We start from the raw sequence: 71,298 nt of genomic DNA on the forward strand, positions 1-71,298 counted from the left end.
CCAAAATATGGTCCTCACAACATTTTCATGATGTTGTTATGATAAATTAATGCGACTCAGCAGGAAAGAGTTCTTGCCTCCTTTGACACTGGTCCCGTAACGAGTGAAAAATACCTTGTACAATTTTCATTTCCATTTCATCGTGATCTTGTATAAAAAGAATAAAAGATCTTGATCAATCAGAACAAATGATGGCAAGTCAAGAGCATTTTTATTCCTATATATATATATATATAATAGTGAATGTATGAAACTATAATGAGTCGTGTTCTTCAAGTCACACGTTGCTTTCTACCACATAATTTACAACAAATCTTTGGCATAGCATTCCTCTAAGATCGATATGGAGTTGATTTTAATTATGGAATCATAAATAGAAGAACCACTAATTGGGTATTGCAAGTATTATATTTAGCGCTAGTGTAATGGAGTAATTAAGGTGTTTAACCGGTGGTAATGACAACTTTAAATAATTGGTACGCGTTTGGTCATGCAATTTGGAATCATTACTTCATATTTTTATTTTGAATAAATGTTTGTTTATGAGTTTACACAAAATTTCAACTTCATGTCATTATCCCAAATCCCGAATTCTCTAAAAAGTAGGATTTGAGATTTTAAATCACGATTTCAATTTTTTAAAATATAAAACTTAATCCATAAGTTTATATTTTCCATAACTTGGCTAATATATTTTTTAAATGTAAAAATGACTCAAAGTAACAATGTTGGTTCGTCTTCCGGCTATCTGATCCGAAATGCATGCTCTACGTGAAAAGTTTATTTGTATCGTGCAGTAGAATTATATTAAAGAGTAGTTACACTACAACTCATGTTCAATTTTTCTTTTTACTGAATCAAAGTTCGATCAATAGATGTTGAATTTTTTGGAAATGCATGTTCTTAACTATGGTATGCGCATTTGGTGAGATTGTATAGAATTAGGGAAGTTTTGATAGTTTTCACAATTTATGGGGTTTACAACAGGGAAAAAGCTCAAATATATCATCGAACTATTAGACTAGAATCATTCATGTCACTCGTTAATAGTTGGGCTAAAAAATGTCACCATTGTTATCATTTTGAGTCATATATGCCATTACTAACTAACAAAACTCTATTACTATCAGATTTTGCCACATAACATTTCTAAACCTTTCATTTTACGAGTGGCAAATATGGGCCAGATCGTTAGGTTTAGTAGCATATTTGAGCATTTTCTCAATTCTTATATAAATCTCCATATTTTCTAATTTATGTAACAAGTTTATACGGACAAGTTTGTCCCTCATACTAATAACATTATTATTTTACATGGAAAAACTATATTTTTTTTTATTGGATTATGAATCTAATTTTATTTTACATCATTCGCAATTTTCACGTACTTTACGGCTCTTCAGAAAAATTTGAAAAACACATAAAATTTATTTAAGGAAAAAAAAATACAGATTTAAAAGAGAGTACACTAATGAGGTGTACATTGTTACGAGCAGTTACATATGGGTGAAATTTGGAGTTTTAATAGTGGTCGGGAGAAGGCTCAAATAAGTCACACTCATGTACATCTACCCATCTAGACCTCATTAGTGTATTTTCTTTTAAACCCCTCGATTTTTCTTCAATAAATTTTATGTGCTTTTAAAATCTAGTTATAGAAAGTATATAAAAATTGTGAATGATGTAGAATAAGATTAGATTCATAATCCAATTAAATAAGAGTTATATAGTTTTTCATGTAAAATAATAATCTTATACTAGTATAAGGGATAAACTTGTCCTTATCATTAACCTTTATATAATTTATAAAATCCAAACTACATGTCCATCAAAACTTCACCAACTTCAAATGAATCTATTTCAAATCAATGTCTAAAGGAGCCAAATAATGATGTAATTTCATAACGTCCAATTCATAGATGCCCTTTTACTCCTTGCAAATAATTAGCAGACCGATTGTTGTGTCACTCCTTCAAAATTCCCTCCCTTCGTCAAAATGGCACTGTATCGCCGCCTTTCTCGTAGTCGTCATGCCTTCCATCATCACTCTATCGCTGCTCTTTACCCCTCCCCCCACCTAACAAACCCTAGACTAATCAACCCCTTTCAATTTTCTTCTTCTGATGGTGATCATAATTACACTCACACCCCCAATTCTAAAGTATCATTGACATTTTACTCCCCACATTCTTCAAGAATTGAACTTTCAGGGCTTCACTTTTCAACCTTAGCTAATTCAGAAGAAAAGAAGAAGAATGAGCAACAAAAGGCAAAGCCTTCTTGGATTGATGCTTATTTGCCTCAAAGAATTAGACCCTATGCCCATCTTGCCCGACTTGATAAACCTATTGGCACTTGGTTACTTGCCTGGCCTTGCATGTGGTAACTCCTTTTTGTGTTTTGTTTGTTTTCATTGTTATACGTTTAAAGATTTAATAATAGCCGAGTAGTCTCCTTATTAGTAGTATTAGTTAGTAATTGTATAGATTCTTTCTATCAAGGTGTATTACTATATGTTGCTTCATTTGCTTTTAGCTTGCTATTTTGTTGTCATATTTTTTTGATACAATGCTTCAAATCCTTTTCTTTTCGTTCGGGCCTAGTTTCTATCAGAAACAACCTCTCTACCCCCTCAAAGTTAGGGGTAAGGTCTACGTACCCTCTCCAGATCCCACTTGTGGGGCTATAGCGGGGTGTTGTTTTTGTTGTTGTTTTTACTTTTAAGGATTTATATGTAGGTCGATTGCTTTGGCTGCTCCACCAGGGAGCATTCCTGATGTGAAGATGATGACATTATTTGGTTGTGGGGCTTTGCTTTTGAGAGGTGCTGGATGTACAGTTAATGATCTTCTTGATCGAGATATCGATACTAAGGTTATTCGGCTTTCCCTTTCAATTCTAGTAGGATTTTGTATAGTTTTTTTAAGTTGAGTTACATACTTCTATATCCCCAAAGATGAAATTTTATTGCTCTTCTATTTTCTTGTTGGTTAATTGATGTGGTAAACCCAAGTGACTGCTTTAAGTATTTGTTAGTTCTATAAAAAAGGACAATCACCAACTCATTATGACTTTTCTCTCAACCCTCTTGGATAATAATAAGAAAAAAAATAGAGACTCATTATTCTCTATGGATATCTAGAATGCTTCGAGCAGGCGAGTGGTTTTCCATAGATATTGCCTAAGTAGATAAAAGCTGGATCTCAGAATGAGGATTTTGGTTACTGAATGAAGGTGATTCTTCAAGCTACTTCCTTCTGCACTGTCTTGCTTACGGGAGAGAGAGAAAGACGGGATTTATGGGAGGACAAAATGCTAGTCTTTCCCCTCATATTATGACGTTTCATTTAGTTTCACTTGGTTCTTCTGGGATCTTTACTGCTCAATTGGGTAGCAATGTGATACTCTTTAGTGCCATTGAAACTTAAAGTTGTTACCTTATGTCTGTTTTGTTTTCTCACTCTTGTTATCATCCGTAATCTTTTCCAATTTTTTTAAAAAGTCCTTGACTGTTGAAGTTGACATCTTATATTGGTTTAATTCCCGACTCCTAATATAAGCCTTTCTTTCCAATCTTCTGAAAGCTGGTTTACCTTTGAGCTTTTGCATCACACGTTGGTCTTTTATTCTGCTTTGTAGTGCATTTGAGAGCTTTAATGCAGTGCAGGTGGAAAGAACAAGGTCGAGGCCAGTCGCTAGTGGTGTCTTGACACCCTTTCAGGGGCTCACTTTTCTTGGGTTCCAATTGCTATTAGGTCTTGGGATTCTTTTGCAATTAAACAATTATAGGTTTGTCTTATTTTCTTCTTGACATAATTTTGTTCTTTCTCAGACTTTCCCCTTGCAGAGAAAGCAGTTTGCTTAATCTATTTCAGAGTGTTTTGATTGATTGGTTCATTCTAGTTGATTAGCTGATCTAGGGAATGGCTATCTGTTCATCTCCTGGTTTATAGAGAGATTAGCATAGTTCCCTTCGTAAGTATGAAATCAGAAAAATGTATATGTTGTATGATACTTTGTGGATCTGACGAATGTTATCTCGCTGGACAGCTGTTTCTCTAATCACGCTATTCATTTCGCTGAGCAAGTATTAAAAAAAAAACAAAAAAACTTTAAGAGTATTAGTCATATAAATTTGTTGTGTCTGATAATGTGGCAACCCATTCCCTTCTCCAGAAGAAGGATCAGTGTGTCTATTGTAAAGACTCCAACTATTATGACCAAATATAATGAACACATAGATTGTTGACATTTCTCATCTTTTTCCATTTTATCATTTCCGGCATCATTCTCAACACCTGCCCCCTCCCAGCCTGAAAAACTCAGTTCTTTGTTGAATTCTTACTTTGAACTTTGATTTTTACGTCAATCCATTAATGGGAGCGACATCACAGTTTTGTTCTTGGCAAGATAGTTATGGAAAGTGTAGTAATTTTCACGAGTTATAGACATATGGGACCAAAGACAGCGCATTTGTTGGAATCCCCATTTGGATTACATATGGTTTGTCACTTTTTGTTACTATGCTTAAAATTTTCACGGACGGTTTATTTTTAATTTACGAATATTTTGGAGAACTAGATATTCGCTAGTGTCTTTGATTCTTTCTTGCATTTCAATGAAAAAAGAGTTTTTTTTTTTTTTTTTTGGTAACATTCTTAATGATTCATCTCATATTTCTGCAGCCGCATTTTGGGAGCTTCTTCCCTGTTGATGGTCTTCTCATACCCCCTCATGAAGAGGTTTACATTTTGGGTAATGTATTCGATTCTTCATGCTACATCTCCCAAAATCAGTATATATGTACTATCTCTCGCTCTCCCTGCCCTCAAACTCCAAAGGATACAACCCTTCTCAGCTTCTGTGGATCTTTTGCCAACTGTTTGGTTTAGGATGGGTGATATCTATATCTGTTGGTGCAGCCTCAAGCCTATCTTGGTCTAACTTTCAACTGGGGAGCTTTGTTAGGTTGGGCTGCTATTAGAGGAAGTATTGATCCTTCAGTTGTGCTTCCACTATATGCCTCGGGTGTGTTTTGGACGCTTGTATATGACACAATATATGCACATCAGGTACATATTAATCATTTGAAATTAGCTGCCATTATTTATACTATATTGAGTTTGAGACTTCTAGCAGAATAAATACTAACATGAATATAACATATTGGGATAATAATCATGCACACCATTTCGCCTGCTTATTAACTTCCTGTAACCCTATCCAGAAAGATGGAGCCTCCTATTTACTCCCTCTGTTTCAATTTATGTGAACTTTTTCGGAGTACGAGGGTCAAACTTTATAATTTTGACCCTAAATTTTGACATAGATTTTTCAAGTTTGTAAAAATATTATACGTTTAGAAATTAAATAAAAAGTACTATAAGTCATGATAGTTTATTATTCAAATAATTTAGAAAAGATGTAAGGAAGACGTGGTCAAAGAACCACCTCGTAGACACCCCAAATAGTAATAGGTTCACATAAATTGAAACAGAGGGAGTACAAGTTTGCAACTTTACTCTCGATGCCTCACATTTTTTATTTTTTTTGGATTGCTAATCCCCTTGATAAATATAACAGTCAAATTCTGAATTTTTTTGGAAGTTATTAATAGACATCTGTGTGATTAGAGTGCAGTTTCAATCATGTAATTCTGGTCAACGTAGAGAGAACCAGAAATGCACTTATATGTATAATATACATACATTATATATACATTGATGACGTGTGTCTGTGTCTGTGTATATATATGTGTATAAATACATATGAGAGAGATGTACTTCCCATAACTCCCATGTGCATCTCTTTCAGTGTTTTCATCTTTTGAGGATTTGTGTTGGTTCGTCTGAGGGGAAGGTGAACCATGCGGAGGCAAAAAAAGAAAACTAGGTGATCTTCCCATCTGCCTATGTCTTTGTAGTGGGCAGAGTTACCTAGTACCTATGCTGATGGGAGGTAATAAATACTTGGTGGAATAATCAAGATACGTACGGCCCGGATGCCACCAATCATCAAAAGAGATACTACTTGACTTGTATATTATAGTAGTAATTGTGCGAGGAAGTTTAAAGCAATGGTTCAAAAGATATTTTTTTCGGACAAATATCTCCGCAAAGTTTGAATTATGAATAGTTAAATGAATTTGAATTCTTAAAAATTGCAAAATGGTATAGAATAATGTTGCCATTAGAGATTGGGTGTCTTGCAGAGAATCATATTCTTGCGAAAGTTCTCTACTTTTGGTATAGATTTCTTATATATGTGATCCTGTTCCAAATCAATATAATTATTACGTTTTCAAAAGAACAAACTAATGGCGTGGTTGTTTACTTTTTTGGATTTTCTGACATTCCAAATGGAAAAAAATGTATGATAAATTCGAATTGAGGGAGTGGTTGTTATTTAGGAAAAATCCTAGCGGTATCAGACTACATTTTGGAAAAGCCTGTACTTGCTCATTTGCATGCATTATTAGGTAATAATAATGAAGACCTGCCTTTGCCATAAAAAATAAACATCACAAAATTGTTTAAATGAAGAAAAGACCCATGTTGATTAGGCCCTTTAGACTCTCAGGTTCTCAGTATCATAATTGCCTTGTGCCACAATTGATTGCAGCCCTCATAGCATGTTGCACATGTGTCTGAATGTTTACTTATATAGCATATGCACCAGTCTGGATTTGTGTTCCCTATTAAACTAGTATGAGATACTTAAAAAGTTCGTAATTTATGTGAAAGCAGCTCTTGTCAATATGTTAGTAACTGTTCATCCAGGATAAAGAAGATGATCTCAAAGTGGGTGTCAAATCTACAGCCTTGAGATTTGGAGATTCCACAAAAGAATGGATCAGTGGGTTTGGATTAGCATGCATCAGCAGTCTTGCTCTTTCTGGAGTTAATGCCAATATTGGTATCTATTTTCCTTCTCTAATTTATTTGGCTATGATGGTCTTGTGGACATCATTTTCTTGTTACTTATTTACCATAATTTGGTTTAATTTAATTTTTTATTTGTCTCTTTTCTGTTTGGAACAGGATGGCCATACTATGCCTTTTTGACAGCTGCTTCTGGCCAATTGGCTTGGCAAATTTTGACTGTTGACCTATCATCTCGTGCTGATTGCAATAGAAAGTATGTATCACGTAGTAATTAGAGACATCTTATTTGTCTAACTGGTTTACTGCTACCTTGAGCATGAAACACCTGACATACTGACAATTAGTCATCAGTGGCTGAGTTATTTTGTAGCAAGTATCACAAGCAATTCACACTAAGCATGACAATATCTCTTTTTTTTTTTTTGATGACTGAGAAATTCGTCTGGAGCCGACCCTTTGGGCCAACCACAACCTTTGAAACTCGGGGATGATGGGCCCGCCCCTCTACCCTTCTCCACTTAAATACCAGAGTTGATTCGCTTGCCGCGGGGCTCGAACCTATAACCTAAGACACCAGTCCCTCAACCTTTGCCAATATTATAGCACCCAAAGCAGTCCAAATGCACCTATGAACTGTTTCATGTGACTGATAATGTTTAGTCTTCTAAACTCTCACTATTTGAATCTATTATGCTTTGTATGTAGATTTGTTTCCAACAAATGGTTTGGTGCGTTTATCTTTGGGGGGATTCTATCTGGAAAACTATTGTGACAATAGTAACTGGTAACAGTGCTTTTTTCTTCTCTAACCTTTTGTTTATTGTGAATCTCAATGCCATTGATTGGCTCCAGAGTTCTTTCCCAAGAAAGTATTGAGAGTTATATGCTAAGTCATTTGGTTCTAATTCTTCTGCAGATAAAAAACAAGTCTTACCAATTTAACCGGCTGGAGATGGTAAGTTATATTTATTCCTTTTTGGTTGAGTTGGAGCTTTTTGCCTTTTGGTTTGGTATTAGACTAGACTAAATGGAGATGATTACATCTGATCGTGTTACTAGTAGCACAAAGAGGATGAAAATAAAGAAGGCTGCATGAGGATGGTTCGATCATGTAGTACATAGACCTCTATTAGTAGCTGCGCAAAGAGGATGAAATAAAAGAAGTCGCATGAGGATGGGGTGGTCATATACACGTAGACCTCCAAGTGCTTTCCATTTGTATTTGTGACACTATAATGATTGTAAGTGATAAAAGCGGACGACGTAAATATAAAAATTGTCTAAAAAAACCTACAATCTCATGGAATCTATAATGAAGAACGTGACACAACTAGAAGTAAAAGATACATTTAAGTAATATTAATTAATTGGGACTAAGACTTAGTCGTGTTGCTACACTTTTTAGGTCTAAGATTAGGAGTAGTTTTGCTTAAATGATTTGTTGGTAAGTAGAATATGCATACTCTAACGTTGGAGAGCCCCTAATTTTGTCTTAGAAGATATTTCTTGAGATTGGTACGAAACGAGTTCAGTGAAAACTTTGGAGGGTTCAAATCCCAGGAGAGATAAAAAGCCACGTGATTTCGCCCAATCTCTGTAAGCCTTGGTGGGCATAGTCACCCCATACCTGTGCTGGTGGGAGGTACTTGGTACCTGGTGAAATAATGAAGATCCTTGTAGCTTGCCTGGCCACCATCCCAAAATAACAAGAAAAAAAGGAAAAAAAATGAATTCAAATGGGATGGAACGTATATTGGAGATCCATGTAGCCCACCCTACTAGTCTGGGAATCATACGTGCTGATATGATATAAGAACATCCATGGTCTGACCTTATATCCTTTGAATAATTTAGCTCTTGTATATTTTGTTTGGTTTAGTCGCTGATGTTGCTTATTTTGAACTTTGTTCCGGTCTCTGAAACACTTTCCATGAAACAACATGCATTGTAATTTTGCTCCTTTCTTTTTGGGATGCATAGATCCAGTGGTCTTTAGTTAAAGCGTTGCAAACTACTCCCTCCAGATCAAAAAGATTGTCCACTTAGTCATTTTTACACCCCCTTAAGAAAATACTAACTCCTAGGCAATAGGTAATGACTAAACTACCCTAATTAAATAGGTATTGGAATTTGATCACTTAGTAAGGGCTATTTTTGAAGAATAAGGTTAATTGTTTCTTGATTTGGTAAGTGGACACTCCAAAAAAAAAAAAAAAAAAAAAAAAAGAGGTAAGTGGACACTGTTTTTGATCTGGAGGGAGTAACTGGATTTGTAGTCCTTGCTTCCGGATGCGATATAATGTCTCTGTCTAAACAATGAAATGCGTGTGCTTTAGAAGTGATATTTTTATGATTACCCCCCCCTCCCCCCAACACACACACACAAAAAAAAAACACAACCAATTTTTTTAATGATGTACTGTCTTGCTAGGAATTCAGGTGACACTAGGTTTTCTTTTTTTTCTTCCCTTGCCCCGGATTAAAGGAACTTTCTTGGTTGTAAAGATTAATTTGTTATACATGGATGTGGACTGGTATGAAACCATGAGTTACAAAGGCAAGAACATCTTAGTAAATTGCATTCTTCATGACCCATGCCATGGTGTGCGTTAGCACCACTCTTCACTTGTAATCACTGTGAAGACATGTATTTTTGTCCCCGTGCCTAATCTCTAATTCAAGTATTCTTTAACTAGTGTAGCATGGGAGCTCAATCTTGGAGCTTGCAACAAATTTCAAGCTGGATGCTCAAATAATTTGTTCCTTGCAGCATCCAAAGCTGTATTTGGGTTGGTACGAGAAACATACGCAGGATGTGTGACCATCTTTTTGCAGATATTTTTATTTATATAGTATAGATTTGTTTGGAGATATGGTAAAAAGCTAGGGGTCCAGGCATACAACAATAACTACGACTCAGTCCCAAACGTTTGTGCAGACATAACGCTTCTCTTTTCTTTTTCTTTTACCTTAATAGTCTTATTGGGTATTTCCTCCGTGCCTTCATGATAGAAGGCAGTAGATTATAGCTTTCTCTATGGAAGAATTAACCAGAGAGTTTACCAAGATATCTCTCTGTATACAGTAATCTCAAGGCCGATGTTGTTGTAGGTTCGGTTTGGCCATTGTTAGGGAATTTTCTTGCAGATGTTCATTGAAGGCTCCTCTCCTTTCTTTTCCTTTGTTTGAAGATGTATCATTTCCTTGTAATGTATTCTCTAAAATAGTTTGGGCTGCTTTTCAAGGAACTTCATCATTTTTTTGCACGGATTGCCCTTCTTTTGGGGTGGTCTTTAAATTTGCCCCTTATATTTGTGGTCTTTAAATTATGCCCCGCATATTGCTGGTCTTTAATTTTTGCCCTTCGCATTGCAACCTTGAGCGTCACGCAGAAATCATGAGCTTCTAGTTCGAACCCTCGCTCAAGCATAAATTAAAAAAAAAAAAGTTTGCAAGGCAAGATTTGGGTCGCGTGTATGCTAGATTCGGCATACACTTGTTAAGGAATTACCAAAGTTATGTCAGACCCGGCATACTCATGACTTGGCATAAGTATGTTGGATCCGACATAATTTTGGTAATTCTTTAACAAATTTATGCCCGTGGGGGCATACTTATGGGCAAACTTTTAGTTAAGCTTTAACTAAAAGTTTTTTCCTAGTTATGCCTTATGGGACAGACTTTTAGTTAAGACACAACTAAAAGTATGCCCCATAAGGCTTAACTTTTCCTTAAGACATAGACTTTGTCTTATAAGGTAAATTTTTAGTAATGCTTTAAGGAAAAGTTCTGTCTTATGGGACATACTTTTAGTTATTGCCTTAACTAAAAGTCTGCCTCATAAGACATAATTAGGAAAAAACTTTTAGTTAAGGTTTAACTAAAAGTTTGTCCATAAGTATGTCGGGCCCGGCATAAACTTGTAAAGGAATTACAACAGTTATGTCGGATCCGGCATACTTATGCCATGTCTGCCCATAAGGCATAAGTATGCCGGGTCTGGCATAACTTTGGTAATTCCTTCAGAAGTGTATGCCGGTGGGAGCATAGCGAAATTTAAACTCTGCCTTGCGATTTTTTTAAAAAATTTTGACTGAGTGGGGGTTCGAACCTGGAACTCATGGGTTTTAGCCGAAGGGCAAAATTTAAAGATTTCAAATATGAGGGATAAAATTTAAAGACCACCCCAAAAGAAGGGCAATTCGCACTGATGCTGGGCTGGCTCTTCTTTTCCCTTTTCCAGCTCAATTTCTTATATATCGTCAATTAAAATAAATATTGTCTTCGTCTTTATTTGCGACTTTTCAGTTACAATATTTCACAATTCACATAGGGATGTTTCAAGAGCGAGGCACATGCATTTCATTCTCTCCTTTAATCTGTGGTCTGTGCAAGAGGAGACGAGAAAGACGTGCATATGTTAAACTTTCTACGTTTAATGCCTTTAGGAGCTAATATTATGCATTAAAAAGTTTTATTTTAGGGGTCAATTTAAATATAGGAGTTCATATTCAACAATTTAAAAATAACAGCATTTCTAAATGGTATTGTTAAACACCTATTTATTAATTTTTCTTTATAAATCTTTACTATCAATTTTAGGTGTTGTTTACTAGTAATATATATATTGGGAATTCACTTTAGAATATTATTTGACATTTACGAAATACATATTAATTAATTGTGATCCAAAGTGTGCATGTAGTCGTAAATTCTGGCAATACTTACTTGAGATGCTTGGATTGGGCCCAACTGAGCTTCAGAACGGTGATATAAATGCCATTTTACTACTATATATACTTAGCAAACTATGCCCGTGCGATGCACGGGCCCAACATGATTAATTTTGTTACTCAATTCAGTTAGTCTTTATGGTTTGTATATTTTGCAAAGAATACCGCGATTCTCCTTAGTGAGTCTCTAGATTTTTTTCTTTTCGTCTTATTTTTCCCCTTAATTACTCATTTGTTGTTAAAATTTGTCTTATTTTGGTTATGTCCGTCTCTTTTTATATTTAATAAGTTGACAATTCAAATATCCTACATGTCACGTTTATAATCACAAGATTCAAAGGATTTTATTATATTATACACATTTTTAATTTAGAATCACAAGATTTGAAAGTCTATCTTTATTTTTTAAACTTCATGTCTACTCAAACGTAGACACAAATTGGGACAGAGGGAGTATATGCCAAATGAAGGAAATGAAAGGACAATTAAGACACTGCGGACCTGTGGGGATTTAAAAAGTAAACACACAAGAGGTGACATTAATGTTCAACTTTTGAAATGTACGCATGTTAGTCCCTGCTTAGAGCATAATTTCAATTGCTTTTTGTACAACTTATTGTTGTTGTGTTTGTCCACCTTGGGAGTTTATATAAAAGAAGAAGAAAAATATAGAATAGAAAAATAGACATATATTTTTAGTAATGTGGCCAAGTAATATGGGATGAAGGGAGTACTTCATTTTTATTAATTCTTAAAGAACGTGAAAAGTCAAGTAATGTTCAACTTCTGAAATGTAGACATGTTAGTCCCTGCTTAGAGCACAATTTCAGTTGCTTTTTGCACAACTTACTGTTGTTGTGTTTGTCCACCTTTGGCGTTTATATATAAGAAGAAGAAAAATATAGAATAGAAAAATAAACATATATTTTAGTAATGTGGCCAAGTAATATGGGACGAAGGGAGTATTTCATTTTATTAATTCTTAAAGAACATAAAAAGTCAAGTATAGTAATGTGGCGAAGTAATATGGGACGAAGGGAGTACTTCATTTATTAATTCTTAAAGAACGTAAAAAGTCAAGTAATGTGACCAAGTAATATAGGACGGAGGGAGTACTTTATTTATTAATTCTTAAATAACGTGAAAAGTCAAAAGTGAAGAAGTAAAAGTGCACGGAGGAAATAAATATGTGTCGGAGAATTAAAATTAAAGTGCATATATATATTCATGAGAAGAGAATAAATATTCAGCAAGAATGTGAAAAGTCAAAAGTGAACAAGTAAAAGTGCACGGAGGAAATAAATGTGTCGGAGAATTAAAATTGAAGTGCATACGTGTATACATGAGAAAAGAATAAATATTCAGTACTATGACATATATCCACGTGTGATTTATTAATTCTTAAAGAACGTGAAAAGTCAAAAGTGAACAAGTAAAAGTGCATGGAGGAAATAAATATGTGTTGGAGAATTAAAATTAAAGTGCATACATATATTCATGAGAAGAGAATAAATATTCAGCAAGAATGTGAAAAGTCAAAAGTGAACGAGTAAAAGTGCACGGAGGAGATAAATGTGTCGGAGAATTAAAATTGAAGTGCATACGTCTAGACATGAGAAGAGAATAAATATTAAGTATTATGACATATGTCCACGTGTGATAAAAAAATAGTTGGGTAAAGTGTACAAATTATATAGCTTATGATACAAGCATTCATTACGTGTACAATTTGTAAAACTTTTGATACAAGTTGGTGATGCTGTGTTAGTCCTCCTTAGCCGTTTATATATAATAGAAAAATTTGCAGGATTGTCCTTCGCTGGGGGTGGTTTTTAATTTTTATCCCTCAAAATGGTGGTCTTTAAATTTTGTCCTTAGAATTTACAAAATTCTGTCTTGAGATTTTTTTTTATTTTTTCTACTGAGTTGGGGTTCGAACCCACAACCTCGGGGTGTTAGGCGAAGGGTAAAACTTATATACCACCAATTTGAAGGACAAAAATTAAAGACCACCCTAAATGAAGGACAATCCGCGCGAAAAAAAAGTATAAGAGACAACTATGGGGCTTTTGCAGTCGATACAAAAGTTTTTCATAAAATGTCAAACTTTTTAATTAATTACTTCTAGGTCGTGATCATATTTTTTAAATTCAATTTATTTTTTGTACTTATGGTCAACTTTTCAAAAGTCGTCAAACTTACTACCGTATTTTGCTTTTATTTTATTTTTATTTTTATTTTTTATCTAGTATCCGTATTGGAGCCCAATTAATCTGGATTCGCGTCGCGTAGGACCTATTCAGGGAAGCGCTCCCTACTAAGGTTTTTTCATACCCAGGCTCAAACCCGAGACCCCTGGTTAAGGGAGGAACAACCCCATCCGCTGCACTTTATTTTTCCTGTAACTTTCTTCTGTTGATCCTATCTATTAACCTAAAAATAGTCATTTCTTTTACTTACATGTAGGCATTTCTTTTAATTTATATTTATACTTTAATGAGCTCATATGTGTTTAAAGATTTTACTAAAATTATTTTTAGATAGTTTTAAAAATTATTAAATGATGTCATATAGTGTTGAAAATGAAGACAGTGTTATTAGTTAAAATAGGGTTATCTTTGAAATCTCTTGTTTGATTAACTATGAAAAATCTTTTAAACACAAAATAAGTCTGAAGCAGGGCGGAGTTAGAGTGTCAGCTACGGGTTTAGTCGGATTCAGTAGCGCTTTGGTTCAAATTTTGTATTTGTCTTAAAAGTTCATTAAATATGATATAGATTATTAATTTAAAACTAAAAACTTCAAAAATTAGGATTCAAAACTCTAATTTTTCAAATTTGGCTCCGCATCTGATTAAAGTAAATTAGTTCTTCAAAACAAAAATTAAAATATTAAACGAATGAAATGAAAGTTTTGCTTTTAGATATTGAAATTATACTTATTTGAATTTAATTATTACTAAAATAAATTAGAGTTAATTACGCTGTATGATAATTAGGATAACAATGCTACTAAAATTGACTCACTTTTTTAAATCATACAAAAATGAGCCAAACTTTTCTTTCTATCACTCTCTTGCTAGTTGCTACCTCCTCTCTCTGGGGCCTCGGCCTCCTCTCTCAGCCGCTGTCGACGCATCAGCGAAACTTTTGGAATCGAAACATCAATGAAAGTGCGAATGAAAGTGCTACTGTGTTTAACCATCAAAATCTCTTCATCCATTGAAAATTCGGAACGACGATAGCAGAACAAGAGTGTTGTTGTTGAAATGGAAAAAGGGCAAAGGACTATTCAGATCTGTGGTTGGTTTCTTCCGTCGAAATATTTCCTCCACCTGCAACCGCATAATAGTGTATAAGAGATGTGTATACACCCATATACACACCTCTTATATACTATTATACATTTTTATACACCTATATATATAATGTATGTCTTGTATAAAAGTCCAATTCTTATTCAAAATCAGTCCATATCTATGTTTATATCCATTTGTACAATATTGTATAATTGTGTATAAATATGTATAAATGTATATAAGTGTATTTTCGTATATAATATTATATAATTATATTTTTTAGTGTATATATCTACACGTTATACAATATTTGTATAATTGTGTATATGTGCATATTTTCGTGTATAATATTGTATAATTATATTTTTTAGTGTATATATCTACACGTTATACAATATTTGTATAATTGTGTATATGTGCATATTTTCGTGTATAATATTGTATAATTATATTTTTTAGTGTATATACCTACACATAATACACCTGCAAGCACATATATACATAATGTACCTGTCTTTTGTATATAAGTGTATAACATTGTATAAAAGTGTTTTTGGGCTAAAGTTTTGCAATGTAAGTTTTGAATTTTTTTTGCAATGTATGTGAGCAAATTGTAATATCGTACATTTCTGAAAATTTTCCAATAATTATATTTCTTTAAATAAAATATCTATTCTATATCTTGAGTTTGAATCCGGGCTTAACACGGACCTCGTGAAACTAGTATCTATATATGATTGGTAAAAGGATGGTCGTTAGTGAGGCTAAGGATAATTGACTTTTAACAAGTAACTGGACTCATAATTTCTATATAGTGTGATGATTACGTATTATTAAATCAGCTCTAATGTTATGCACAGAGCACTCCCGTGATAGGGTAAAACTTAGGTGGTATTTCATTCTTGTAAGCAAGGAGGACTAACCAAGTCTACGGGATTCATTCAATTATTAGATTCATTGATTCTAGTCTATCGTCTGGTAGTTGCCTCTGACATCATAATATGGTTCCTAAATCAGATATTGGTACTATGCACACATACTTGCAAGTTATTATTAATTACTTATTAAAGTAAGTAGCCTAAATCTTTGACACCCCTCAACCACTCGGCTAAGCCCTCAACTTATTACAAAAGGTGTTAATAGTAATACATATATGTATAAAATCAGAATTTCACATACCTATACAACGTAATTTTTCGGCGAAGGGGCGTCGCTTGACACCCCTCGGGACCAGGTAGCTCCGCCCCTGACCCCCACCCACATTTTTTAAGTTTTCACGCACCTGAGTAAAGTCAGAACACTTTTGACTACCACGTGGTTGACCAGAGTGATGGACAATTGCACTTTGATGGAGTATAGAAAGATAGTAAATCATCTGCAAAGTTTAAATGTGTAATCTAAAGGTTGAAATACTGGAAAATATTAATTAGAGGGAATCTATGCTTATTCCTCTTATGATGTGGTTGCAAGTTTAGCATATTCAGGTTATAACTAAAGAAAAATAAATACGGATGCAAATGACTACAGCCATTCACAAGGAAACAGATAAAGGACAACAGTGATGAAAAAGACGTATGTTCTTAATTATTCTGTTAATTACGTCTAATATAAGACTAAAATATACTAATACAAAATTCCGATATTAAGTGTAAATTGATGCAGTTAATCTAATTTAATCCAAAGCTTCTGGAATGATATAACCTGAAAGGGATTCAACATAATTAAGGAACCGATATTTGTAAGAACATAACAAACACACATGTGATATCATCGTCAGCCATGTTGCTTCATTATTCACATTTAAGCTACGCGACAACAACATTATTATAAAACCTAACAACCAAGTATAATTAACCTGTTATGAAATTATGAATGTCCATTTCTCAAATATAATGCTCCTTCCACCATGTTAATGGCTCTTCCTTTTTCTTCCACCATGTTAATGGCTCTCCCATTTTCTTCCACCATTTCATATATTAAATACATATGTATCACTATAAATAGAGGCATAAATTTTCATATGAGAGACACTTGTAAAAACATTTTGGAAGAATAGTAAAAATCTCTCCTCTTTTGTCATTCTATTTCTATGGTTTTCATCCATTAATATTGTGACTCTTTTAGCTTCATTTTACAACACGTTATCAGCACGAGACTCTGCCGTTCCGAGAAAATACTTTAAAGCCTCGAAGGTATTGATTTTCTATTTTTCTTTATTAATGGCAAATCTTACCAAACGTGAATTTGTAGCTTTAGATATATCCGGCAATACCTATATGTCTTGGATTCTTGACGCCGAAATTCACCTTAATGCGATGGGTCTGGCAGACACCATCAAAGATAAAAATGAGGCATCAAACCAAGACCGTGCCAAGGCAATGATATTCCTTCGCCATCACCTTGATGAGGACTTGAAAATGGAATATCTCACTGTTAAAGATCCTCTTACTCTGTGGAATAATTTAAAAGATAGATATGACCACCTGAAGATGGTCATACTTCCACAAGCACGTTTTGATTGGCTCCATTTAAGGCTACAAGATTTTAAATCTATTAAAGCATATAATTCTGCCATGTTTAAAATTATTTCTCAGTTGAAATTATGTGGTGAAAATATCACTGATCATGATATGCTGGAGAAAACATTCTCCACTTTTCCTGCCTCGAGTATGCTCCTGCAGCAGCAATACCGAGAAATGAAGTTCAAGAAATATTCTGATCTAATCACACATCTTCTAGTGGCTGAACAACATAATGAATTATTAATGAAAAATCATGAAAGCCGACCCATTGGTACTGCCCCATTCCCTGAAGTGAATGAGGCAAATTTTCGCCATTCTAGGCGTGGAAGAGATTGTGGCCCCAGTCGTGGTCATGGTCGTGGTCGAGGAAGAAATTTTAATCATGATTCTCGTTTTGCACCAAATAATATCTTTCACCACCAGCAGTGTAAAAAGAAAGATGAAAAGCATAAAGCTGTGCAAAAGAAAAACTCAGAAAATAAATGCTACCGATGTGGAGGAAAGGGGCACTGGTCACGTACCTGTCGTACGCCAAAGCACCTAGTTGATCTGTATCAAGCCTCTCTCAAAAGGGCAGAAAAAGATGCTGAAGCAAATTTTATTTCTGAAGATAATATTGAGCCCATGCATCTAGATGTGGCAGATTTCTTTGAACTCCCTGAAGGGAAAATATATCATTTGATCGGTGATGGATCTGTGAAAACTTAGATATTTTATAAGTGTCATTTGTATGTGGTTATGTTTTCATATTTATATAATAAAATGTGTGTAATACTTTGTCTAATCATAATATCTACTTCGATGTTCACTTTATTTATTATTTCATTTTTGAAGAATCTATGGAAATTCCTCAAATTTTATTTGGATCAATGACCAATCATGAAGATATTTGTGTGATTGATAGTGGAACAACGCATGCCATATTCAAAGATGAGAAATACTTTTCTAACTTGCGTAGAAAAAGGGGAAATATTAATACAATTTCTGGCAATTCGAAATTGATTGAAGGCTCCGGAAGAGCTACTATATTTCTGCCTAAGGGGACGAAACTTGTTATAGAAGATGCATTATTCCCTTCTAAATCCCCAAGAAACTTGTTAAGTTTCAAAGATATCCGCCGTAATGGGTATCACGCTGAGACATTAAACGAAATAAATGATGAATATATTGCTATTACAAAGAATGTCTCCGGCCAGAAATATGTTTTGGAGAAATTGCCAACTTTATCTTCTGGACTGTATTATGCAAAAAATTAGTACAATTGAAGCACACTCGATCGTAAACCAGAAGTTTAATGATTCAAGTATTTTTTTGCTTTGGCATGACCGAATAGGTCACCCTGGATCAATAATGATGAGACGAATTATTGAAAATTCAAATGGGCATCCACTTAAGAACCTGAAGATTCTTGAAAGTGGTGAATTTTCATGTGCTGCTTGTTATCAGGGTAAATTGATAGCTAAGCCATCACAAATGAAAGTTGACATTGAATCTCTTGCTTTTCTAGAACGTATACATGGGGATATATGTGGACCTATTCATCCACCTTGTGGGTCATTTAGATATTTTATGGTCCTAATAGACGCATCTTCAAGATGGTCTCATGTGTGCCTCCTATCTTCTCGCAACCTGGCGTTTGCGAAATTATTAGCACAGATAATACGCTTAAGGGCACAGTGTCCAGACCATCCCATTAAGTCTATACGCCTCGATAATGCCAGAGAATTTACGTCTCAATCTTTTGATGATTATTGTTTATCGGTTGGGATAAAAGTTGAACATCCTGTAGCACATGTTCATACCCAAAATGGCCTTGCTGAGTCATTTATTAAAAGACTACAATTGATAGCAAGACCACTGATTATGAAAACACGGTTGCCCACTACCGTCTGGGGACATGCTATCTTACATGCAACATCTCTTATTCGTCTCAGACCGACTCATTATAATAAATACTCCCCATCACAATTAGAATTTGGTCATGAACCAAATATTTCTCATCTCCGAATCTTTGGTTGTGCTGTATATGTGCCTGTAGCACCACCACATCGTACTAAGATGGGCCCCCAAAGAAGGTTAGGTATATATGTTGGGTTTGAATCACCCTCTATTATTCGCTATCTTAAGCCATTGACGGGAGATTTATTTACTGCCCGATTTGCAGATTGTCGATTTGATGAAACAAATTTCCCACAATTAGGGGAAGAGAAAAAAGAAATTAAAAGAGAAATTGCGTGGAAAGTTCCATCACTATCTCATTTTGATCCACGTGCCCCCATATGTGAACAGGAGATCCAGAAGATCATTCACTTGCAAAAAATAGCAAATCAAATGCCAGACGCATTTACTGATTTGAAAAGGATAACTAAGTCACATATCCATGCAGAGAATGTGCCTATCCGAATTGATGTCCCAAAGGGACAATCTACTAGTGTCATAGCCTCTGAATCTCATACGCGCCTGAAGCGTGGTAGGCCATTGGGCTCTAAGGATAAAAATCCTAGAAAAAGAAACACGAAAAATGATCAAAATGACACTACGAAAGAATATCATGAAGATATTCAAGATCTGACTAATCCCGATACTCCTGAAGATATTAGGGAACCCGAGACTCAAGTAAATAAAGAACTATCATTGAGTTCTTCTAGTGATGGGATAAATTTGAATCGATCGAAGATTATGGTGGATAATGTTTTTGCATATAATGTTGCACTAAATATTATGAAAGACATTGACGATCAGGAACCCCAATCTGTCGACGAAGATATGATTGGCCAAAATGGCAAGAGGCAGTTCAATCAGAATTGAATTCACTTGCCAAACGTGAGGTTTTTGGACCTGTAGTCCAAACGCCTAATGGTGTAAAACCAATTGGCCATAAATGAGGTTTTGTGCAAAAAAAGAATGAGAGAAATGAAATTGTGAGATACAAGGCACGCCTTGTTGCACAAGGATTCTCTCAACGACTCGGTATCGACTATGAAGAAACATATTCACCCGTTATGGATGGCATAACATTTCGATATCTCATCAGTTTAGCTGTACATGAAAACCTTGAAATACATCTGATGGATGTGGTTACGGCTTACCTTTATGGATCACTTGATAATGAAGTCTATATGAAAATTCCTGAAGGATTTAAAATGCCTGAAGCAATTAACTCAAAGTCTCGGGAGATGTATTCAATCAGATTACAAAGATCATTGTATGGTCTAAAACAATCAGGGCGCATGTGGTACAATCGCCTCAGTGAGTACTTGGTAAAAGAAGGTTATATAAATGATGTCATTTGTCCATGTGTTTTTATTAAGAAAGCAAAATCAGAGTTCGTTATAATCGCTGTTTATGTTGATGACATAAACCTAATTGGAACTCCAGAAGAGCTCCAAAAGGCGATTGAATATTTAAAGAAAGAATTTGAGATGAAAGATCTGGGAAAAGCAAAACTTTGTCTTGGTTTGCAGATTGAACATTTGACTGATGGGATCCTTATCCATCAATCTGCTTATACCGAAAAGGTTTTAAAACGATTTTACATGGACAATGCGCATCCTTTAAGTACTCCAATGGTTGTTCGATCACTTGAAGTGAGCAAAGATCCGTTCCGACCTCAAGAAGAAAATGAAGAGCTTCTTGGTCCTGAAGTACCATATCTTAGTGCAATTGGTGCACTTATGTATCTTGCTAACGCTACAAGACTTGACATAGCGTTCTCTGTTAATTTGCTAGCAAGATATAGCTCTTCTCCTACACGAAGACATTGGAACGGTGTTAAGCATATATTGCGATATCTGAAGGGAACTAGCGATATGGGTCTGTTTTATACTAACAAAGGTAGTACAGATCTTGTTGGTTATGCAGATGCAGGTTATTTATCTGATCCACATAAAGCTCGATCTCAAACAGGCTATCTGTTTACATGCGGAGGTACTGCTATATCATGGCGATCCACAAAGCAATCCATTGTTGCTACTTCTTCGAATCATGCTGAGATAATAGCTATTCATGAAGCAAGTAGAGAATGTGTGTGGTTGAGATCAGTGATACATTTCATCAGAGAAAGATGTGGCTTGAAGTGTGATACAAAAATACCCACAGTATTATATGAAGATAATGCTGCATGCATAGCTCAATTAAAATGAGGATTTATAAAAGGAGATAGAACGAAGCACATTTCACCAAAGTTATTTTTCACACATGATCTCCAGAAGAATGGTGATATTGATGTACAACAGATTCGTTCAAGTGACAATCCCACAGATTTGTTCACCAAATCTTTGCCAACTTCAACTCTTGAGAAGATGATATTTAAGATTGGAATGCGAAGACTCCGACATCTGAATCTTGGTCTTCGTCAGGGGGAGTGAAAATACGCGTTGTACTCTTTTCCCCTTAATCAAGTTTTGTCCCATTGGGTTTTCTTGGTAAGGTTTTTAATGAGGCAACTCTCAAAGCGTATTACTAGATATGTGTACTCTATTTCCTTCATTGAGGCTTTTTCCCACAGGGTTTTTCCCAATAAGGTTTTTAACGATGCACATCATCTATGGACATCCAAGGGGGAGTGTTATGAAATTATGAATGTCCATTTCTCAAATATAATGCTCCTTCCACCATGTTAATGACTCTTCCTTTTTCTTCCACCATGTTAATGGCTCTCCCATTTTCTTCCACCATTTCATATATTAAATACATATGTATCACTATAAATAGAGGCATAAATTTTCATATGAGAGACACTTGTAAAAACATTTTGGAAGAATAGTAAAAATCTCTCCTCTTTTGTCATTCTATTTCTATGGTTTCATCCATTAATATTGTGACTCTTTTAGCTTCATTTTACAACATAACCATCTTTTTAGCTTTACTAATTTGCCAATTTTTGTTGATATTGAACCAACTTGTTAAGCTTAAACCTATGTTAAGTCATTATTGTCTACCTAATTCTTCTTCGACGTCTTAACAAGATTTCAAAGAATTAAATACACCCCAATTATTTCGACTTGATTACTTTCTAAGAATATATCCTTAATTCTGATATGTCCTTATTCATAGAATTCAGTAAGCAAGAATAGCTTAATGGTTTGGAATATAATTATACACGTTGGAGACTAATTATAGACAACTTTGAACAATTTAATTAGTGGATTTGAACAATAAATATGTGAAGTTTGAGGTCTATGAAAGTATGAAGCATTAATTAGGAAGAAAGACTTAGAAAGTTTGAAAAATAAAGAAAGCAGCTTAAAACTTAAAATTTGGAAAACCATAAAGCAAAAATTTAAACTGAAAAAGGAAAAGCATTATTCAACCAACAGTTACCAGTTTATAAAAAATAAAAAGAACATTATTCAACAAACTCCCAAGAGCAAAACATGTTTGGTCAGTTACTTTTCTGGAATTTTGTGGGTATTATTGAGTGGCTCTCAAGGTTTTGCTTCCCCTATTCAAAAATTACTTTTTGGTTGTCTTTAAGTGCAGAGAAGTTGTAATTTTCTTGTTCATCTTTTAAATATATTGAGTTCCAAACGGTTTCTGTGCATGCGATAACCTTTTTAGGGAGCATACGTGGAACCAAGTTCTTCCAGATTTTTATTTTAATCTGATACTTTATTTGAATTTTTTTCTTCATCTCAATTTATGTGATATAATTTGACTAGTCACGAAATTTTGTTTAAAGATTTCATTATTTTAAAATTTGTTGAATACTATATGTTTGGTCTATTATTACTTCATGTTTGGCTTATACATCTGATTAAATCCAGATATTGTAGATATTCCCTCATTTCCATTCTCGAGCACTTTTAATTTCTCATTTATCAAAAAATACCACTATTAGTTTACTTTTCTGAAATGTTCATTCACTTTTCTGAAATGTTCATTCCGAGAATCCGAGTATATGCTTAGCCTTTCAATTTCTTAGAAACCCTAATGGATTAATCCGTAAATTTCTAAAAACGATTCTTAGCCTAAATACCTGTTATTGGAGGGTGTTTTATCCCGGCTATGTTCAGCATGACGTTAAATTAGCAAGTTCTCGCAGTTAGGTAGAAAGGAAGAAGTGAAATGGTATGAATATCCAAAAAAATAAAAAATACATTAATATGTATCAAAAATGTATATTTTATGCATATTAATTATATATTAAAATACTTCCCCAATTCCAATTTGTTTGAAGGTTGATCAATTTGGGAGCCTGACAGCTTTTTTTTTTACTTAATTTTAAACATAGATTTTTCGAGTATTTTATAATAAAATTTACATATTTGAAAATTACATAAAAAATACTATAAGTCTGCATAATTAATGATTCACAATATGAAAATAGTTGGAGAAAATAAAGAGTTGTTTGGCTCCTAAAGTGGTCAACCTTCAAACAAATTGGGACGGAGGGAGTATAAAAATATAGGTTTGCTAGCTATTAGTTTGGTATTTATATCGACTTCTCTTTTCAATACGAGACTTTGTTTGTACACACGACAATCTCTCCCTCAAATTAAGTTCAGCGTGGCCCACCTCCCCGATCCTCGATTGGGTCTCCCGTGGCCTATTAGATAAATTCACGGTCAAGTTTCAAGATTCACTACAAGAAAGTATAGAAATGGCAACAAAAATTTTAATATTTGGCAACAACTTAGTATTATTGTTGGCAAATGAATATTTTTGTTGCCAAACAATTTAATTTTATTGTCATAGTATTTATTATTGTTGCAAAAAGTACTTTTGGCAACAAACAAAAAAAAGTTGTTGCACGTCGTTGCAATAACAACTATTGGGAAAAGTTTAGGCAACATTTTTTTTTGTTGTCAAAAGTACTTTTTGTAACAATAATTAATCTATGGCAACAAAAAAAAATTGTTGCCAAATATCTTTTTTCTTGTAGTGTACATTCACTATACGTCACTCACATGACCGAGCATTTATGGCCACAAAGCCTCAAAACTGGCTTGTTCTTGTGATGTGTGCCTCAAGTTACTATTGGCATCATAAAAGTAGTAAATCGAGTCTCACATCATTACTGTGCCATTTTACACTAGCTCGTCTCGTCAAATTATCATTCACTCTAATATCAATTATTGGACAAAATCAGGCCAACGTACTCTCAAGATAGCGTGATCCTTCTCTTTGAGTAAAGCCTACACGACTCTTCCAAAATAAACTTCAACACTGTTAAAAATATATCAACATCTTAAGTGTAACTTCTCAATCTTGACAAGTATTAATTAAAATAAGACTTTTTTTCCTTATAACCTAACAATATATATAAGAAAGAAAATTAAAATATATTCATTTAGTAAATCACACTCATTCTGAAATAACTTAATTACTTTATATCATCATTTCATCTTTGTGAATATTTAACAAGAAAAAGATGGATCGCCATACCGAGTGCACATGATGATAAATGCACGTGACATTCTATCATCTAAGCCATGTTGCTACAACATTCAAAACTTGGAACTACGTGAACACCCCACCCACAACCCCACCTCAAAAGACTACCCTATTCTAGTCCCAACACCAATATTTCATTTCTGATTCACTTAATTTTTATAGTCCTACGTAATCCCTTAACCCTAAAATATAATCATAATCAAGATTTTAAGCATTTCCCAAATTTTCATTAGACAGGACAAATAAATATTCTTAGGCCCTGTGGCTGTTGCATAACCAGACAAAACCACCAGGCCGTACCTTTACCGTATTCATCCACCCACATGGCTTGTCCAACTGTTTTTCTCTGCAAATTGTTATGTGTGTGGGGTTCTATTTATTTTGAGTGCTTTTTTTAATCACACTTTAATTACTTTATAAACCATTAAATTAATTAAACCTGCTTTTTTGTTAAGTGACAGATGACTCTTATCCCCATGCCATTAGTTCAATATCGAGAGTTAAATAACCTCTACGTACGTAACCAGTACCCTGAAGAGGATCTGGCCGTACGATTCATCTAATAAAAGGGATTGAGTAGGTAATTAATTATTGATAATACAGATTAACACGGACAGATGTATTTAGGCCGCTTCGCTGGAGGACAGACCGTTGCTGAAAAACTTTATATGATGTTGAACCATGAAAGCATATTGTTTAAAATAAAGTTTAGATTGCTATAGATGTTATAAACTGCTTGTACATATTGTTCGTTTTGGCGCATCTCACGACTTTGTGCGCCAAAGCGGACAATATGTACAAGCAGTTTATAACATGTTATCAGCACGATGCTCGCGATGGGAGGTGTGTTGTGAACTTGAAGTTCCCACATCGCTCGCACACGGGATTGTGTGCGTGCTTATAAGCTGGGCCTGAAGCCTTTACTTGAATACGCGTTTAAAACCGTGAGGTTAGACCAGAAGTCGCCAAAGCGGACAGTTTATACAAGTGAGCTATGGTGCCTGGTGGCCCTTCTCCTTCGAATACGCGTTTAAAACCGTGAGGTTGGACCAGAAGTTCCCAAAGCGGACAGTTTATACAAGTGAGCTATGGTGCCTGGTGGCCCTCCTCCTTCGTATACGCGTTTAAAACCGTGAGGTTGGACCAGAAGTTCCCAAAGCGGACAGTTTATACAAGTGAGCTATGGTGCCCGGTGGCCCTCCTCCTTCGTATACGCGTTTTAAAGTCGTGAGGTGCGCCAAAGCGGACAATATGTATAAGCAGTTTATAACAATAGAGTTATTTATTTATTTATTATTGATATTTCGGAAAATATTCAAATCAAACGAATCGCTATTGATCCTCCTTAATTATGTGGAAGAAGCATAACCCTAGATTATATATAAAATCGAAAAGTCTAGTCCTAGCTACATAACGTTGCAATAAAATCTTGACGCCTTATATGAGAACTAGCAAACTATGCGTGTATAATGCACGGGGCTCAACATGATTAATTTGATTACTCAATTTAGTTAGTCTTTATGATTTGTATATTTTGCAAAGTATATCGCGATTCTCTTTAGTGAGTCTCCATATTTTTTTTCTTTTCGTCTTATTTTTCCTCTTAATTTCTCAGTTGTTGTTAAAATTTGTCTTATTTTGGTTATGTCCGCCTCTTTTTATATTTAGTAAGTTGACAATTCAAATATCCTACATGTCAAGTTTATAATCACAAGATTCAAAGGATATTTTATTATATTATACACATTTTTTAACTTAGAACCCAATTTATTTTTTAAACTTCATGTCTAGTCAAACGTAGACACTTAAATTGAGACAGACGGAGTATATGCCAAATGAAGGAAATGAAAGGACAATTAAGACACTGCGGACCTGTGGAGACTTAAAAAGTAAACACACAATAGGTAGAATTAATGTTCAACTTCTGAAATATACACATGTTAGTCCCTGTTTAGAGTACAATTTCAGTTGCTTTTTGTACAACTTATTGTTGTTGTGTTCGTCCACCTTGAGCGTTTATATATAAGAAGAAGAAAAATATAGAATAGAAAAATAGACATATATTTTTAGTAATATGGTCAAGTAATATGGGACTAAGGGAGTACTTCATTTATTAATTCTTAAAGAACGTGAAAGTCAAGTATAGTAATGTGGCCAAGTAATATGGAATGAAGGGAGTACTTCATTTATTAATTCTTAAAGAACGTGAAAAGTCAAGTATAGTAATGTGGCCAAGTAATATGGGACGAAGGGAGTACTTCATTTATTAATTCTTAAAGAACATGAAAAGTCAATTAATGTGGCCAAGTAATATGGGACAGAGGGAGTACTTCATTTATTAATTCTTAAATAACGTGAAAAGTCAAAAGTGAACAAGTAAAAGTGTACGGAGGAAATAAATACGTGTCGGAGAATTAAAATTGAAGTGCTTACATGTATACATGAGAAGAGAATAAATATTCAGCAAGAACGTGAAAAGTCAAAAGTGAACAAGTAAAAGTGCACGGAGGAAATAAATATGTGTCGGAGAATTAAAATTGAAGTGCTTACATGTATACATGAGAAGAGAATAAATATTCAGCAAGAACGTGAAAAGTCAAAAGTGAACAAGTAAAAGTGCACGCAAGAAATAAATATGTGTCGGAGAATTAAAATTGAAGTGCATACATGTATAAATGAGAAGAGAATAAATATTCAGTACTATGACATATATCCACGCGGAGTTTATTAACTCTTAAAGAAAGTAAAAAGTCAAAAGTAAAAAAGTAAAAGTGCCCGGAGGAAATAAATTTGTATAGGAGAATTAAAATTGAAGTGCATACGTCTATAGTCTATACATGAGAAGAGAATAAATATTTAGCAAGAACGTGAAAAGTCAAAAGTGAACAAGTAAAAGTACACGGAGGAAATAAATTAAAATTGAAGTGCATACGTCTATACATGAGAAGAGAATAAATATTAAGTACTATGATATATGTCCACGTGGGATAAAAAAAATAGTTGGGTAAAGTGTACAAGTTATATAGCTTATGGTACAAGCATTCATTGCGTGTACAATTTGTAAAGCTTTTGGTACAAGTATTTGATGCTGTGTTGGTCCTCCTTAGTGGCTTATATATAATAGAAATATAGGATGCAAGCTTGATCTAAAGTTTTTATATTATAATTGAACTTTTAAAAAATTCGTGTCAATGGGAAAAATTTTACGCGTGCAATAAAATTTAAGGAAGAAAAAAAAAAAGAGAGAAGAACAGTGTTGTATTAAAACGCAGAAATGGACAACTATCAATGTCATCAATATTCAACCCAAAAAAGTTTATACATGAACAAGTTTCAGCATATACAAAGCGCGCAAAACAAAACATGAAATTAATCAAACAAGGGAAATAGCACAAAGTTGAAAGACGAGTTACTATTGTGGCAAAGTCACGAATTTGATCATAACATTACGGGCTAATAACACATCAATTCCACATATATGTCCAAAATTATCACAAAAAATCAACCATTAAGTGCATGACTTCTTCTTTAATCTTCTACTTTCTACAAAGCTAATAATATTAATCAAGAATGTTCTAGGCGAGTAGCTTGATTAAATCACTTTCCTTAGTGCCTTTTTACTATAGTAGATAAGTTTCACAAGCAAACAATTCAAAGGAGAAAAAGAAGAAAAGGCATAATCACTCAATATCCATATTATGGAGAGTGGCCGATAGGAATCAAGATACTTTATGATAATGCAAAAGAATGTGCAAGTAATTAATAATTGGTGTACTTTCTAATTACATCGTCGGTGGCGTTGGCTATATGTATTGTTGGTAATATACTAATATTGATTAATTATTTCGGTTGGCATGTATGTTTTTGTGTTTAGCATGGAAGTATGACGTCTTGGGCAATTACTTTTTAAAATAATTGCGCAAGTGATATAATGTACAAACTATCTGCTTTATTCTTTAGTTTAAAGTTATCTAATCTTGCCTTCTAAATCTTTCCCAACATTTTTCATATTGAAGTCTTAAAGACATTGCATTTTGATAATTCATTTATAGCACTTGTTGTCACCTTCACGTCCATTTGAATTTTCATTGTTAGTATTTTCTGTAGAAGGATCAGAGAATGATTCTAAATTTTGAAACAGACGCACTTGAGCATCTGGCGAAGTTCTACGTATAAAATTAGTAGCATTACTAAATTCTTTCTAGTCTAATTCAAACATATCTTCCCATACTGATACTGTACAGTTCCTATTTAAATTCTGATTAATAAACCAAGGCAGAGTTACCAGCCCCTCCTTTTTATATTAGAAGCAAGTGTTGCACTATAACAACTCAAAGAATTAACATTGTGCAATATTATCCACTTGAGATCGATTCAGCAGCATTTTTCAAAAAACCTCGACTTCGCGCCATCAAGAATTTTCAATATTTTATTATAAGTAGCATTTTTTTCTTTTTAGTTACTAATGTGAGACTTTATTCGCATATTCAACAACAAAAATTCATGAAGGCCAGAGCAGAAAAAATTTAAATGAACTCTTTCGCCCGAAAATCACACTATATAAAGAGATAAAGTTAATATAATTTATTTTTATGTATATATAATTAAATGACAAATCTTTAAGTAAAGATTCTACCTTTACCACTAGGTGAAGGGTGGCGGGGGAGGGGGAATAAGATAATACAAAAAGGAGGGAGGGGGGTGGGGGAGGAGTAACTCACATAGTCATGGATACAATTACACAATTTGGATCAGTTTCAAGTAACCCCCGTCCATCATTATACTAAATACTTACTTGCATTCTTTAAATGACCAAATTTTGTCGATGAGGCCAAAAGCTAATAATATAAAATATTAAAAAAGAAAAGAAAAAACTAAACAAATCTAAAAGAAGTAAGTAGGAGTTATAATATTACTACCATGAAGAGTGAGAAGAGAGGTGGACCGTATAGCAAGAGTCTCACACCATATGTTTATGTTAGGTTGAAATGTTAAATCGTAATCCTAAAAAGCAGTGAAGAAGAGTACTGAGAAGAGAGGTGGACCGTATACGGAAGAAGCATACGGCACTGTCCGACATAACTCCCCTATGAGAGTGCTGGTTTTGGGTCCCCCAACCTTTAATAACGTACAACGAGATCCCCCTCAATTCTGTTAGCCTTTCTTCGGTCCGCTCCTTTGCTATGCCTCTTGTTTCCTCATAACATGATTTTACCATCTTCTCCCTGCTTCAATCCAGCAATTACATTAGAGTATTTTATAGTATACTTATTATTTTTATATATGATGTGAAGTTTATTAAGAGAGAGGGGAGATATAAATTTATACAGTACGTTTATCAAATAAACTATAAGTTAATTTCAAACTTAATCATGATATATTACATTTTATCCCGCGTACCAAATGAACCATAGAGTATTTCATAGTACTATTTTACATAGGATGTGAGGTTTATTAAGAGGGAGGGGCTAGAGAGGCTATATGTGCTCATCTGTCTAGTGGTAATTTTTGTGTCCAAAAGCAATTTTAATAGTTCAATAGTAACTTATTAAATTTAGCTAACGTTAAGGACATATTTACATAAAAAACAAATAAAATGCATAATTTACTCTATATTTAATAGTTCAAAAGCATTTTTGACCTTTTTTACTTTAAAAACTTATCATTTTGTTGAAATATATCTATTATAAAGAAAATAAAGTCACGAAACAGAGGAATATTATAGACAGGAATAACGACAAAAGAGCATAATAAAGACTTCAAAAAGAGGAAAACTCATTAAATTTCTTTTTCTCATTTGAGAAAGTAAAAAAAAAATGATGTAAATAGGTATAATGAGAAATGCGAAGGGCAAAAGCGGGAAAAAGAATATAAGCGGTCGCAATCAAAAGAAGCCGAAATGTGTCCTCAGAAGCGGATCTTCCCACGTTATGAATGTTGCTCTACTCTTGGATTCTACTCCCTACTGCCCACTGCTTTGCTTCTTCCTTAATGCTTTGTTAAGAGAAAGATTAATAAATAAAGAGAGAGAAAAAAACCGCCACTTCCACTACCGCTCTCTCCACCATTACAACTCATTAACACAAAATTAACCTCATTCCACACTTCAAAGTGGTCTACTTTTTGCTCATTCACTTTCTATATTAATTTGTACCTATACATAAAGATTTCAACCTTTTCTTCAAAGTAGTGCTTCTAAGTTTACTGTTCCTCACAATTTCACAAAATTTTAAGCTCATTGTACGCTTCAAAGGGGTCTACTTTTTACTGGTTCACACTAATTTTAGATGAAGTTTTCAATCTTTTCTTCAAAGTAGCACTCCTAACAAATGCACTGTTGAATATTTTTTATTAGTAGTAAAAAAAATTCTGACACATACTCAAAATGTAACTCTATTCTTTGGAATGTAGCTCATTTTTTTAATTTATTTATAAAATTTAGGAGAATCTGTAGCGCCGTTTGAGTATTCTTTATTTATATACAGTAATCTTACTATTTTTGGTTTTGAGGGCGGAGAAGTTAATGGTTTACTAATGAAGAATTTGAACTGGTTTAAGCAAATAGCGAATAACGGGAAATTAGAGAGGAGGCTATCATTAGGAGAGTACAAGCGAGCAGCATCATGGTCCAAGTATATAGTATCATCTGGAGCTGCGATAAAGGGTGAAGGAGAAGAGGAATGGAGTGCTGATATGTCACAGCTGTATATAGGTAATAAGTTTGCTTCAGGAAGACATAGTAGGATTTACAGGGGGGTTTATAAGCATAGGGAAGTGGCTATTAAACTTATAAGCCAACCTGAAGAAGATGGTAACTTGGCTACTTTTCTTGAGAAACAGTTTACTTCTGAGGTTGCTTTGTTGCTGAGGTTAAAGCATCCAAATATCATTACTGTAAGCATGGTTTCTCATTTCTTTCATTTTCTCTTATTTGATCTATGTTTTCTTAATTTAAATTTGAACAACAAAGAAAGGAAGGAACTTGGATTATGTTTTGGTACTCAGAAGACTGTTTTGGAATGTTAAGGAAGGAAGTTTGACTAGTACTCCTTCCATCTCATTCTAATTGTCTTAGTTTGACTGAGTACAAAGTTTCAAGGAATATAAAGAGACTTTTGAATCTTGTGATCTTAAGTTAAATATGTGTGTAATGTACTAAAATATCCTTTGAATCTTGCGGTTTTAAACTTGCCATACAGGATGTTTGAATTGTCTAACTTACTAAATATAGACACCTAAATTGGGACGGAGGGAGTAATTTTTCTTTAAGAAATTGAACAATAAAAGGGAAGGAACTTGGATTACTTCTTGGTACTCAGAAGACTGTTCCAGAATGTTAAGGAGGGAAGTTTGCTCCAAACTAGTACATTCTTGTAGAAAGCTCTTTGAAAATCGGGTTATCTTCGGTTAAATGAAAGAGATTGTATTAGAATTCCTTATGATGGGATTTTTCCTTCACAAGTACTGCAAGTTCATAATCTGGTTCAATTAATCTTGGACTCATTTAAGATGTTATGTCTCCATTGAGTAAACTAATTACATTGCCAGCTGTGCGGAGGCTAATAAATCTACTTTCCAAATGAAAGGGCGTAGTTTCCGTTCCAGATTCAATGAGATACAAATCATGAAAGCCGTTCATTGCATAACTGCATATGAATAGGTAGTCCTCAGGGGGGAAGTTATTCACCCTATTGTTCCCCAACAAGCATTTGGAGGAAAGGGCTCGGAGCGGAAGAAGTTGGCATTGACCATCAATAACCATGACAAAAGTTCGAGATGAATGGGGAATGGAAACTGGCTTTAATAAGGAAATTCGAAGGGGTAGTACCTGGGAGCCTATATTACTTTATTTCATTTTCCAAGCAATGTTCCTTGTTTGTTCTTTGGCAGGTTCAGGAGTCTACCGACATAGATATAGTCTCATTTTATATGGCTGACGATTGGGCGCTTGTCCTCTAATCTTAGGAAATTTATAGTAGCAGAACTCATACATGAAAATAAGAAAAAGAATGGAAGGTTTTTTTTTTAAAAAATATATCTGTTATTAATAGGCAAGTGATTCGATTATTGCTACTTCATACATGGTTCTTAAGTAGTCGCAAAACCATAGTTGCCATGAAAAGATGCAAGCCTCTATCACTTTTAATTATGTTTTACTTTGAAAAGCACCAAGTACATGATTATCGATAGACTAATCAAGGTACTATCATTTTGAACGTAAGCTCTTGATATGTCTTATATCCACCACGTAACCTATGTTGCTCGAATCTTCCAAAAATGCCACCCATCCTCATCATCAGATACTTCAAAGATGAATAGCTTTTGGAGGATCTGTCACACACCTAACAATATTTTTGAAAAATCCAAGCAACATAGAAAGTAACAAATTTGCCTTTTGCATCATGTCAAACTTGAAATCTAAAAATCAGCTCCCTCATCCTTGATTTGTACAGAGGTATGATTGTGCCACCTGCAGGAATTTCATGATGAGTTTATCAACTGTAAACACGTCTCTCAGAATTTCTTAACGTAGTAGCTTGGGGATTTTTAGACATATTTTGATTTATCCTAACTATCTACTGGTAAATAGTTATCATCTGTGAACACATCTCTCAGTAATGCATGAAAATTGCCACTTCTTTTTACTTGTTCCATTTCTTCTGCTTCTCCATTGCAGTTTATTGCAGCATGTAAGAAACCACCAGTGTTTTGCATTATCACAGAGTACTTACCTGGAGGCTCCCTGAGAAAGTACCTACATCAGCAGGAGCCGTACTCAGTCCCTCTCAATATAGTTGTGAAACTGGCGCTTGACATTGCACATGGGATGCAGTATCTTCATGCTGAAGGGATACTTCACAGAGATCTGAAGTCGGAAAATCTACTCCTTGATGGAGATATGTGTGTGAAAGTTGCAGATTTCGGGATCTCATGTTTAGAATCTCAATGTGGTAGTGCAAAGGGGTTCACCGGTACATACCGGTGGATGGCACCAGAAATGATCAAGGAAAAGAACCATACAAAGAAAGTTGATGTCTATAGTTTCGGTATTGTCCTATGGGAACTTTTGACTGCATTGACACCATTTGATGACATGACCCCCGAGCAGGCGGCATTTGCAGTCTGCCAGAAGGTACATTCTCTGTTAACCTTGGCATAGTGCTTTTCGTCAAGATACATTGCCTATTGTTTCATACGTCTCTGGATCTGAATTTGTTCCACTGAATCTCTATCTGTTTAACGTTATCGTTCGAAAGTGTCATTTACGTTACATTTGTTATTCCTGTTATAAATGTGATGGGGAAGCTATAGCCGAGTTGTTTAAATTCTCGTTAGATAGTATGAGGTTACCATGGGACTCACATCAGTAAGTTAATGTTCTCTTCTATGTCTTGCAAGATGAATCAAGAAAGACAACTAAGATACAAAGAGAGAGATATTGCTCAGTTGTGCATATTGAAAGATTGAGAAAACATATGTCTATGCTATGAAATAACCCTTGAAATACTTATAAAAATTCTTGCAGCGTGAAATATCTAAGTGTGCAAATATGTTCACCTTGTGATTATGTTTTGAACTTATCTCTCATATCTGGGGTGTCTTTCTCTAATCGAATCTTCTGTCAGTCTCTAAATTCAGTTGGTAATGGGATCATCCCATCGATTATCTTTTGTTTCTTTCGTTCTCATGTTAGTATCATCCTGTGCTTTTTCCAGAAACGTCTGCTGTAGAACTTGAAAAGAGTTTCCAACAAGTGAATAGCATTTATAAATGATAAGCATCTTGATTCCTCTCTTCGTCAAACTGAACTATTTAATATGTTGGCTCTGTGTTAATGTTGTTCTATTCTTCTCTCTTTTTTTCTTTTTCTTTTCACCTTCTTGATCATCAACATCTCTATCCTCTCCCTGAGGTTTTGTGGCAAATCAGCATAGTCTACTTTAACATCACTCTTTTAGAAAACCTGTTTGCAATATCTACTATGTTTACCATTGGAAACTCTTCTGAGTGGCAGAAGTTGCTAGTTATTCTTACCTATAAGAACAATGAGGCCCATGATTGAGTTGTTTCCTGGAAAGAGATTAAGAGATATAGAGAGCTGTGCTTGAGGATCTGGAAGAAGTATTAATTTGTAAGACAAATGTAGAGTTAGAAGTCATTGTAGCCTGCTGTGAAGCATAAGATAAAGTTTGTTTTTCCTGTATTCTGTATAGCCTGCCCATCGATCAGATTCCTCGGGTATTAGGCTCCAAAGTAAACTTGAGGTATAAGGCTTCATGTTGAGTAGAATTGTCAAATCTGCTACTTAGAAGGCTGATCTTTAAGATAATGCCCAGAACATTGCTGCTGCCGCTTAATGCACTCTACTAAGAAAGCTACAACCCCATTAAGTGACTACCTCAGTCGCTCGCTCGCTCTCTGGGTATGCCTTATTTTCAGAGTTACTTTCAAATGCTGTGGGGCTATATATTGGCCTTTCTAACACTCCACTGTCCTTTTCTAAGACTTGCTGTCTCCCTTTTTTGTATTTAATATTTTTTTTTCTGATATTAATTCACTTCAAATTATTTGGGATTTATGTTTTACATTTTAAAAAATATGTTTTAAAAGGATATAGACACATATTGAATGTTTGAGAGTCCAATTCATAAGACATCTGCTCTTCTTCCTTCAGTGTTTCTCCTGCACATTGGAAATTGATGATGATGTGATTTTTGCTTAGCAGGTTGCTGGCGATTCAGTTTTATGCTTTTGTTTTAAGATCCAGATTATTGTTTTGCTTTCAATAAGCGCTTCTCTACATACATATTGTGTTTGTCGTTGAAAGTTGCTTCTCTCAGATGAAGTTACATTGGAACATAACTTTATGTACATATTTTTTTTTGCAGTATCATGCATCACTCCCTGTAAGATAGAGATTTTGGCAGTTTCTTATATTTAATTGGAATTTTGCAGAAGGCTAGACCACCAATACCTGCTGCATGTCCAGTAGCAGTTCGGAAACTCATTAAAAGGTGCTGGGCAAACAATCCTCACAAACGGCCACATTTCGAGGAGATTGTAACTGTTCTTGAAAGTTATGCGGAGGCGCTTGAGCAGGATCCTGATTTTTTCCAATCTTACGAGCCCCCTCGGAATTTTACCTTGTCGCAATGCTTGCCTAATTGCAACAGATCAGCTTCTGCTGAGGCATAGGAAACTCCAGAATATGTAACTTATTGTGTTATCTTGGGTGACCAAATTATCCCCAGGACCCCAATGTGAAGTGTATCATATTGCTTTCGTTCTCAGTAGCTCTAAGTCATTTGTTGTATACTTGAAGTTACTAAGCAACTCTTTGAATATTTCGCTGTTTGATTTTGCTAGAAATTTGGATCAGGATTTGACCAAGGAAAATCCGTTTGTAATGAAAGCTTAATTGCATTTCAAACTTTTATTCATTTTCCTAATGCTGGGATGATTTACAGTAAATCCATCTCCAATCCTGCTATTTGACGTGAATGTAGTGCAGCCAATTTTGTTTTCTCAGTCCCCAAGTTATTTCAGTTCAGGGTCTTTTATGTTGGGATCCTCATATTAGACATTATTTTTTCTAATTATAGTCATAATAGTTAGTAGGTTATAGTAATATGGAAATCGTTTTCAGAAATTATCGTTCTGTTATTCGTTTGCCCTAAAAAGAGTTGGACTTATTATCATTTGAGGATCTTATCAAACATTTTCGTTTGTAAATATGTAGATCCTAGTTTAATAACTCTAACACTCCAAATAGCGCCACTTCTGAGACTTGGGTTTGCCAATTATGTTCCATAGTCATTGCATAGTGGACAGATTAAATTAGTGGACATAGAATAAGAAGAAATCCTTGCACTGGAGCTAAGACGTTGACTTTGCCGTGAAAAGAGTGATAAGAGGAAAGCTTTGACCTTCCCTTATTCTACCTCCTTCCTCTCTTCAAGAACGTGAATGTGGTTCCACGTTTGTTGCATCATTCTTGCAACGGCCTCAGGGTCGAGAGGAGGCAAATGTTCTCAGAACAGTCCCAGCCTTTGTTCTGATTGAAGCTTTTACACTTGTACTATCGAGATTTCAATATTTCTAGGCTTAATACCTAGATGGACCCTTAAACTTGGCATGTTTTGTAAGATAGACATATAAACTTACAAAGTGACCAGATAGACACTTAAACTTGCTCAAAGTGTATTTTTTAAACACATTTGAATTGAACACCTGCGCGTGAGGTCCAAACGACAATTATGTAGCGTGGGGTTAAGTTTTGTCAGGTGATGTTTTTGGTTTTGTGTCTTGCGTATTTCAGAGGTCCAAACAGAGCCCTCTTTTTTGACTTTTTGTGTTTTAGGCTTTTACCTCTCCTTTTCATATCTCTCCTTCTACGTGTCTCATTGTTTTTAATTACTTTCGCAAAGTTAATAATGAAAAATACATCTAAATGGTTATTTTTTTACCCTTAAATAATTTTTTATCCACTAAAAATTATTCGTATTATTTTTGTAAAAAAAAATTATCCGTATTATTTTTGCTGGAAAAACAATTATCCGTATTATTGGCTTAATACCTAAATGGACCCTTAAACTTGGCATGTTTTGTAAGATAGGCATATAAACTTACAAGGTGACCAGATAGATTTTTATCCTAAGCGCGTGAAGGATTTTAAAATTGCTAAGTCAGAATACAAGCCAATAAAAAAACGGAAAAGGCTCTTCGTTATACTTTAGGGTCAATTATACCCTTAAAGTTATACTATGTGGTCAATTATACCCTTATGTCTAGCTGTTGCCACGTGACATCATCCCAGCCCTTCAAAATTATTTTACCCTCAAATAATTTTTTACCCACAAAAATAACTCAACCCGACTCGATTATTTTACCCGACTCTTTTTCCAGCAATCGAGTCGGGTTGAGTTATTTTAGTGGGTAAAAAATTATTTGAGGGTAAAATAATTTTGAAGGGCTGGGATGATGCCACGTGGCAGCAGTTAGACATAAGGGTATAATTGACCACATAGTATAACTTTAAGGGTATAATTGGCCCTAAAGTATAACGAAGAGCCTTTTCCGTTTTTTTATTGGCTTGTATTCTGACTTAGAAATTTTAAAATCCTTCACGCGCTTAGGATAAAAATCTATCTGGTCACCTTGTAAGTTTATATGCCTATCTTACAAAACATGCCAAGTTTAATGGTCCATTTAGGTATTAAGCCAATAATACGGATAATTTCAGCAAAAATAATACGAATAATTTTTTTTTACAAAAATAATACGAATAATTTTTAGTGGATAAAAAATTATTTAAGGGTAAAAAATAACCATTTAGATGTATTTTTCATTATTAACTTTGCGAAAGTAATTAAAAACAATGAGACACGTAGAAGGAGAGATATGAAAAGGAGAGGTAAAAGCCTAAAACACAAAAAGTCAAAAAAGAGGGCTCTGTTTGGACCTCTGAAATACGCAAGACACAAAACCAAAAACATCACCTGACAAAACTTAACCCCACGCTACATAATTGTCGTTTGGACCTCACGCGCAGGTGTTCAATTCAAATGTGTTTAAAAAATACACTTTGAGCAAGTTTAAGTGTCTATCTGGTCACCTTGTAAGTTTATATGTCTATCTTACAAAACATGTCAAGTTTAAGGGTTCATCTAGGTATTAAGCCATATTTCTAATATTATTTGTTAAGAAACTTGCACGCCAAGGACAGTTTGGCCGAGTGGTCTAAGGCGCCAGATTTAGGCTCTGGTCCGAAAGGGCGTGGGTTCAAATCCCACAGCTGTCATTTTTTTTTTTTTCACATTTCTGTTTTTAAAGGTTCGTCCTCTTTTTGTCCGGATAACAGAAAACCAATGATCATTTCACCACAATTTATAACTTTATTTTGATGGAATATTTGGTATGGAAAACACCCCTACTTTATTAACGAATTTGAGCTGTGAAGTTGATTAGAAGGTTTGATTATTTTGCTTTACTCAACTCAAGATTCAGCGAACATTAAAGGATTTATGACTTCTTTACGTAGCTTAATTCTAAAATTTATTAAGTCGTTAATATGAAAATAATTACTCAAATTTGTCATTGTCACGCCATAAATATAAAATAACCGTTTTAAATATGAAAATACACATTAATTCATATCTAGTGACATAATTTTACATTAAAACACATATCATGCATTCATTGAATTGGTGCAAACACAAGGGGTAGGTTTTTTTTTTTTTTCTTCTTTTGCTAGTACGCTACAATTTATCAAACAATAGTAATTCTTTTAGGTTGATAGTTTTATGAAATATTCAATAAAATCTTAATAAAACAGTTAATTTGTTTCATGGTCAAGACTTAACTATAGGACATTGCTTTAATAGCATTGTAGATGAGGGCCGGTGAGCAGGTGACGGTTGAATGGAGACTAGAGGGGTCGGGCTTATCCTTACAGCCCAAACGGATTTCACTGGTGGGGCCTAATAATGGATTACAATCTAACTAATCCAACTTAATTAAATCGACTATTCATTTGTTTGGTTTTGTATAGTTTATTCGGGAAAAAAGTCAAATATGCCATCGAACTATTGAAAATGTCTCATTATGCCACTTATCAATATTTTGACTCATTTATGCCATCGAACTATCAGAAATGGTTCATTTATGCTACTCATAAATAGTTTGGCTCATTTATGTCATCGTCTATTGCCAAAATGACTCATCCATGTCATTTTTCATTAACGCCGGTTTTATAATACCAGATATGAAACGTGTCATCAAAAAAAATTAAACCAGCCTAATTTTAAATCTCAAATTAATAAAAACCCGACCCATACACCCTACTCACCCACAACTATAATCTAGTTGGAGGCCACGAGTCATATCTGGTATTGTAAAACCGGTATTAATGAAAAATGGCATGGATGAGTCATTTTGGTAACGGGTGATGGCATAAATGAGCCAAACTATGATGAGTGTCATAAATGAGCCAAATTATTGACGAGTGACATAAATGAGCCATTCTCGATAGTTCGATGACATATTTGAGTCTTTTCCGTAGTTTATTTACTTACCAGACGACAATGATACTTTTGTTTTTGTTTATTATGCCTACATTGAGTATACCCCAAAAAAAATATACATATATCAATATTTTGACAATATTATGAGTCAATATACATAGCTCAAATCATTTCAAACCTTTAGATGGACTAACTTGGGCAGTGCCTAATGGACTCCCTCCTAAATATATACTCAGCCCAATCTGTCTAAACTTAGATGATTAGGTGAATTATATTTCATAGACCAATATATGCGTGCTGTAAGAAGTTACTTATAATTGGTATTTAAGTGATAAGATGAGTAGTTTTTTTTAAGTTGTCAATGTAGATTAATTATATTAAACCAGGTAATTACACTCGATGACCTTTAAATGGGTGCTCTTGAATTTTGACCACCGCTTGTCCAAACCCCATTAAGGTCAAAAGTAAAAAATTGCTAAGTTTGAAGTTTTGCCTACTGTGCAAGTGAGGTCAAAATTTCAAAACCACCCGACCCGATGGCCATTCTTGTAAATCAACTCATATAAAAATATGTTTACTTGTACGTTTATTAAACTGAGTGAATGGAATTTGACGCATGCATTTCCTCACTATCTCTTCTATACCAAGGAGCTGCTAAAAATATATTTTGAAAGCTTTGACTAAGCGAAATAATAAACATAGTACTTTATGAGTTGACATTCATGCAAACTAAAAACTCAACAATTAGCTAGCTCATTCATCTATCTCGTGTATTGTTTAATTTGTCAAGAAATTAAATCTGATGTATATATTTGTATAAATAAAATGGGGTAGAAGAAAATATATTTTAATGCTGATTGAAAAGTACTGGTGATAGAAAAATGAATAAATTAACACGTAAATGAGCATGTTTAATGCAACAATACCAGACATTTCTGAAGGCATCAAAATGAAAAAAAAATTGCCATATCCCAATCATAAAAAATGAAATACATAAAAAATGCTGCTGAGAAAGTTATTTTGATAAAATAAAACAAAATGCATAATTTAGACTTGGATTAATTATTGTCAAACGAGTTTGATTTTTTTCACATAGAAGAATTACATAAGAATTCCTTATATTTTTACTTTTTCTCAGCAAGGAAACACAAGCTGTACTAACTAATTGATTAACTTTGAGCATTGGAATATAGCAAAACAAAGTAACCCTTTATAGCTAAAGTAATTTAGCCTTGGTCGTTACAATCATAGACATCTCATCATTATTATTGTAATCCCACTGGATGAGGGAATCAGATATCCTTTTGATTAATTATATAAAATAATGTCATTGATTAGAGGAAAGTACAAAATATCATCGGATGCCTATCAGTCCAGGCCCGTGCACAGCTAAACTCACTAACCACCATTATATATCATGATGTTTTATATTAACTCGGTTTTAGCAATTATTATCCAGCGAAGCTTAATAGTATTTTAGTTACATAAATTATGCCTCACTTTTATGTCCCAGTGAATAATTATTGGTGCCCGTGGGGTGTTCAATTTCACCAACTCTTGAGGAATAATATGCCTTCTTTAGTATTTTCACGAGACATGATTCTGTACACTGCAGATATTAGATGTTGGCTATCATGTGAGATATTCTGTTCCATTAAATGCCCATATGGTAAGAACACAAAGTCACCGGTACTCTTTCCACTCAAAATATTTATCGTTTTGTTCATTTACATGCCTCTTAAGAAAGTATTTATAAGGATAACATTTTAACTATTTTACCCTCTTTATATATTGCATGTAATCTCTCCTCAATAAATATCCACTCCATGTCTCCATCGATGATGAGAACCTCTTAAATGTTGCTAATAATACAAGGGTAATATGGCGAAAAGTTACTTAATTTTGTCTTGATTAGATAAAACGATAAATATTTTGAGACAAATATTTTTAGTAAGGACAACAAATATTTTGAGACGGACGGAGTAGTAAGTGAAAAGTCAGCCGAAGTCCTAACACCGAGTACTGCACTTATATTGTTTTGAATTAGTTGTTCTATATATAGTGCTGAAAAAGTGGGAACAAAATTGAATATTTTCACATTAACAAAAATGGCCACGGTTTGTACGTAACCAAGCAACATTACATCAATATTAATGTAAAGCTTGTAATGATCACTCTTGGTTTCTTTCTTTTTAATTTTAATCTTATTTATGTTATCATGAGAAATAGTACCATATGTTGATTTTGGAGCATCTACTTTAAGATTTTCGCACACTAAGATATTTAATAGCCGTATTCTTAAGGAGGACTACCTCCGATCCCATGTAAGTGATCTTTAAGAGTTTGGCACACTTGTTAAAGAATTCACTTAATGATATTAATGAAAAAAGTATTTGACTAAAAGACCCTTTTATATCTCCTCGTAAATTTATGCATAGAAAAATATAAAGAAATATTGCAAGCCTATCATAAATTTGTTCAATCATTTATCAAATTAGGGTAATTTTTTTTTGAAAAAATTAATACCTTACCTATGTTGAATAAAATTTAAAAGGCTAGAAAATTTTATATAGGACCGGAAGGAGTATTTGTCTAACCTCATTTTATTTCACTTACATTAAGGGCAGATGTTGGAAAAAGGTACAAATGACATTTTTATTTTTGTAAGACGTCACATATTTTGAAATAAATCAGGATATCTAAACGACTATGACGTAGTAGAAATGGGAGAGTGAATTGACAACGGAGTAAAAACACTTAGGTGTGACTTTTTTAAACCTTCAAGTCTTGGTGGAGTTACATTTTACTTATATCGGTGAAAGTAGTAAGTTTTCTTAAAATTAATTGAAGTGCATGTAAAATTGATGCGGATGCGATCCACGAGTTTTTTTTTATTTATTTATAAAAAAAGGTGAATTGGAGGAGAGCTTGGGGAAATGGACGTGCTTCATAACCACCGAAGGTTAACAGGTTTCCAAGACAAGATCGACATGCAAATGTAAGACAAACTTAGAAGCTACTTCAAGCCCTACTCTATTTTATCATGACATGCAACATTTGAACTCAAAAATGAAAAAAAGAAAACAAAAGAAAAGAAACTGACAAGATGTTCTTCAGATTTGGAAAATTACTTGTTACCCCTTTAAAGTGTCATAGAAAGGAGTATCATACGTATTACTTTTGGACACTAGTTCCTATGACTAATCCAATTCCAATTATCTAGATTGGATCATATAGGTCTAGGCAAGTTGATAATTCTTTTTGTCAAGTTTTCAAAAGCTTTTCTGCAATATTTCCACCCGTTATATTATCGGTTTTTTTTTTTAAAAAAAATTTACAGACTTATTAACAGAAATAATTAACGACATTAATTGTAAAATTATTTATTTAAGTTACTTTATAGTTTTTGAATGTCTTATTTAATAATTAATTACTAGTTGGAGCAATAAGGGTGTAATTTTTTAAAAAACTATCTAAAATACCAAAAAGATTCACATAAATTATCTATTAAAATGATTAATATTTATACCATGAGAGGAGTAATAGTTTGTCTTTGAAAAATTAAGGATGAGTAACACATTTGACTGATTAACCAAAAATAATTATATTCGCTTGTCAAATATATATATATATATATATATATATATATATATATTCTTATAAATTATGTTTCAGCTCACTGAGGACATGACCTTAGATAGGAGGTTGTGGAGGACTCAGATTAGCATAGAAGGTTAGGTGGCTTATCTTTTCACCATAGTAGTTGTAGTTTTGCTCATTTGTTTATTACCATTTGATTTCTGCATTTGATTGCTACTTATATTTGTTGGGCTGTTGCACTTTAGTTATCTTATTTATCTATAGTAGTTAATGCTCCTTTCTTTCCGGACTGTTCTACCATGACTTTCTCGCTTTTGTTATTCCTTGTTTTCATATTGTTTTCGATATGCTTGGTCCTATCTGACATTTTGTCTTGTTTTCCTCTCTTGTTCTCCTCTCTTGAGCCGAGGGTCTTTCGGAAACAACCGCCCTACCTTTCAAGATGGGAGTTAGGTCTGCGTACACTCTACCCTCCCCAGACCCCACATGGTGGGATTATACTGGGCTTGTTGTTGTTGTATATTCTTATAAATTATATATTAACGTAGAAAAATATATTGTTCGGCTATTATTTCGATGTTGGAGGGATATATTAAAGGATAAATCGGCCAAATTTTTCAGTCAACATTTTTGGACTGCCACGTGTCAACAACCTAGATGGTCCAAAGACTAGTGGGGAAACAGTGCGGCGGTAGTAGGCCAAAGTTTGGGGAGAAGTCGCCTTCTCTTTTCGTCTGACATTCCACCTCTGCCAACTTTAACCTTAAATTAATAATTCACCCCCATTTTTTTTTCCCTACTTATATTAATGTTAATTCCATCTATGTCCTCACTCTTTTATTTAATCTCCACAATTCCAGTCTTTTTCTATCCTCTTCATCAAACACTGTTATTCCAGACCCACCAATAGGATTATACATTTTTTATTTCCTTTACACTTTGTATTTTCTCCCTATATAACTTTCTAAGCAGCACTTCATATTTACTAATGGGTTCTTTCTAATAAGGTATGACCCTTTCAATCCTCTGTTACTTTTTTTTTTTTTTGCATTACTGTTATAGTCAACCTGTGTTCTATTCACTTTCTGTTCCATTTATATGTGATTACTATTGGGTCCTTGCTTTTTTAATGGTTTGTTTTAGTTCATACTTGATTCTTGCTGTAGCAGTATGCTAAGATCTGTTAAAAAGATCAAATTTTTGTCCATGTATGTGTTGTGTTTGGACAAGTTTGAAAGGTCAAAGTTGTTTGTGGCATATCATAGAACATGTTGCATATGTTGGATCTGTTTAGGAATTGACCTGAGTTTGTATTTGCAGGTAATTTATTTAATTTATTGGAGGTGCTTGTTTATTTTTTGTGTTGTGGGAGATGCCTGGAGTTGTTATGGATGAAATTCATGAAGAAGCTGAGGTTAAAGAATTGAAGGAAAATGGAAATTCTACACCTTGTAAAGAGAATGAGGTTGTTAATGAGTCCTCCAAGGGGGGTGAGGAACATGCAGGTAATGGGGTGGTGGAGCCCTCTATTGAGGAACTTTATGAGAATGTGTGTGAGATGCAAAGCTCTGATCAATCTCCATCAAGGGCTAGTTATGGATCAGATGGTGATGAATCCAGGATTGACTCGGAGCTTCGCCATCTCGTAGGAGGAGAAATGAGGGAAATTGAGATTATTGAGGAGGATGAAGAGGTGCAGAAGCCAGAGACTGAGGACTCTCGAAGCAATTCGGGCTCTAAGAAGGAAACTTCTTCTGATGTGAAGTTGGACAATTCACCAAATACCCCTTCTTCAGGGCAACCCAAGACGCCTTCTCGGTTGGAGTTGGAATTAGATACTTCAGCAAAATCAAATCCAAAGGGTAGGAGACCTTTCATTGATAAGAAAAATGGAAATAGTACTAAGAAGGCTGTTAGGAGTAGGCCGAAGAATTCGCCTGCTTCAGGATCAAAATTGAAGAATGGAACTGAGGACTTATCGGATTCAGGTTTAGACAACCCAGACCTTGGTCCGTTCCTGCTTAAGCAAGCAAGAGACTTGATATCTTCTGGGGATAGTTCTCATAAAGCTCTTGAATTGGCTCATCGAGCAGCAAAGTCATTTGAGAAATGTGCCAATGGAAAGCCTAGTTTGGATGTGGTTATGAGTCTGCATGTAACTGCAGCAATATACTGCAATTTGGGCCAGTACGATGAAGCCATTCCACTGATAGAACACTCGTTGGGAATTCCGGTGGTTGAAGAAGGACAAGAACATGCCCTCGCCAAATTTGCTGGTTATATGCAATTGGGTGATACTTATGCAATGTTGGGCCAACTTGAGAACTCGATTGTTTCTTACACCACTGGTCTGGAAATCCAAAGACAAGTCTTGGGAGATAATGACCCCAGAGTTGGTGAGACGTGTCGATATCTCGCTGAGGCTCATGTTCAGGCTTTGCAATTTGATGAAGCTGAGAAGCTTTGTGAGATGGCTCTTAACATACATAAAGAGAATGGATCACCACCTTCACTAGAGGAAGCAGCAGACAGGAGGCTGATGGGACTAATTTGTGAGTCAAAGGGAGACCATGAGGCTGCCCTCGAGCATCTTGTTTTGGCCAGTATGGCCATGGTAGCCAATGGGCAGGAATCCGAGGTGGCAACTGTTGATTGTAGCATTGGAGACACATATTTGTCTCTGAATAGGTATGATGAAGCGATATTCGCTTACCAAAAGGCACTCACAGCTCTCAAGTCTAGCAAAGGAGAAAACCATCCTGCTGTTGCTTCTGTTTTTGTCCGTTTGGCTGACTTGTATAACAGGACGGGAAAGCTAAGGGACTCAAAGTCATACTGTGAGAATGCCCTCAGAATATACGGGAAGCCCGTACCTGGGATTGCTCCAGAGGAGATTGCTAGTGGTCTTACTGATGTTTCTGCTATTTATGAGTCAATGGATGAGCTTGATCAGGCACTCAAGTTGCTACAGAAAGCGCTAAAGATTTACAACAATGCCCCTGGTCAGCAGAATACTATAGCGGGAATCGAAGCCCAAATGGGGGTGATCTATTATATGTTAGGAAAATATTCTGAATCCTATAACTCCTTTAAAAGCGCCATTTTAAAACTCAGAGCAAGTGGAGAGAAGAAGTCAGCCTTCTTCGGTGTCGCCCTTAACCAAATGGGGCTCGCTTGTGTACAACGTTATGCGATAAATGAGGCAGTTGAGTTGTTTGAAGAAGCAAAAGGCATTTTGGAGCAAGAATACGGACCCTATCACCCTGAGACATTGGGTGTATACAGCAATCTTGCTGGTACATATGATGCTGTTGGCAGGTATGCTAATCGCTTACATCTAAAAGCTTTGCAATTCCTTTATATAGTAGCACCATATTTACTTTATTATATACCTGGTGTGATTTGTTATGCTCTTGAGAACTTAAACAGCTGACTTATTTTGTTTCATCTGGAATTCATATGAATTTTTTCTGCTGTTTTACAATTTTGCATGCTAGTCTAGGTAGGAGCAATTTTGCATCCTTGAAACCTAGCCATTTATAAGACATCCCCCTATCCAAAAAAGTGCCAAAATGTATCCAAGTTTTCGCCAATCAACTCAAGCAGATTCTGTTTAGCTAGGAACAAATATCTGCTGAGAAGTGAGAACTATTTATTGGCAACACAAAAGCCTAATCTTTGTTATAAATTATGATTCTGTTATGCCCATCTTTTTTTCCAACTACATTGGTGATCTTGATGCTCTTTGCAGGTTGGATGAAGCTATTGGAATACTGGAATATATTGTTGGGGTGAGAGAGGAAAAGCTAGGGACAGCAAATCCAGACGTTGATGACGAAAAGAAAAGGTTGGCTGAGTTACTGAAGGAGGCTGGTAGGGTTCGGAATAGAAAAGCCAGATCACTCGAGAATCTACTCGATGCTAATCACCGTCCTAATACTATAAATAATGGTGGGATTATAGTATGATTATGAACAGTGTACATGAAATTAAATTTTTGAGATATTTATGTGAGAGTCAAGAAAAAGAAAGAAAAAGGTATAGGTGAAGGCTTTATTAATTGAGTTCTTGTTCTGGCATAGATTGGCATAATGCTGAATGGCGCGTCTTGACAACAAAGTTATTATTGTATACTGCTCTTGTTTGTTTTCAGTTTCATTGATAAATTTTTATTTTGCCTAGTTATTGCAACTCTGTAATCATTTGTATATCATTATAGAAGGAAAGAATAATACTTTTTTACACCATTGCAGTTTTTGAGCATATTGAAGCTGTCCTCGAGAGAAATACTACCCAATTGTTTGCAGCTCAATTAGATATGGATATCCATGTAACTAAAGTTCTGATCCTGATTCTCCCACCCACCTCTGAAAAAGATAATGTGCATATAGTTACAACGAATAAAATACCAGAGGATATAAATGTAATATCCAGATAAATGCAAAATACAACAATAACGGACAACAATTGTACCTCAATCCCAAACAAATTGGAGCTGGCTATATGAATGTTCACTGTCCATATCGTTTCATGTAAGTTCATATCAGTCCAATAACAATACCAGTTAAATGCCAAATATATGTATAACATCTGGTTGGCACTATACCAACCCCATGATTCATCAATCATCAGAGATTGGTTGGTGGGATTGGAAATTAGACAGTTGTAAAATACTCATCTTTCTATTGTCACTTCTAAAGTCTATAACAAATAGCTGTACTGTCTGGGAAAAAGGTTCTTGATTTTTCTCTTGCGTGAAGTTTTTTCCTGTTAATTTCATGAGCAAATCATTCGTCGGGAAATAAAAACGTCTCCTTATCAACTTATAGTACTTCCAAAGACCAATGAAAATTAAATTATGCAGGTAGTAACATGCAACATAGACGGTTGTCAAAAATAACCTAAAATATAGACTCTTAGCACACATTTTAATTACAGCAATTCTGTCAGTTATTGTTACTTATTTGTTTTTCTGTCAGCCTGGTTGTATCTAATGTTGCTAATACATAGTTCCCTAGTTGGAAAATGGGGCAAGGTCATAATTATAAGATGTTGATGTTAGGTGAAAAACAAAAAAGAATAGGATGAGCTAAGAAGTCCATATCTGTTACAGCTAGAAATGGTAGTTGGTCCGTGTTATTTTTCAGATCTTATATACGTATGTACTTGATGTTCATGAATTGGTCCCCGGTACCTTTGCTTTTACTTCAAAAATGCAACTTACATATTAGATCGTGGGTCTTTTATTTAGGTCTCCTGTCTCTACATAGCCTGTTTAGATTTGTTGGGACCTGATTTTCATGATAAATTTTTCTCTGAAAATTCACTTGAAGAAACGCATCTTCTCTTAGCCAAGTTCACAATCATTGAGCCATAGATACTTTGGTTTTATTGTTACGATGAATTCACATGTCCCTTTCCTTTCTTTTGCATAGATCCAAACTGTGATTAAAAAAAAAAAAACTTTTATGTATGGCCGTCTGTTTAGGTTAAAATAGTCTGTTTTATATATACTTGAGTAGTTTTCATCCTTAAAATTTATCAAAAGTGAGCATTTTTGATCATCAGTAAATACTAGTAGCAAACTTTAGGTGTTAGATTTTACAAGCCGTGTGTAAAAAGAGATTAACGGAAACCAACAAATTCAAAGTAACAATTTTTGCAAATTTTCTGGTATTTATGGTCTATATCTAGTGTTGAGTGCATTTTTGAGGTGCAATTCTCTTATTTTAAGTCAATTTTTGGTGTCTGTTGTAGACTTGTAGTATTTGACGAGACTTTAATTCCTTGGTATTTCTGGTTAATTTTTTTTTCTTTTTCACAATTTTCTGTTAGATTTAACAGCCAAATTTGTTATCAAAAGTAACTCACTTTAGGCAAACTTAAGGACCAAAACTGCTCGAGAATGTTACCAAGAGACTACTTTTGAATCTAGCCCAACACATAAGGGATCATTTCTGTCAGTTTCTCTTATAGAAGTTTTTTTTTTTTTTTTTAACTATCTGATACTCAAAATTTATAATAAATGTTGTCTAACACGCCGTACAATAGAGAGATGTTATCATTTTTTTTTTTTGGTATTATATGTGGTATAATACAGTGTCTAGGATAAAAGAGGTCAGGCTTTTGTATTACAAACTAGATCCAATATCTAATCAACATGTCATAGTGTTGAATTTTGTTTGAAGTGATTAATTGGATTACTCGTCGTGGAAAATCTAATCTCGTCAAGTGGACACTTTTCCACAAATATTGACGAAATAAGTCATTTTGGTTAAGACTAATCTGGTGCTCATCCCTCTAGATTGCGCTCTTTAAATGTGTTATTTGATGAAACATTGAACAATTAACTTTAGGATAATTTTAATACTTTTTATGGTGAATGTAAATGGAGAATTACTATTACACAAATACATGACTTATGACGAGAAAAGGAGAGAAGAAAAGGGGTCAGCCGTGTTTGGGTATGGATCATGTATTAAACTTTTGGGAAAATAGTGATTTTGGTACCTAAATTATTGCATTATTTCGATTTTTGTCCTGGAATTATTTAACTAAGTATGTTTAACCATCAATTGTGTTAAATTTGCAAATGTTAGTCCCTAAAAGATTTAAATATCCACCAGTTTTCTTTAGAAAAAAGACTAAATAATAAGATAAGCTTAAGCTCAGAAAAGATAGAACATACACAGACCATTATGATAATTAACGAAGAAACTTGGATCAAATGATAACCATGTCTCTGTGTTTACAACAGAACATTGATTTTTGCATTAGAATTGTTAAATCGCCCTTTTATTTTTTTTTCAAATGCATTTTTTTCTTTCTTAAGTTGAGCAGCCTGTGCATGGCACTGTAACATCAACATTAACATCTGAGATTCTTGTATAAATGTCACATGTTCAATGACAAAACTTGTAAGTAAGAAATATAGATTTCCAATATACCCTTGCTGATGTAACTTGTAAGTAACTCCACTCTCCTCCTTTATAGTCTTCTTTGCCTTTTAGTAACCAACTTTGCCAAAAACATCAAATTCTCCTTCGAACACTTGAGATCTCCTTCCTCCTATCCCTATCTCATGCAATGGCTGTAATTTTTTATCTTTCTATTTTGATTTATTAATTTTTTTCACCGTATGTGTTTTGCCTATTATTGAAATGATGTCATATCTTATTCTTAATTGTGATAAAAAATTCATTCAAGGTATAAATAGAGTTATTTTCGAATCTAATGAAGTTCCAAGCAGATATTAATCTGTGTATATATATATAAAGCAGGGTCATAGGCCCAGTGATGTGGGAGCCTCTTAGTTTAGAAAATACATTTATCTTTTTTCTCATGTTTAGGGCCTTTTCTTCTTACTTTTTTGCTTTATTTATTTTTATTTAAGATTCCAAAAAATCGTGCCTTTTCGGCTCCATTAATAGACGAAATAGTCGCATCCCCATGAGAGACCATTGCAACGTTTCGTATTTCTCATTTACTGAAGAAAAGAACCCCTACAGTCTCTGCAGTAATAAATCAACCACAAATCCAAATGTTCAACAATGTAAAATGTGAAAACAAATATTTGCGTCCGTGTAAAAACTAACAGAGGCTTCCGGCAATGGCACGACTTTTCTTCCAGGTTCTTTTTCCTTTTTTTAATAATCCACCCTATAATGATGTACACAATTATTTGCAAAATATGTAAGCACATTACATTGAAGCAAACTCTTGATGCAAATCGAGGTGCCAAGATCGGTGTCAAGAGTGAGGGTGTGGACTATCATGGATATGGAAGCTTCCAATCACCCACAAAAGGTTTAAAGCGTTATGCAAGATTTATTAAAAGAGCCTTTAAGGTCCATAACATGCTCAAATGGATTTATGAGTGAAGAGATGACAAGGAAGAAGGTTATCAAGGACTTTGGAGCATACTTCCAACCATCATGAGCTTGGAGAACTTAAAGGAAGCTTGCAAGCAAGACTTCAAGATTGCTAATATGCTCGAGTGGTTATTTTTATAATTTGGTCATTCTTATAATTTGGTTATTTTGCAAGACTGGTATAAATAGTCTTTAAGTCTTTCACATTAGAGTGAGTTAGTTTTTGGATGAACATTTTGGTGTGGGGTCCTTTGTGAGTTTTGGGGAAATCCTCTTATCTCTCCAAGTTGAACCCTCTTATTACTTGGGTAAGTTTTCCTTGTATGAGTTTAGTTTCTCGGCTCCATGTGACTAATCTAATGATTATTGCATTTATGGTTAGATCGTCCCTTCTTTTCTTCCAAAATCTATTCTCCCTCCTTTCTATTTCTTAATTAAATTCTTGTATCTTATAATTGTGTTTCAATTTATTGTTCTTGTATCTAGAATCACATCAACTCTATATATTGATCAGTAGGGGTAAAGTTTTGGAAAAGCATTATTTGACTCTCTAATTAAGGACACAAACCAAACATCTATTAAATGTGCAGAGAAAGAAAAATTATTTATTCAAGATATATTTATCTAAATAAATATACATGTAACATATAGATAACAAAATAAACTAGCCTTTGTAAAATTTCTCAAAGAAAAAAAGGTAAATTAAAAATTTTGAAGACGACAATTTGACATTTCTTTAGATTTAACAATAAAGAAAAACTTTTGAAAAATTATTATTTCAATCTCTAATTAAGGACATAAACCGAACTATTAAATGTGCAGAGAAAGAAAAATTAATAATTCTAGACATATTTGTCTAAATAAATATACATGTAACCATATAGATAACAAAATTAAAAATAAACTAACCTTTGTAAAATTTCTAAATTAATTTAATGGATTCCGAAAAATGAAATTATGTAAACCAGAAGCAACTATTGTTAGTTGCAATTTTCTCTTTTCTTTCAATATAAATGGTAAAGTAAAATTGAATAACCTCTGTACTTTAATGATAAACTTGTACTCTCAATATTTTTTATATCGAAATACTATAGCATCAAAATACAAGAAGAATTATATTCTAATCCATTTTGAGGATGACTATTGGGAATTTTAGCTCTAAGGGCTATTTCAGAGACCGTGATTTTACTATAATATGTTTCTCTTTTTCTTTTGGCCGCTTATCTGATCAATAAATGTATAAAGATTAACCTTTTTTTTGTTTTTTTAATATAAAATCATAAGATTTTATTTGATCAATAAATGTTAAAAGAAAAGTAACATTTTGCTAAAATTGAATTCTGAACCTAATTAGTTAGGCAAATAAAATCACAATTCAAATACTGTGAGAATAATATTCTTTTAATCATTTTGCAGGTCAAGAAAGTGAAGAGGAAAAGTAAGAGATTTTAGGATTGAGAGCAAGGAACTGAAAATAAATTACTCTAGAACTTCTGGTGAAATTGAATGTGCACTATCTAAATTAACAATTACTTAACTATAAGTATACTATTCTCTTTTTTTAATACAAAATATCTAATTTATAGCCAAAATTATAGTGCCTCGATCACTCTAAATCTCCATAACTATGGTTTTAATTTTTTTTCTTCTTCTAATTATGTCAATTAGGAGGTATTATCATTCTTTTTCTTAAATTTTATTACTTTGTGCTTTTGAGTGGTAATATTTTGAATATGTCATCTTCTCAATTTTTTCTTATGAGTTGTAGTGTTTTGAGTTTTGATCTTCTTTGTTTCTGGTCCAGTTAAATGCATTCCAAGAGAGTCTTGAGGCTTTGTTTCCTTTTTCTTTTAATCTTTTTTTCTCAAGTAAATATGCGAATGTTACGCCCATGTTAGTTCTACTTTTAAGACGTTTATACTTAAAGTTGTTATTTCTTCCTTATAAAAAGAAAAATTTAGGAAAGCAAGGTCTATACATTTATTTTACTTATCAACAATACAAAAAGATATACATATGTATATATATAAAAAAAAAAAATGTTTTATAGTTATACTATAAGAAATTAATATCTTCGCGCGATGAAATTCAGTGGTAGAAGAAAAAAGGTACGTGAAAAGTAAGGTGGCAATTGGGTCGTGTTATTTGAAAAGATTTTGATCTTTATTCTTATCGATACGATGTGCCTACACCGTTACTTCTAATTATAAACTAGTAAAGTAATGATGATTTGTTTCTTTTTATTTTCCTGAAAATTCAATTCAGTGGAGTTTGGCGAGCATGGACACTCCATCCGATAATCCCCCTAACTCAACCGACGATAGTTCCCAAAATCCGGGTACGTTTTATTTTCCCAAGTATTGCTCTTTTAACCTTTCGATTGATTTTGAGTGAACTTGAACCATCTTATCTTAGTGCTAGTCTGTCCTATGAAGGTTTCGGCCGATCATAGGTAGACTACTCCAGCAGTTCCTAACACTGTTGGCAAATTGGATGAGCAATCTAATGGTACTCCTACTAAATTATTGAAAAGGAGAGCGCAGAGGTCACTACAAGAGAAGTCATCGAGAAGATGATTTTATATGTTGGAAGACAGAAATATGTTTTTTCCTACCCATAAGTGAAGCTTCCTAATTCTGTCCCGTTCAAACATGCTCCCTGAAATAAACATTTCCTCGCTCCACCTTAGTCTATCATGTACATCACCTGGAAGGAAATAGTGAATGCCGCTGGCTGAATTTCTGCATACTCATTTATGATATATGAAGTTTCTTTGATGGAATTTCCCCTTTTTCTTTTCATGAAGAGGGAGAGTCTATCTTGCTTTGGCAAAATATTGAATGTCCAAGATAGGACGGAAATGTATCTCTCGGTGACTGCAACTAGGTCTTGCGAACCTTGAAGACTCCAAGGAGTTCTAAATTACATGTTAATTATCTTATTGTCATGTGCAGAACCAATGCCATGAAGTAACACCTCTGCAAATGCATACGGTAGTGGACTTTAGGGAATATCGGTAGAAACGGTCAAGCTAAACTGCAGGAAAAGCAGAGGTCTGGGGTTTCTTTTGAAATTCTCATATCCTAGTGCTCTCTTTTTTCTGAGTCTGCCTTGTGTTTAGAAGAATAATCAAGTGTTGTGAGCTTGGATATCTGTTCTACCAAAATATTATAAATCTTGTGGTAGAAAACTGAGACACTGAGCATCCTTTTACTTGACTTTTGTTAAATTCTTTCTTTTGATAAGTTGACTTTTGTTAAATTCTTTCTTTTTGATAAGTTGACTTTTGTTAAATTTCATTAAGTTTGAGCTTTAGTGGATTATATGTTCTACACAACCATTTATCGATATATGGAGTTTCTTTTTCCTTTTTCGTTTTTCAACCACAAGTAAGTGTTGAAATTTTCTTTAGTTACCGCTGCATGTTTTTAGCATAATAAGTTGCTTAGTTTTAGGATGAATCTACTATTTTGAATTTTAAATTTCTACTATCTTGGGTTCGTAATTGATGATGATGTCGCTTATCGTGGCGGGGTGGGTTAAATGGAGGCTCGCTTCCGGGGTACTGTGCGATGAGAATGTGTCGCCAAGGCTTAAATGTAAATTCTACAAAGTGGTTGTTGGTTAGACTGACTTTGTTGTATGAAGCAGAATGTTGGCCAGTCAAAAACGCTCATGTCCAGAAGATGAATGTAGCTGAGATGAGGATGCTCAGATGGATGTGTGGGTATACTACTATGGATATGGTTAGGAATGAAGTTATATAGGGCAAGGTGGAAGTGGCTCCTATGGCGAACAAGGTGAGGGAAGCGAGATTGAGATGGTTCGGGCATGTGAAGAGGAGGTGTGTGGATACGCTAGTAAGGAGGTGTGAGAGGTTGGCTATAACAGGAGTTAGAAAAGGTAGAGGTAGGCCGAAGAAGAACTGGGGGAGGTGATTAGACAAGACATGACACAACTCCAGCTTACTGAGGACATGACCCTATATAGGAAAGTGTGGAGGTCGAGGAGTTAGTAATGGCGTAGATTCTTTTCTTCGAGGTGTACTACTATTTGTTTCTTCATTTGCTTTGATCTTGCTACTTTGTTGTCATATTTTTCTTGATATCATGCTTCAAACCCTTTTTTATCTCTCGAGCCGAGGGTTTATCGGAAACAGCCTCCCTACCCCACAAAGATAGGGGTAAGGTCTGGGTACAGCCTACCCTCTCTAGACCCCACTTGTGGGAATACACTGGGTATGTTGTTGTTTTATTAGATTTTTTAGTTTGTTGAGATATTTTAGTTTTTTGAATTTTTGTAATGCAGATTTTCTGCAAATTATGTTTTCAAGTTGGCTAATTTAAAGCTCTCTATGCTTAATAAAAATTGTAGAGACAATTTCAATCACTTTTTATATTTTTGTTGCCCACCGTCTTTTAAAAAACCAACAGAGAGACTATGAACCTGTTTGGATTGGCGTATTCTAGGTGCTTTTATGCTAGAATAGCTTTTAAGCACTTTTGTAGTGTTTGGATAAAATAAAAAAGTGCTTTTAAGCACTTGTTTTTAAGTCAAAACACACTTTTGGCTTTTGGCTTATAAGTCAAAAGCCATAAGCCCATCCAAACGGGCTCTATCTTGTTTCGTAAAAAGAAGAAAGACAAAAGCTGCAACATGTGTGAACTCCTAATATGCTCTTAAAGCTCTTGCAAGAAAAAAATGTGTTTTTCATCTGTGGAAGGAGATCTAATCATTGTGCTCCATCTTCTCAGAACGCACTTGGCTCTATGAATTGTATAACTGACTTGTATTAGGCGGTTGTGTTCTTTAGATTTTTTTGAGTTGAATGGATTACCAGATATCATATTTCCATATATATTGATTGAAAGAAAACAATCTCCATCTATATTGATTAAAAGAAAACAAATCTCCATCTATATTTGTGGGCAGCAACCAATTCACAACCAGCTGCTAAAGATAATCATGATTCCAAGCCTGAGGCTACAAGAGAGGACTCTCCAACTTCTGTATTTGTAAACTCGGAACCGGTTCGGGAGGATCAAGTTCAAAATGCCGTGAAGTTTCTTTCACATCCAAATGTTAGGGGATCTCCGGTCATGTATAGGCGTTGTTTTCTTGAGAGGAAGGGGCTCACGAAGGAGGAGATAGATGAAGCCTTTCGTCGAGTTCCGGTAGGCAACTTTCTGATGTTTTACCTTCGATCTTGGCTTAATTATTATTGAAGCATGTAAGGAAAAAATTAACATGTCTAAATGACAGGATCCCACTCCAAGTGTTTCTACTACACAGCCAATAACTGCAAATGAAGGTGATTCATAATGTTGTCTAGAAAGAACCTTTTTGCTATGTTTTGATATTCTGCTTGTCTAAATTGAGAACATGATATGTCTCTGGTCATTATGCTTATGACATTGCTGCTTTTATTTCTTGATGATAGATGAGAGAGTGAAATCTTCATCAACTACTCAACCGCTGACTGCATCGCAAAATCTGCAGCCTGTATCCGCTCTACAGAGTAATACTGTGAGAAAAATGGGATATTTCTCTCATTTCCATTGGACTCATGCAGTAATGGCTGTAGGCATACTGGCTGCTTCAGGAGCTGGTACAGCTTTACTTTTCAAGGTATACTTAGTAAGGAGATTCCAGTCTATCATGCCACTTGTTACCACATTTGCAGAATTGAGCATGTATCCTGTCATTGGCTAATTGAGAATTTGATGTGACGGATCTTCGAACTGTTAAGTTTTTCGAAGGACTTCTAATTGAATATTGTAGGCAAAAAGTACCTTTCTTTGCATAATTTTCTACTTAATCAGTGACCCCTAATGATTTTCTTAAACTTTCTGTCAAATAAATATAACATATCCATCAAAACTAAAGATTCACGCTAAAATCAAAGTTCTTTGCTTTAGAGATGAATGCATCTTCCTATTTTATTTTTATTTAAAAAAGAAAAGAAATTTAAACTAGTATTTCCATTCAATATTTGCCCCAGGGCTTTGGTCTAGTGATAAGAGCATAGCGTGTGAGGTGTGGGTTAGGCGCAAGCCATGGGTCCTGCTGCAGGTATCAAATGGAGAAGGGTAGAGGCAGACCATTATCCGTTGAGTTTCGGAGGGCGCGCCACTGGCACTGGAGAATTTTTCATCAATCAAAAAGACAAATTTAAACTAATATGAGATATCAGACCTTTTCTTTGTGCAAAATCAGTGCTTTTCAAGAGGAACTCTGTTTTTTGATTGTCCTGTGCTTTTGGCTTCTCTAAGGTTTTTCATGGGCTTATTCCATGAATGATTTCACGGGAATAGTTTGGTAGAAACATTAAATGCCTTTTCCTTCTAATGCAATTTGAGGACATCTACACTTCTCCATTTACCTTTTCCTCCTATAGTTTTGGAAGAGAATTCCAGTATATCAGTTATCTCCTTTTTGGTGCCTTTAGTTACTTGATCGGGTGTATACAATTAGGTCTTAAATCATAAAACATATTCTCCGTTGGTTTAGTTCTTTGTTTTCATTTAAAATTTTAGTTTTGGTAGTTAAATGTTGTAATAGCTTTGTAGCCACTACCAAGTATTTTCTCTTATAGAAAATCAAATGCATAGCAATTCATTAAAAGCTGATATTCGACTGTTCTATAGTATCTCCTGAATGTGATTTTGCTCTTATATATGAGACTTTTTGCATGGGAATTGAACAATGAACATGACCATAGATTAAATTTTCACCATTTTGGTCATTGAGAAACCAAAAGCAAGCCTTAGAATTTCATAACAAGTTGATATTTGATTGATCAAGAGTATTTGTTAACTGCGCTTTTTCCCTGATATATGAAACATTTTCCTTGGTGGATGGAGCAGTGACCATGAATCTATGATGATATATTTCACTATTTATGTGAGTTGAGAATAGTTCATTCTGTAATATGAAGGACAATTTTGAGACTAGAATCTAACAACCTACCCAGTAATGAAAATCAATTGTTCTGACTCCTCCATTCCGCGATTTGATTAGATTCTAATATTCAAGTTATCGAATGAGGATTTTAATTCTTTATCTGAACCGATCTTTGAATATTAGCTTCTAGCCTATGTATTATATTGCTAGTATCACTATCGCTCCACTGAAAATGATAATGTGCTTTTGCCAGCATACTGTTATACCCCGGTTAAAGTCTTGGATTCGCAAAGTTGTAATGGAAGAAGAAGATGAAGAAGGCGTTGTGAAGGGAAGACCAAGTTTAGCTGAAGAAGCTGTTGTTGCTGCAAAAGCAGCTGCAGCAGCAGCTGCTGATGTGGCCCGTGCAAGCCAGGCGATGCTGGCATCAAAAACTGAAGGTTTGTTGATAAAGTTCTCGGCTTTTAATACTGAAACAGTTTCTCTTCCTTTCTTCTTAGTGCATACCCCATGCCAAGCTTATCTAATCATCAGCATTTTACAATGAATAATCATCCCAACCTGTTGTCCTCTACAGAAAAAAGGTACTTTGAGGAGCTAGCAAACCTGTTAAACCACCAAGTACGAGAGATGAAATCAATGAGTAGTGCCTTACAAAAGCTGGAAGGTGAGTTTATAGTTGTTTTCAGAACATGCTTCTGCCACTACTTTGTCTCTTATTTTTCCCTTTATCTTTCCAGTTAACATTTGGAAAAAATTTGGTTAAGGTATAAAGTATGTGCCTTTTGAGCACTTATTGCTGTTAGAAGTAACATTCGTGTACGTTAAACTATTAAAGGGGGTGTGTTTTCGAAAAATAGGGGGATATAATGTGTAGGATTCTAGATGCACTTACTGAGATTGAAGAGTAATATAAGTGCCTCTAATTGAGCGATTAAAGAGGAAGAGAAAGTGATAGGATATTTTTCTGGTTCCACCTTCCTTTGAGGCTTGGCTACTTTGCTTTAAATCTTTTTGGCTTTATGTCTCGGTGTTTATGTGTGATTAAACACTTGACTTTTCTGCTTGCACATCAGTGCATATTATAGTGTCTTAAATGTGTCTCCTCTCACTCTGAGTAATTCTCGCCGTGGTGCCTATATTCTGAGGGGCTTCTATGCAGCTTTTCTGTTGTAATGATTTATGTCACTTTAGTGGTTTCCGTAAAAGTTTTGCTCAAGCATAAAAGACTAGACATTTGAATTTGGAAAGTTCTGCATTTGCTTGATCACAGTGACCATGGCCCCCTAGGTCCTGATAAGCTGGAAACAAAAAGGAAAGGGTTTTGGCCTGGATTCATTCACGAGAGTATTCTATTTTCGCTTTGTATTGATTTAAAATTTGTATAGATATAACACTTCTTAGTGTTGCGGCTTGCTAATGCCACTACACCTTTGTTCTTTTTTCTTTTTATTTCATTTAAAGAAGTCTAATTTTTGCTTCATATTCTTCTTATTGAAATAATAATATTATTGAAATAAAAGTTGAAAACTACTTATACTTGTATCTATTGTTTCCTAATTAAATAATGTAAAAATGTAATGTAAGTAGGCGAGGTGTGGATGTAGGGTAGTGAATCAAGGCATTCAAGTCCGAAAAAGTTTCAGTTCAGATTTTGTGCTCTTCACTCTGATGTCACTCACATTTGTATATTTTGGATTTGATCCAAACTATAATGTTGTCATCTGTCTTGGTGTTTACGATATAAAATAAATGTCAGGCTCTTTAGGGGAGAAAATTTTGTCATGGTTGTTTAAAATTCGTATTCCTTATCCTCGAACTACCTTAAAGAATAAAGAAAGATAAAGGTATCATGCATAGTGAGCACCAGGTACCTGATTGGTATTTCTATGCGTTCAGGGAAAAGCAGTACTTCTGGAAGAATACCTGCCATGGAACAAGATGATCGAAGAATTCCGGTTTCCCATTCTAGGGTGAGCTGTATAGTAGTTACAAATAGGCTTGCATCTTTTTTTTTTTTTTTTTTTGATTAATCTCATTTGACTTTTAAAGTTCTGTTTCTGATATTCTTTGATGGTACAGCAATCCTATTCAAATGGAGAACTGGATGTTGATGCACGTTCAGGTTCTAATATCTAATTCTAGCTGCTGATTAATCTTATCATATCACTAGTTTCTTTTTAATGCTGATTCTGTGTGATTCGACTCTTATTTGCAGTGAGATCTTTGTCACCGCCTGCATCTGTGGAACCATCTGTTGCACCCCATCCAAAATCTTATATCGACGTAAGTTCTCCATCCTCTGGGTTGTTACTATTTTTCCAAAATAATATTTGCCTCTGCTCTAGTTCCTCATCTGTCTTGCCGTTTAAACCAAGGTAGGCATGCAACTTTGCTATTTAAATACGACTGGTCTGCGAGCCTGTTAACCATAGCTTTTGCTGTCATGTAGAGTTTCTAGATCAATTTATCATTTATATATTTCTGCCTGACTCCCTTTGAAACTCTATTTAAAGGAAGAAGGGGGTGGGTGTGCAGGCTCATAGGCCATGCTTTCAGCCATCCAGATACGTTGGGTTCATTTCTCCTTGTTCAACTTTTCATCTCATTCATTTGTCCTTTCATTTCATTAATGGCTTTAGTCACGCCATAATCGCCTCCCTTTCTCCTACTCAGAGAAAGATTCTTTTTTTATGTATGTTATAAGATTCTTTTTTTATGTATGTTATTAGATGTGGTATATGAATATGTGGGAAAGTAGTCACAATCAAATGGATCAACCTAATATATGCACAGAATCTATATGATTGTGATATTTGTAGCTTGTAATGTAATGTGCGTCTATGTCTGGGAAGATTTATAGAACCTGTTTGATTTTCTTCTGAACTAAGATGCTAGGAAATTCTGTAGATTCTCCCTAAGAGGAGTTAGGAAAATCAGTTAATCTAACTTCATAATTTTGTAGATCATGGCTATGATTCAAAGAGGAGAAAAGCCGTCGAACATCCGAGTGAGTCAAGGCTTCTGATTGCACCAATAGACATAACCTAAAGTTTGTGTTGAAATTTTTCATGCTCTTACCTTTATACATCTTTTGTTGCAGGATATCAATGACCAACCACCGAATCCTAACCATCCTATACCTGGTTCTCATGTTGGTCCAAAGCCTAAGGTCTCTTTCTCCTTCCATTTGTTCTGCCTACAGTATTGGGATTGGCACAATTTACTTTTTTCACAAACAAGACTTAGAAATTATTGCCTGAACCTACAACCTTAAATACTAAATTTAATTCTGCTTGTATTTGTTTGGGTCTGCTGGTTCCATCTTCTGTAAGTCAGTGTGCAGCCTGCATTTGGATATCATGATAAACTTTAGACCCCACCTTCCCGCTCGGAAACTTCCTTCATGTAGCTCAAACCTAAAATAATAGAAGTACTGATCCTTAACTGATGCTTTTTGCTAATTATTGGCTGCATTGTTGTTTATGGATTTCTATACAACTGTCACTTTGATTTGGATGACAGAATTACGGTTTTATCTCTTCATGGTAGACCTTTCTATTTGATGTATTTTCCTTTGCCTTCTCTGTTGATGTGGAAGAACTTGGGGAGGTGGGGTGGAGTCAATCTGAATCATTTGTTTGAATTTGAGATGATTTTACTATGTTATCGTGAACAGCCTTGGGAAATTGGCCAGAGTCAAAAAAGTTCAAGGAATTTCCTTCAATCCCGAGGGAGTGGCAATGGCTTGACTTATGGGTATCAAGACAATCTGACGAATGGAGATAGTTCAACCCCTTGGTGGCAACGCAAGAATGCCAGAATAACAGAAATTGAACCTGAGAATGAAAAGAAGTTCGGATCTACTGCTGCACCAACCGAGGTACGACCAGTTCAACGATCCTGGGTTCCTCCCCAGCCACCTCCACTAGTAAAGCCAGAAGCAGTTGTTGCCATCCGACAACCTAAAAAACCTTTGTTTCAGAAAGAAAAGCTGACAGATGATGAGTTGATGGATCGTTCCTCTGAAATATCGGATGACTTGAAGAGGATTACAAAAATCTCCGAATCGGGTGGTCTCACCGAAGCTAATGACTCAAGTTCTGGGCGACAGTTGAGTGAGGCACCTCTTACAATTGGATCGGGTGGACTCACCGAAGCTAATGGCTCAAGTTCTGGGCAACAGTTGAGTCAGGCACAAGCTAATGGCTCAAGTTCTGGGCAACAGTTGAGTCAGGCACCTATTACAAATGGATCGGGTGGTCTCACTGAAGCTAATGGCTCAAGTTCTGGGCAACAGTTGAGTGAGGCACCTATTACAATTGGATCGGGTGGACTCACCGAAGCTAATGGCTCAAGTTCTGGGCAACAGTTGAGTGAGGCACCTATTACAAATGGATCGGGTGGACTCACCGAAGCTAATGGCTCAAGTTCTGGGCAACAGTTGAGTGAGGCACCTATTACAAATGGATCGGGTGGTCTCACTGAAGCTAATGGCTCAAGTTCTGGGCAACAGTTGAGTGAGGCACCTATTACAAATGGTGACAATGTCTTGAGCAGTTAAAGAATCTCTTATTGTACCTATCCTAAGGTTTGGTTATTGGGTCTTGAGGTTTATCACAATCTTGTAAGTACATGTCATGGATGAACTCAAGTTTCTAATGCTTCCATTGTACTTCTAGGTTGAAATTAAGAATTATACGTCTTAAACTTGCTCTTATGGGCAAAAGAGAACTGAATGCCAAAAGCTGACTTGCAATTACTACTCCACCCCCAAAAGAAAAGGAGGCTACTTATTTTGATTTTCATTAATTGTTTGAAAGCTTTAATTTGTTGTTCTTGTATCTTGCTGTATCCGATAAGCTCCATTATGCACCAAGAAGCGTATATTTTAAAAATAAACATAAGTAAAATAAAATCGACACTTTGGATATTTGTTAACTATTTTTCTGGAAGATAACGATTATGTTGGTCATCATTAGTGGGTTTGGGGATGTTCTATTAAAGTAGTCACCTAAGACCGACCGCTAGTGCAGCGAATGAGATGCATACACGTGTATTGTCTGTATTATAAGTGGAAGTAAAGATAATTTAGAGTAAGCGTTACCTAAAAAGACCAAGTACTAGTGTGTTTAGTGACCCATTAGTCATTGCATTGGGTAGGACATATGCCTAATCATTTTTTTGCGCCGATTGCCCTTCTTTTGGGGTGGTCTTTAAATTTTGCCCCTCAAATTTGTGGTCTTTAAATTTTGCCCATCATATTTGTAGTCTTTAAGTTTTGCCCTTCGTTTGAAAAGGTGAGCGAATACATGAGGTTCTGGGTTCGAACCCTCGCTCGGACATAAAATAAAAAAATAATTTCGCAAGGCAGGGCTGGGGGCGTGTATGCCAGATCCGGCATACAATCTTTAAGGAAAAACTAAAGTTATGCCGAATCCGGCATAACTAAAAGTCTGCCTCATAAGATATAATTTTTTCCTAAGGCATAGTTTAGTTATGCCTTATGGAGCAGAATTTTAGTTAAGGCATAACAAAAGTATGCCCCATAAGATAAGAATTTTTCCTTAAGGCATAGACTTTGCCTTATAAGGCAAAGTTTAAGTTATGCCTTAAGGAAAAGTTCCGCCTTATGGGGCATACTTTTAGTTATGTCTTTGGGACACACTTTTTAGTTAAGGCATAACTAAAAATTTACCTTGAAAAGTAAAAAAAAATAAAAAAAAATATATGCCTCAAGGCAAAGTCTGCCCCCTCCAGCAGACTTTTAGTTAAATATAATTAAAAGTTTGCCGAAAGGGGCATAGCGACATATAAACTTTGTCTTATAAGGCAAACTTTTAGTTATGCCTTAAGGAAAACTTACGCCTTATAGGGCATACTTTTAGTTATGTCTTATGGGGCACACTTTTAGCTAAGACATAACTAAAAGTTTACCTTATATATATATATATATATATGCTTCAAGGCAAAGTCTGCCCCCTCCGACAGACTTTTAATTAAACATAACTAAAAGTCTGCCGGAGGGGGCATAGCGAAATTTAAACTCTGCTTTGCAATTTTTTTTAAAATTTTTGACTGAGCAGAGATTCTAACCCGAAACCTATGGGTTTTAGCCAAAGGGCAAAATTTAAATACCACCCCAAAAGAAGGGCAATTCACGTTGCGGTACTTTTCCTACCATTTTCCTCACGGAGCATACTAGTAAGTAATAATGTGATCATTTTTTTAGTTTTACATGATATCAATATCCTATTTCCTTTTTTGCACTAAATGACGCATACACATGTATTGGTGAATATTTATTATCGGGTTTTTTTACTCCAAATCAACTTACCATAATTAAGTGATTTAGAACCCGTTTGGATTGACTTATAAGTTTATCAAATCAGATTATAAGTCATTTTTAACTTATTCGGGTATTTGGCAAAAATAGAAGACAACTGAAATTATGTTAAAAAGTGCTTAAAATAAGCCAAAATCAAGAAGTTGCTCAATCCCAACTTTTTTTTTTTTTGTTGCTTAAAAGTCATTTTGGTTTGACCAATAACTTTACCCTTTTATCCCTTATATTTTTTATTAATTCCAATATTATCCTTACTTCTAACAACCCTTTAAACCCTTTTATCCAAACACGTAATTGCTTATTTATAAAATGACTTTTAACGCTTAAAAAGTACTTTAAGCACTTATGCTTAAAAGGCTAATCCAAACGGGCTCTTAATATAGTAAAAATATGCATTTGAGTGATATGAGTGTATGTATAATCACACGTCGCACATCTATTTATAGATATAAACACCAAGTAAGTTTTTAGTCATATTATTTTAGGTTAAATAACTTTAGAAGGGCGTTATAGCACCAGTTAGAATGTGGAACTCTGGCAGCCAACAATGTATAACTAAAAAATAAAGGAAGTTCTACGTCGCTATAGACGGCGTTCAAGACCAAACACCTATTTCTTAGACTAATTTATCATTTTTTTGCGCGGATTGCCCTTCTTTTGGGGTGGTCTTTAAATTTTGCCCCTCATATTTGTGGTCTTTAAGTTTTGCCCTCTGCTTGGAAAGGTGGGCGAATACATGAAGTTCTGGGTTCGAACCCCCGCTCAGACATAAAATAAAAAAATAATTTCGCAAGGCAGGACTGGGGGAGTGTATGCCGGATCCAGCATACAATCTTTAAGGAAAAACTAAAGTTATACTGGATCCGGCATAACTAAAAGTCTGCCCCATAAGGCAGAATTTTTCCTAAGACATAGTTTGGTTATGCCTTATAGGGCAGAATTTTAGTTAAGGCATAACAAAATTATGCCCCATAAGGCAAGAACTTTTCTTAAGGCATAGACTTTGCCTTATAAGGCAAAGTTTAAGTTATGCTTTACGGAAAAGTTCCGCCTTATGGGTATACTTTTAGTTATGTCTTTGGGGCACACTTTTTAGTTAAGGCATAACTAAAAGTTTACCTTGAAAAGTAAAAATAAAAAATAAAATAAAAATATATATATATATATATATGCTTCAAGGCAAAGTCTGCCGGAGGGGGCAGACTTTTAGTTAAACACAACTAAAAGTTTGCCCCCTCCGGCAGACTTCTAGTTAAACACAACTAAAAGTCTGCCGGAGGGGCATAGTAAAATTTAAACTTTGCCTTATAAGGCAAACTTTTAGTTATGCCTTAAGGAAAACTTACGCCTTATGAGGCATACTTTTAGTTATGTTTTATGGGGCACACTTTTAGTTAAGGCATTACTAAAAGTTTACCTTGAAAAGTTAAAAAAAAAATACGTATATATGCTTTGAGGCAAAGTCTGCCCCCTCCGGCAGACTTTTAGTTAAACATGACTAAAAGTTTGCCGAAGGGGGCATAACGAAATTTAAACTCTACTTTGTAATTTTTTTTAAAATTTTTGACTGAGCGGGGATTCGAACTCGGAACCTATGGGTTTTAGCCGAAAGGCAAAATTTAAAGACCACAAATATGAGGGGCAAAATTTAAATACCACCCAAAAAAAGGGCACGAATTGCCCCTAATTTATTGCTTTGCTTGTATAGACCAAGAATAAGAATATCGACTCCTTCAACCAACTAGGGGCAGTAATTAATTAAATTTAGAAGTTTGTGTGCTCACTGCTCACCGTAATCCCAATATTAAGACTTGTATTTTAGAAATTGTCACTACTTTTTTATTAGGGTAGTACACTATTCTACTTTTGAATCTATATTGTAAACTTGTAAATTGAAGTAATAGAAAAAATAAAAAATAAAAAATAAAATGCTAGATGAAAATGTAGCCAACATAATATTAATGAAAAAAGAGCTCTCTTTATTCAATAAATAAGAACGATTTAGGCTTCTTTAACAAGAGCAAATCTTCACTTTAGGAATATGCTTTCTCGCTGGTAATTAATATTTAATTTATATTCAATTCTTAGATAACATTTAAAATAAAGAAGAAGCTTATCGTACTCTCAAGATGAAATAAATATCATGCATTGACCGCCTAGATGGGAATCTAAGAAGGAAGTGAATGGCAAATTCCCAAGTACTTTAGATAAACATAAATATTCATAAGTCATAAAGAAAAACCAAAGAAACAAGTATAGATTATAAAGTGTGAGAATATAATGATATAGCTTCAACAAATATACCATATACAGTCCATTAGACGTGAATGATTCTCAGTTCGTCCTCATGCTTCCTAATGTCCCTTTTAAATATCTTCCACCGCCGGCATCTTATGGATTTATTCTATTATTTTATCACTATATTATAGCGGTGAAATCAGGATTTTCATTAAAATAATTTATAATTAAAAAAAATTATCAAGAAATGAGAAAATTTAACATCTATTATATATATACATAAAAATAATTTGAACATTTTATATGCAATGTAATTTTTTCAGCGAGTGCCCCCAACTCCACCCATGTCCTCATATATATATATATATATATATATGATCGTGTAAGGAGATACGAAGTTACTAATTCCCTCTATCAATGTGCAATTTTTAGTATTGAACATGGAATCTAAACCGTAAATGATATAATATGAGGATCCATGAATGAGTCTGATTTTGATATACCAATCTCATTAACTTTCACCAACTTTTATTTATGTCTATCAATCTTTAATTTATGTGTGAAGATTATATTAAAGAGTAGTTACGTTACTATTCATATTAAATTTTCGTTTTTATTGAACTAAAGTTTGATTAATTGATGTTGTATTTTTTAGAAAGGTCTTCTAGTAGTGTACTAATTTTGTTATAAATTATGATTTGCTCATTTGGTAAGATTATATAAGAATTGAGAATGTTTTGATCGTTTTCACAATTTGTGGGATTTTTATGTTTATAAGAAAAAATACAACTTAAAATATTCAAATTATATGTCTAAACATGATTTCAAACCATGTCCAAACGGGCCTAACACTTTTACAAATTTCAAGCATTTTGATTTAACACGTTTAAATTAAATAGTCATATGATACTTTTCTTTCATCAGACTAACTTTCGTATCATTATTTAATAATGGATTAATACTGTACGCTGTCTTACTCATTTCTATAATGTACCGAAAGTTACCGCAAGTATGTCATTTTAAACATTTTAGCAAATTTTTTGGCCGATCTTTTTTGTACTATAAGACTGGTACTACTGCAACCTTCTTGCGAGCCACATATTAATCCAATAACTAACGTTTTACCCACAAGAAGACACACAGTACCATCTCTCTCTCTCTCTCTCTCTGAACGGCTGTCACTAACGTTATTGCCAAATACTGCACTTTGGTTTTGTAATAAATTTCCTTTGGCTCACTTGGTTGGTGGGAGAAATCAATAGTGATTGAAAATGGCCTTGAATTTGCTATCCCCTGCTGATATTAAGTCCATCTCTTTCTTGGATACCTCTAAGTCCAGCTTCAATCTTAATCATCTCAAGTACCAAGGTTCTCTATTTTATTTTTTTTACACCTATTTAAGTTTCTTGAATTTGGATAACTCTGCTGAAAGTTTTTCCTTTGAGTATCTTTTGTGTGTTTGATGGTGGTTAAAGTGTAAGGATTTCTTTCTTCTGGCACAGCTGAATAGAGTTGAATTTGTATTTTCTTCAATTTTGAGTTATGGGGGTGGTAAAAGACTTAATCTTTTTGCTGCAATAGTCATTCTTGATTGTGCTTTGACTGATTTGGGGCTGAAGGATTTTTTTTTTTTTTTTTGTGGGGTGCTTTAGGTGGGCTGTCTATGAAAAGAAAGGAGTGCAGTGGGACATTTGCTAAGAGGGTTCAGTGTTCAGCTTCAGAACAGCCACCTCCAGCCTGGCCTGGAAGAGCTGTTGCTGAGCCAGGCAGGCAGAGTTGGGATGGTCCAAAGCCTATCTCTATTGTTGGGTCAACTGGCTCTATAGGAACTCAGGTTAGTGAATTTTGAAATGATCAGGAATAAATACTTATGAAATAGTATTGTCTTTTTGAGTCTTGATTGGTTCTAGCTTTGTAGTTGGACTAAAGTGCTAGTAGTAGTTATGTGTTAGTTAGTATTTTGCAGTTACAGTGTAAACTAAAAGTCAAACTCTTTTTGAAAAGAGGATGAAGAGATTCAAATTTACCTAGATTCTATTCTGCATCTTTTCTTTATGTTCCTTATTGTTAGTGGTGTGCTGCTTTTGCTACTGTGTCAATTATGCCGGTTGTCTTTTGCTTCTTTTTTCTTTCTTTTTCTTTTTGTATCGTTTCGGTGAATGGAATTCCAGTTATTATAGGTTGCTTGCTATTCGAGAGAATCATCAAATCTCTACTTTTGGAATACTAGTATACAGGAAGTCTTTCCAATAAAATCAACGCAAATTATTACTTCTATTAAAAAATTTGCCAGTTGTCTTTTGTTTAAGTTCTGTATTAATCAATTCTAAGTTTGTGTCTGCAGACATTAGATATAGTTGCTGAGAATCCAGACAAGTTTAGAGTTGTTGCACTTGCTGCTGGTTCAAATGTGACTCTTCTTGCTGATCAGGTTAGTATTCGTTTACTGCAAGTGGAAAAGACCATGAACTGTCAAATCTGAATAGAATAAAGATATCCAACCTCTCAGCTTTATTAGCTGTATCACTACATTAACATAATGAGATACAGCATTAACATTTTGAGGTCATTATGTGGCTTCTACCTTTTATAACGCTACTGGTTTTGTTTATAGATATGATGATCATTCAATTATAAGATGGTTCCTCCTCGTTCCACCCATTGTTTTCCTGCCTTTCCTAATGCTCGTGTGTCCGCAGCACGTTGATTGACATATCCCATTAACCATGTCGAAACTCAAAAATCAGGGCCAATTGTACCATGCTTTTTATCACTTTTTTTCTTTTTTCTTTTTTGGGTTTTGGATGTGAAGACCTTCCTACTTAAGAGATTGGTGAAATTCATTCAAACTTGTTTTATATCAAACGTTATTTATATTTTGGATTGCAATTTGCACTGTGATGGAAATATTGGTTCTTCCACATGGATACCCAACATATCAAGCTTCTCTAGTTAGACTCTTTTATCTGGCTGTCTGGTCTTGATGATAAAAATTGTTATCTCTGAGTAGGTCAAAACATTCAGACCAAAACTAGTTGCTGTTAGAAATGAGTCATTGGTTGAGGAACTCAAAGATGCTCTTGCTGATATGGAAGACAAGCCTGAGATTATACCTGGGGAGCAGGGTGTCATCGAGGTTTGTCCAACTGAACTTTCTCTTCAGCTAGTAGAAGTCCATTTCACTTGTAGGCAATTACTTTGTGACCTTCAAAAGATATGTGTTAACGATTGTTGTCGACAATGTGTCTCAGGTTGCCCGCCATCCGGATGCTGTCACCGTAGTTACAGGAATAGTTGGCTGTGCAGGTTTAAAGGTAAGGTTAAGGTTTTCGTCTATTTGAATCTTTTCAATATTGATAGTTCTGCCAAGATATCCTTATGCAGTCATTCTAAGAAGAAAACAGAATAGAAGAAAAGAGCACTGAGAGAGTGAAATGCGTTCTATTTCTTGTTTTGACTTTTTTTTTTCGGGGGGTGGGGGAGGGGGGCTGACGGGGTAGGGGGTGGGGTAGAGGTTGGCTGGAGGAGGGGAGCTCTCATGGAAAGAGTTTAGATTAAAAGAAGCAAACTAGATGTACCCGCTTAAGTAAGAATAAGAAATCAACTAGAAGGTGTCTCCAAGTTGCTTTCTGAGTTATATAGTGGCAGTGTTGGAAATACTTCCAACTTTACATGAAGCAAAGATGCACTTTATCTTGATTTCTTTTGTAGACATGAATGCGCATAACTTTAATCACCCAAAAATGGAAGACTAAATCTGCAACAGAGCTAGTTCCTTTCTTCTACAGGATGAATTTTCGGTACTTAAACGATTTAAGCCACTAGTGGCACTGTATGCTAGTTTGATAATGAAAGAAGTGTCAGTCATTGCTCTTCTGGCTGTTCTATTTGATAAATGCATCTTTACTTGTCTTTCGTGGCTAAGGTAAAATAGTGAATCATTCAGAGAACATTCTCAAATTAATCTGGATTTATTTGCTTCACTAGCCTACAGTGGCTGCCATAGAAGCAGGAAAGGACATTGCTTTGGCCAATAAAGAGACTCTAATTGCTGGTGGTCCATTTGTCCTTCCTCTTGCACACAAGCATAAAGTGAAGATTCTTCCAGCGGACTCAGAACATTCAGCTATATTCCAGGTACTGTTCTATTCAGATTGTAATTGTGTATGGAACGGTTAGTTATTGAGGCTGAGATTGTCTCCATATCTTTCTTCAAAATTCACTTAGTAATTAGTATGATCATCTGTAAATGTAAATCATGCATCTCTATCAACCTTCAATTTTTCATTGATTAATTTCCAAATAACTTCCAACACTGGTGTCTTCCATGGTAAGAGAGGTATTTTCTCACTCTTTTTTGTGGTTTCAGTGCATACAAGGCTTGCCAGAGGGTGCTCTTAGGCGCATCATATTAACTGCTTCTGGAGGGGCTTTCAGGTATAAAAACTTGAACTTTGGTCGAATTTCAATAATTTGTATATATCT

The 71,298-nt window shown here is 34.6% G+C and overlaps 5 protein-coding genes and 1 non-coding gene across 10 annotated transcripts in view; all 6 read left to right on the forward strand.

Annotated features, from left to right (window-relative positions):
• The first annotated feature begins 1,815 nt into the window (after window positions 1–1,815).
• LOC132632784 (4-hydroxybenzoate polyprenyltransferase, mitochondrial) lies at window positions 1,816–10,137 on the forward strand. Of its 3 annotated transcripts, none has more exons than XR_009579469.1 (10): window positions 1,816–2,382; window positions 2,739–2,874; window positions 3,668–3,789; window positions 4,686–4,755; window positions 4,923–5,072; window positions 6,780–6,915; window positions 7,041–7,137; window positions 7,590–7,668; window positions 7,801–7,839; window positions 9,581–10,137. XR_009579469.1 is itself a non-coding variant. In XM_060348859.1 (8 exons), the coding sequence occupies exons 1-8, from the start codon at window positions 1,997–1,999 to the stop codon at window positions 7,654–7,656; spliced, it is 1,164 nt and encodes a 387-aa protein (XP_060204842.1). In that variant the 5' UTR covers window positions 1,816–1,996; the 3' UTR covers window positions 7,657–7,672. The 3 variants fall into 3 exon arrangements, 1 of the variants encoding a protein (XP_060204842.1); XR_009579468.1 differs by having other exon boundaries at window positions 1,817–2,382; window positions 9,586–10,137; XM_060348859.1 differs by lacking the exons at window positions 7,801–7,839; window positions 9,581–10,137 and having other exon boundaries at window positions 7,590–7,672.
• A 20,644-nt stretch (window positions 10,138–30,781) lies between these two features.
• On the forward strand, window positions 30,782–36,269 carry LOC132632785 (serine/threonine/tyrosine-protein kinase HT1-like). The gene is made up of 3 exons (XM_060348860.1): window positions 30,782–31,726; window positions 33,510–33,965; window positions 35,789–36,269. Exons 1-3 carry the CDS (start codon window positions 31,367–31,369, stop codon window positions 36,026–36,028), a joined length of 1,056 nt encoding a protein of 351 aa, XP_060204843.1. The 5' UTR covers window positions 30,782–31,366; the 3' UTR covers window positions 36,029–36,269.
• Window positions 36,270–38,553: 2,284 nt separating this feature from the next.
• Window positions 38,554–38,633, forward strand: TRNAL-UAG (transfer RNA leucine (anticodon UAG)). Its single transcript has one exon. It is a non-coding gene; the product is annotated as a tRNA-Leu (tRNA).
• A 5,677-nt stretch (window positions 38,634–44,310) lies between these two features.
• Window positions 44,311–47,702, forward strand: LOC132632786 (protein KINESIN LIGHT CHAIN-RELATED 3-like). The gene is made up of 3 exons (XM_060348861.1): window positions 44,311–44,462; window positions 44,776–46,773; window positions 47,207–47,702. Exons 2-3 carry the CDS (start codon window positions 44,828–44,830, stop codon window positions 47,421–47,423), a joined length of 2,163 nt encoding a protein of 720 aa, XP_060204844.1. The 5' UTR covers window positions 44,311–44,462; window positions 44,776–44,827; the 3' UTR covers window positions 47,424–47,702.
• Window positions 47,703–53,311: 5,609 nt separating this feature from the next.
• On the forward strand, window positions 53,312–63,058 carry LOC132632787 (peroxisomal membrane protein PEX14-like). 3 transcript variants are annotated; one of them, XM_060348862.1, is made up of 13 exons: window positions 53,318–53,434; window positions 53,592–53,664; window positions 56,259–56,500; window positions 56,589–56,637; window positions 56,767–56,954; window positions 58,483–58,669; window positions 58,807–58,896; window positions 60,129–60,202; window positions 60,312–60,354; window positions 60,448–60,515; window positions 61,195–61,239; window positions 61,333–61,401; window positions 61,909–63,058. In XM_060348862.1, exons 1-13 carry the CDS (start codon window positions 53,408–53,410, stop codon window positions 62,791–62,793), a joined length of 2,040 nt encoding a protein of 679 aa, XP_060204845.1. In that variant the 5' UTR covers window positions 53,318–53,407; the 3' UTR covers window positions 62,794–63,058. The 3 variants fall into 3 exon arrangements, with proteins under 3 accessions (XP_060204846.1, XP_060204845.1, XP_060204847.1); XM_060348864.1 differs by lacking the exon at window positions 53,318–53,434 and adding an exon at window positions 54,281–54,379 and having other exon boundaries at window positions 53,441–53,664; XM_060348863.1 differs by lacking the exons at window positions 61,195–61,239; window positions 61,333–61,401 and having other exon boundaries at window positions 53,312–53,434.
• A 4,825-nt stretch (window positions 63,059–67,883) lies between these two features.
• LOC132632790 (1-deoxy-D-xylulose 5-phosphate reductoisomerase, chloroplastic) overlaps window positions 67,884–71,298 on the forward strand; it is a 6,177-nt gene continuing 2,762 nt past the window's right edge. The window contains exons 1-7 of the mRNA XM_060348865.1: window positions 67,884–68,181; window positions 68,466–68,647; window positions 69,158–69,244; window positions 69,824–69,949; window positions 70,065–70,127; window positions 70,801–70,950; window positions 71,183–71,250. Of these exons, the coding sequence (XP_060204848.1) occupies window positions 68,085–68,181; window positions 68,466–68,647; window positions 69,158–69,244; window positions 69,824–69,949; window positions 70,065–70,127; window positions 70,801–70,950; window positions 71,183–71,250 (773 nt within the window). The 5' untranslated portion in view covers window positions 67,884–68,084. The remainder of the gene's footprint in view (window positions 68,182–68,465; window positions 68,648–69,157; window positions 69,245–69,823; window positions 69,950–70,064; window positions 70,128–70,800; window positions 70,951–71,182; window positions 71,251–71,298) is intronic.

This window comes from Lycium barbarum, chromosome 3 (assembly GCF_019175385.1).
Source record: "Lycium barbarum isolate Lr01 chromosome 3, ASM1917538v2, whole genome shotgun sequence".
NCBI classification, from domain to species: domain Eukaryota; kingdom Viridiplantae; phylum Streptophyta; class Magnoliopsida; order Solanales; family Solanaceae; genus Lycium; species Lycium barbarum.

Coding starts and splice junctions, on each gene's coding strand:
- LOC132632784 (XM_060348859.1), top strand. CDS start 1,997: ATGGCACTGTATCGCCGCCTTTCTCGTAGTCGTCATGCCTTCCATCAT. Junction 2,875..3,667: donor ATCGAGATATCGATACTAAG/GTTATTCGGCTT, acceptor AATGCAGTGCAG/GTGGAAAGAACAAGGTCGAG. Junction 4,756..4,922: donor TGAAGAGGTTTACATTTTGG/GTAATGTATTCG, acceptor CTGTTGGTGCAG/CCTCAAGCCTATCTTGGTCT.
- LOC132632785 (XM_060348860.1), top strand. CDS start 31,367: ATGAAGAATTTGAACTGGTTTAAGCAAATAGCGAATAACGGGAAATTA. Junction 31,727..33,509: donor AGCATCCAAATATCATTACT/GTAAGCATGGTT, acceptor TCTCCATTGCAG/TTTATTGCAGCATGTAAGAA. Junction 33,966..35,788: donor CATTTGCAGTCTGCCAGAAG/GTACATTCTCTG, acceptor GGAATTTTGCAG/AAGGCTAGACCACCAATACC.
- LOC132632786 (XM_060348861.1), top strand. CDS start 44,828: ATGCCTGGAGTTGTTATGGATGAAATTCATGAAGAAGCTGAGGTTAAA. Junction 46,774..47,206: donor ACATATGATGCTGTTGGCAG/GTATGCTAATCG, acceptor TGCTCTTTGCAG/GTTGGATGAAGCTATTGGAA.
- LOC132632787 (XM_060348862.1), top strand. CDS start 53,408: ATGAAATTCAGTGGTAGAAGAAAAAAG. Junction 60,516..61,194: donor ATCCAAAATCTTATATCGAC/GTAAGTTCTCCA, acceptor ATAATTTTGTAG/ATCATGGCTATGATTCAAAG. Junction 61,240..61,332: donor AAAAGCCGTCGAACATCCGA/GTGAGTCAAGGC, acceptor CTTTTGTTGCAG/GATATCAATGACCAACCACC.